A 72089-nucleotide genomic window follows, 5' to 3' on the forward strand; every position below is an offset into this window, starting at 1 on the left:
TTCGTTGTAAACTAAAGAACACCCCTTTTAAAGTATCATAGTATTATACTTAAACAATGAACCTAAGAAAAGAAAAAAATTTGGTCAAAACACAAAGGTTTTGGATAATAATAATAAAAAAAAATGGTAAAGAAGAAAATTAATTTTTACAAAAAAGTTGCTCGACTATTATTTAAGTTTTTTAGGTTTACCTAGAAAAGCTTGTCATAATTTAATCGAAAGTTGATAGGCCAGTTTAGATAAATGGATATTTATGACACTAATATATGCTATACAAAGTTTCAAGAATATAATCTTGAAAGGTTTCTCTTTTAAGAATTGTTGTACCTTTACTCAATGTAAATTTTAGCCCATGAAGTTAGACAAGAAGGCGCAGAAAATAACGTTATTTTAACCTTTTTTTTTTTTTTTTTAACGTCTACAACTTTACTCAAGTGTTTTTCAAGAGTCACTTTGTTTCTTAAATAATAATTATTTCCATTAGAGCATTATACTTGAATCAATTTTCTTTTTAAGGATTTCAAATTTGTTATATTTGTTTTTAGATAGACCTAACCTAACCTAACCTTAGGTAGACTAACGTTGGTAAATTTTAAATGAACGTTATTTTTATAGTAGCAGCAGTTGTACAAGTCGTCCAAAAATATTATTTATAAAATTGCCAAGGAAACAATTTTTAAACAACCAGTTCTAAAGATTACATTTGTTAGGTCTCATGTATTGTAGGTACGAATAAACTGTTAACCACATTAACAATATAGGTAAGATAAAGAATGGACAGTATCGCATCGATGTACTCACTCGCTGCCGGAAGTGCTGTACGCCATTCGGTCGTCGTGTTCGTAGAACCTGCCACGTCTGGGTATGTATTGCGGATCATTGGTGTCGTCATCGACGCTGACGGGCACTGCGGATTGTCCCTGATCTTTCGTTTCGCCGTTCTCCTGACGGAAACACATAACAATCGTTTAACGGACACGAATAAAATCACCCAGTTGCGAGTTATACATGGTAACTACTGATTAGACACTTCACAAGACATTATTTTATAGAGTTTACCTTTTGGGTTTAAATTTTAAAAGGTTACCTTTTGTGTTAAAATTCACCCCGTACGTCAAACGTACCCTAAATTAGTTAATGTACCATAATAAGTATGGCATTTCACTCTTGACCGTTACATAATAATAACAGGTATTAATGTTAGGTACACATTTTTTAACGGATTATTAGAGTGCAAAAAATCGACCAAGCCAAGCCATATTTTAAATTTTTGGTCAGCGCTTTTTCACATCTCCGGCGAATTCTCAATTCAAAGTTGTACTTACAAAAAATCGGTTACGATTCTCAATTAACCGAAAAAACCATATTACATTTACACACGTTAAAACTTTAAACAGGTTATTTTGAGCAGTTGAAAAGACTAGAAAAACATTCAAAAATACAAATTTAATATTTGTCACCCGTTGATATTTACCTATTACATATTTTTATTTATTTTTGATTAATTTACTTTAACAAAAGCTACTCTATTTTTCAAACAGCATAGTAATTTTAATATTACGGTATTCAAAATTTGTCAGTCGACCAATAATGATATTCCAATATTTACAACATTTAACAATTGTATACACTTATTTTATTGTTAAAAATAATTTAATATACTCATATATTATAAATATATCGAATGCCTAATTGGTGAGATAATAATTATCATAAATAATTTTTAGGATATCTTAGAAACTTTTTAAGATAACGTAAAAATAATGATATGTATTATATTGTTATTTAGTCATTCACAAATAATAAATGAAAAATAATATATTTAAAATAATTATTCATTAAAAATAAACAAATTGTGTTCAACGAAAAATTTGAAACAAATTGTTTTGTCATAAATAATCAAATAAGAAACGATTAAACAAAAAGATACATTTTTTTGCTCGCTTCATCTAGATTAAAAAAAAAAAAAATGACTCAAATCAGTATATTATATTGGTTTTACTGACCTAACTTGTTTCATATAGATACTTGTAATAATTACTTGAAGAGGAAAAGAATAAAACGCTTGGCGCCATCATTTAGCTCCACAAAACTAAAAATATCCTTGTTTGCGGGCTAGTCTTGGAGGAGGCTACAGGTTTAAAGTTATTTCAAGATTAAATTTAAGAATGGCTTAAAAAGTATAGAAGTGAACAAATAAGCATTAAGCCGAGATTCAAACTAGAATCAACCGCATGCCGTAGAGGAGCTTAACCGACTGCACCCATAACCAACGCGACGTGTTTGATGTATTACTCGTCGACAACGCAGACTTTTGGTGATACGTTAGGAACACTGTTTGATTGTAATTATAACTTTTGATATTTTTTTATTATATAAACTTCTGCCTATTTCGAAAATATATTATTTTTTTATTTATTAACTTTTTGATATCAAAAAAAAAAAAAAAGAGGGGGTCTGTATAATACACAAGTGGCGATAAATTTTATCAACTTTTTCACAATTTTTGTTCAAAAATGCATCATTAGCAATAACTTAAGCATCACTAAAATAATACCCCCCCCCCCCCAACAAATAAAAATTAAGCAAGTCAAATAAAAAATATTTTCCTCTCTTAGATCTTTACTATACGACTGAACCAAATGTACTTAGCTTTATTTTTTTTTTATCGCTTCTTCATCAATCACAACATATTGTTATACACATTTTGTGCAATTTCAATTTATACAAAATGTCTTACAACATCTCGAGTTTTAGCATTAAAGATTATAAAAAAATAAGTTAAAATAAAATAATTATAAACTCAGATAAGTAGTAACGAGTAACAACCCTAAAATGTATTATGTACATACTTTAAATAGCGCCTCATGTTATATTGCCTAATTGGTAGCAACAAAAAATTACCTCTTCATCATCGCATTCCTCTTCGCTGTCTCCCTCGTCATCACACTCTTCATCCTCTTCTTCTTCTCCGCCTTCGTCTTCTATATATTCTCTCGCGTCCACAAACCCAGGTGCCGTATCGTCTCCGTCATCAAGAGTCGAGTCTAGATCGTTTGACGTTTTTTTCGTCGCCGCGGCCACCTGAGGTTCTACTTGCTGTTCGATTATGGTTTTTGAAACATTTTCTTCTTCGAGATCCTGTACGGCGGTGACGACGCTGTCGTCTACAGAGGAAACCTCAGTGTGTTTTTCATCAGTAACTCCCACACACGGCTGCTCTTCTTCGACAGCGGCCGGCTGACTTTGTTCAGTTTTCGTCGGATCGGGTTCGGGTTGCACCACATTTTCCGATTGCTTATTTTCGGAAAGTGTAATTGTTTCGACGTCGGTTTTATCACTGTCATCCGCCGCGGCTGTCGTTTCAACAGACTTACTGTTGTCTTCGGCGACGGTTATTTTTACGTCAAGTTTTTCACTGTCAGGAACATTTGTTTTGACATCAGTCTTGCTGTCGTTGGGAACTGATGTTTCGACATCAGTTATACTGTCGTCCGTAGCCGTTTTATAACTGTCAGATACATTAGTAACGTCATTACTGGCAACAGCAGGAGCCATACTACTATCAGGAGCATCGGTAGTACTGTCGGGTGCGGCAACAGGGATCGTGGCGATATTATCGCCGTCGCCACTGCTGGGGACGGGCTCTTCAGTCGGCTCCGGTTTGGCAGCAGTTTCTTCGGTTTTCGGCTCGACCGCGATTTTCGGCGGTTCGTCGTCGTCGGCCGCGTCCTTTGTGTCCACCACGACGGCCTTCGCAACGGTTTCGCATGGCTTTTCGGTCTGAAAAAAAAAAAACGAGGGAAAAATGTTTTTTAATTTTCTTCTAACGGGCGCGATTTTTGGGTCGAACATTAAGATTAAAGGGGGGGAGGGTAGATTTAGATTTAGGGGTGGTTATTTCAACAAAAAAAAAAAACCATAGTCGCTTACCGCCCGTTGTGCTTCCACAGCAGCCGCTTCGCCGCTGTCCGAAGAAACGGTGTGTTTGTCGTCGCCACTGACGCCACTGTCCGGTTTTGCCGTTTCCGCGTCCATGTTGAGCGGCGTCTAATACTGAAACGGTCGGCCGCCCCAAAAGCGTAGAAAACCAAATTCGAACCTGTCCGTCGGCGAAAACTACCAACGACAAAGACAACGCGTAGACAAAACCAACCCCTCCTTAAATTATAAAATATTAATATCGACGGAGACGACGGCTTTACAAAGAAAAAAAAACGATTAGCGTTAATCCTTGTGCGGCGGTAACAATAATAATAATGATAATACTAGATTACAATTATTTTAATAACGCGATGGAATTTGAACGTCCGTAATTATGCGTGCATCGGCACATTATCAGAAAAAAAAAGAATACATGCTCGATGCACTGGCAATATTATTCACATTTACAACACACTTTGTACATCGCCCGAACAGAGCTGTTCATGCCTGTTAATGGTTGTTATCAGTGGCGGCGGCGGCGGCGGCGGTCGAACACAATAACAAACGACGGTCGTCATGGAATAGAAACGGGCGGCGGGCGCCAGCCACCAGCGTGGTTTTGGTCATGGAAGAAAAAACGCCATAAATTCTACCCCCAGCGCAAAACCGACGACCATTTCGAGTATTTTTTTTTTTTTTCAATTTTCATACAACATTTTTTCTAATAGTTTTTCTTAAATCGTTCACCTTCAGCAAAATATGTTTTAATGAATTATATTCGAGCTTGTTGGTTTGTAAATTATACTTAGGTTTACTTATACATATGATGTGTAAGTAACTTTAAAGTTTAGCATTTTACTTAAAAGTGCTATACTTTTAAGTGCCTATAACTTTTTAGAGCTTCGAACCAAAAATGCTGACATTTGTATAGCACTTAATTTTACGTATCTAGAACAATTGGTGAAAGATTGGTAATGGGACTTATTTTCACTAGGAGCTGTAAGAACTTGAATTTTTCAAATTTCGTATTTTAAAACTAAGCATAAAATCATATTTTTTTCAATAATTATATAATTTTTTTTTTATAGTGAGTATTTAAGTTATTTAATATGAATGTTAAATTATATCGAATAGTCTCGTTAACCGACATGTCACAGGTTCACATCAAAGCGTTTTCTTGGATAGGTATAAATATGTTGGTATTACTACCTATTAATTAATGATTTACAAGTTAAAAACAAACATATAACTTAGAACTGTGTAATCCAGCTTGAAGAACATAATTTAATTTATGTTTTTCCTAAACTACCTATCTTTATATTGTACTTGCAAAAATAAAGTATTAACTCTTGTATCTATTATAAAATGATTTGCAACTGCCAAAGCATCGAAATTAATAGTATAAAACATTTATTTGTTTAAATTAATTTATAAAAAGTCATCAGCGGTAAATAAAACAAAATTATTTTATAGAACCAAATAAAAGTTGTCAAATAAAAATAACATGTCATTGAAAAGTGTACGTACATCAATTTTTTTAGTGTGCAAATCGTTCAAAACCGCACATTATTTTTCAGGTAAATTTAAAATAAAAATATATTGGAAACAAAATTAAGTTTTAAATGTTATTTTTCTTAAAATGAATTATAATTCTTCTAAAATGTATCATACGTTTAGAGAATATTTAAAAATACAAAATTAAATAAAATATTTAGAAACACTTTTAAAATTTCTTAATATGCCCTATTATTTATATAGTTCTAAAATGTTTTCAAAACGCCACACTATGTCTCCATTTTTTTTTTTTGCATTTACTAAAGAATCTAAACGTGAATTTTTTTATTTAATGCTGTTTGATTATCTTTCTGGTTGGCTTAGAAGTAAAAGTGTGATAAACGAATATTATTTTAAACATTTAGGTACATGGATTTTGGGTGGCTGGTGTTGTACGATGACCTATTTTTTTTAGAAAGTGACCGGTTATCATATTATAGCCGCCGAATATTTTTTTTTATAATCGAATGTGTACTTTTATTTAACAGATATTACAAGTACCGTTATCGTTTATTCGGTAATACGTAGTCGATGGTTTTGTTTCCAATAATGTAAAATAATAAAAGATTCAGATTTAATCCATCCAAATGTCTTTGAGCCGTGCTAATGAACCGATCAAAATTATAACCAATGTCTTTTAGCAATGTTGAATTTTCCATTTTACATATTCTTTCAATAAACCCACTATCGATTCTGGCCTGTTCGTAGTGATTCGGTTCAGTATAATTGCTCAGGATACGGTTTACTTCGCGTGACAATATTCTTACGGTATCGTTTATCTTCCCGTCGTCGGATCCGCGTATGTCACAAATTGCAATTAGTACTTCGTTAAAGATCTGGTCGTCAGTGTAAATAAATCCGATTCCAAAATTTATGCGAAATATAAAAGAATCGTGATCGCTCGGAGCGACGCGTTCTCCGGCTTGGTAAGCAACCAAATGGATCCAAATGTAACTGTACACTTTTGCCTTTATGACGTCCAAAACTATTTCCTGATATTTGATGAACTCCAACGGTTGTGCCGTCCATTCTCCGTTCTCGTATTGATTTTCCATACTCGCGTTATACTTTTCGAATTCATTGTACACACTCTCCCAGTCGGAGCGGAGGCCGGAAATGTCGTAGAACAAATCTCTTTTAAACCTCCACATCGAACTCAGCAGAAGATGTTGGAGACCGATGTGCAGTGTGTACCGTCGTTCGTTGTTCGCGACGAAACGGTGATATTTTTGATCGTAGATTTTCAAAATACCATCAAACAACAGATGACGACGAGCAGCTCCGTTGCTGTAATGTTTTATCGTGTAGTCGTAGTTTTTCATTAGGTATTCGTTTTGTCGGCACAGCGCTATCAGTTTGATTAGGGTTTTGTCGATTTCCGGCAAGTGATTATTCAGAAACGTTTGCCTGCCTAAAGTGAACTCCCGCAGTGCCAGTAGTTTTAAATGCAGTTTCCAAAGCCACGCGCTCACTACGAATTTCCCTTTGTACGCCATGTCTATTATATTGTACACATAATCGGCAATGACTTCCAAAGAGCCTTCGACATCCGGCAAAATGAACTTCAATTGCACGTAATTCGCGCATTGCATTTCTTGTAATTTCCGGTAAAATTTCATTTGAGTGACAATTCGGTTTTGTCGTCGTTGTTGGTCGTTGTGACTGGAGGTCAGTGTTGTTATTTCGTCATCGCTAAACGTAATCGGCTTGGAACACAACGTCTTGGACTTGTTCATTAGCCGAATTAAATCAACCGGATACTGTCCAACGTAGAAGAACTGTTGCAGTACGTCAATCTAGAACATAAAGTACCTCTATTGAAATATCGACAGCGGCTTTATTTCGAGGTTTTTTTTTTTTTTTTTGAAAAGGCAAGACAAAATTATTGTATTTCATTAGTAATAACCGGATAGCTCCTAGGTCCCATGTTGCCAACCGTGTCGCCTTGCTCGGTTTAGGTTTATTTTTATAGTTAGGATCTTTCGTTTGGACATTGGAGGAAAAGACTATTGAGATTTTATGATGTCAATAGTGTTTAATGAAAATATTCAAATTAAAGCAATTATAACTCGAGTAATTAAGACTAGAGGAAAACAAACGGAACAATTTGAATCGTTGGCTTATTATAAAATATTGACTAAAATATACCAGAGTAGACTGAAGACTGTAGGCAGTATATACATTATGGCCGTAATGCTAAAAGTTGAGATAGGATACACTGTAAGTATTTACATACCTAACAATATTAGTACGAGCATGACGGCATCCCATAACTGCAAATATTTAGATTAACCACTGGCCAAATTCAATTTACCCAACTATGCGGTAAGTATTACTTATTTCCATAGTTTTAGTAATTATAAAATATGTCGCCGACAAATATTTCTAATCCTTATACTACATAATAATACAATATATATATTATTATTGTTTACTTGAATATCTTGAGAAACCGTTGAATCCCGTATCGCAGTGGTTATTTCGGAGCCAGTTGGTTTTAGTACAGCCATGTTATGTAACCGTTGACGAGCTCTATACATAAACGATTGTAAATCGTCATCGTCTTTTCCATTTACGTCGGTAGATGAGTAGAAAAGTACTAATTTTAGTAATAAAAAAATAAAGCTTAATTTAACTCTCATAATGATAAAACCAGATCTCGCAGTTATCGACTGTACTGTTATAATAGAGTAGATTGAACAAAAAACATACACGTATAATATATATTATTTCAAAACAAATCTATGCTCAACAACGTCTTGAGTATACAAACATATTTTCGTATTTACCTTTTATGTATTTGAGAGTTAAGTTTTATCAACATGGTACTTTGTAAAAATTCCTACCAGTAAACAGTTACAATAATAATTCTAAACACCAGAAGTGTGTAGTACAATATAAATTATTTAAGTGATTTATTATTATTTTATTTACTTAGAGTGATCCACTTAATATCTCATTGGGATTAATAAATAATGACTGAAACATTTATTTCGATTATTAAGATGTGGTTTAAGACTAAAAGCAAACTTAGGGTCTGATTTGGCTATAAAACATTTTAAAAAATTTCTTCAAAACTATGCGGTTGTTCTGAAAAAACTTGTACATATTGTTACCTGTTGATGCTCGCATTTGCCAATTTTGTTTGTATTTCAAATTTTTTTTTTTTATATATATACAGGTGAGATACCTACGTTGGATTTTGTTATTTGTTTTTATTAATCAGAGCTAGTGCAAACACTGTGTCCAATATGGCTGCGGGTTAAAATCAAATACAACAGACAAGGTAAAACATATTCCCTACAAACAATACAGCGAATTATTCAACCTAAATATTTATACCTGAGCAAAAATCGTATTAAATTCAATTTTCTTACACTTTTGAAAGAAATTACGAATAAAGAATTATGATCTACTGATTATTATTATTATTCGATTCGGAATCTCCAATTTCTTTGCAAAAAAATTTTCATGAATTCATCAGTCATTGGTAGTCAATGTGCTGATGGTTTTATCCATCTTATTAGAACAATGTATTTTCAGCTAAACACACCTACGATTATATTATTATAATTTTTGTTACATTGACGACAAATCGGACATTGAACAGTTTGTTTTATTTTACCTAAATCTCCCCAATTATCTATTTTCGGTCAAAATGAAATAAAAATTATTTCTTTAAATATAAAAACTTATACAACAAATATTCAAGCTATTCAGTATGAATGTCAATTAAATTTTATTGAATCGTCTCGTTAATGCCGCCATGTAACAGGTTCACATCAAAGCGTTGTTTTGGATAGGTAGGAATATACTGGTACCTAGTACCTACCTATCAGTTATTACTTTGTTAAAAACAAACATATTATTATAATCAAGAACCGTGTAACTCAGTTTGAAGAACATACTTTGAACCTGCACTGTATGTTAGTGCATAATATATGCGTTAGGTTATTTTTATTGACATAATTTATTGATTATGGTTAATATTAATTTTGTTACATCGATAGCTGTCGGAAAAATAACTTAACTATCGATTTTCAAAACTATTTTTATCAATACAGTGCAGTAAACACATAAAAATAGCATACATATTTTTATTATAATATTAATCATTTCTGATTTTTTCATAAAAATAAAAAAATTCATGCAGTGAAGTGCTAATTTATGACTACACTAAATTGCCATATTATAATATTTGCGAAAATAAAGTTTTAAATCTTGTATTATAAAATTATTGATGAACTCGAAGAGTTATAGGCAACGTCAAGGGGATTGCATGCGGTCGGTTTTTAAGGAGTTTTGTATAGGCAATATTTAAGAAATAAGAGTTTTTAATAAATTTCGACCGTGTCAATTAATTTTCGGGTTAATTTGTATAAACTTTTAAGTATTATTTTTTATTTACATAATTTGTTCTATTTTGTTCTACCTCACTCATATCTTCCATCATACATTTTTAAATATAATAAATTTAAAAATATTTATTGAAATCTGGTTTTTGCCCAATCAACATTTTTAGCAAATTATTCTCAATTCAAAAATGTAATAAAATATAGTATACGTTACCGTTTAAGTTTCAAAAGTTGATAGCACTTCGGAAAACTCTATAAAAGGTAAATATTTAAACATTTTATACTATTGTACAATAGTGTAAATACAAATGTTTAAAAAAAAAAACCTATAAAATTGTATTAATTATTTTCCGAGAAAATGAGTGTATTACGTTAAATGGATCATCCTGTAAATTGAGGTAAACAGTGTGAAAAACACAAAAAGCCGTGCTGGCTAAGGACTGTGCTTGTCCTTAGGAATAATTATAACTGAAAGTGATAATATCACTTTCAAAGAAACGCTACAATGAGAATTGTTGGATGCTACAACCTGTTCAATATGAACATAAATAATTTTATAGACAATACATCTTGCCGATTTTAATTTTTATCATTTATATTTTAGCTTTTAACTATTGATTTTGTAACAGTGTTTTTTTTTAATTTGACACCACACTTAGGCTTTCTTCAAGATACATAATATTTAAATGTTTTAACTTAAATGACCATGGCGTAGGTGACAACTAGTGATATTAAAAAGACTATGATATACAGAGTTATCCTAATTATTTCATTTCGCAGATATTGCGTATAAATAAACAAAAAACGGTCTTAGCAAATAAAATCATTATTATATTAAATTATTGAAACAAGTTTTTCTCGCCAGAGTAAAAAATAATAATATTTTAAAGGGTACAACACACTCGACGGGTTCGCCTGTAAAATCACAATGATAATAATATAATGAAAATAATGAACGGTCGATAACACCTGACTTTGATTCACAATTTTTAAGTTATTATAGTGAAGTGACTGGGCATTGTTATTTATATCCACACTTAAACTTCAATTGCGCCCAAACTTCACAAGGGTTACACTATTCCAACGCGGGTGCGTGTGCGGTATACACTATGCGTTTGTTTTTTAAGGGGCAATTAATGATGGCAACAAGTTTAACCTGACCATGTTCGTTTGATTTGCAGACCACAGTGTGCGAGGGTAATTCACAAAAAAAAACGCGGTTCTTTGTTTGCACATTAACGAAAAAAGTAGCAATAAATTGTCTGCAAATCGCGCGTACTATATAATTATGATTACTGCACGAGGTCGTTGACACGAATTAAAAATAATAATATTAATTTTCGTCCACAATCCGTTGAAACGCCACCGAGTACAATAATTGTTATTAACAGCACTTTGGTTTTGGCTGTTTTGCCCGTCACACGCGTCCGTCGCCATAACTATTAGATATATTAAATTATTTTTTAATTATTCGATTTCGGTCGCTGTCGCCGTTCTCGTTTCGAGTAATTAACAGAAAGTGAAAAAAGCATATTACACGACACGAACGAGTCGTTTGTTTATTGTGTTTTTTTTACGCTTTTGCTAACGACGATAATGCGAATATTATACCTAATTGCCGTGGGTCGGCACGAGATGCTCGGCCCAGATAGTATTTGCCTGAGAAAACCATTGGAAACCCAAGATTTGTCCATAAACTATCCTATTGTGTAGTGCTGCATTGTGTTCAGTATTATTTCAATGCGGATGGTTCGGGACGAATTTCAGATGAATCTGAGATTAAAAAAACAAAAAAAATCCAGCATAGTGGCGTCAGTGCATAGTGGGGAGGTCACGTTTTGTTCAGACATTATAGTTAACTAAAAGTAATTAAAGCATTTTCGAATAAACGCACCGATACTGTGTATCTGTAGATGACAGAAATACATAATTGTATTGTATTGTAAAAGTTTAAACGTGCTAAAATTAAATTTTAAGTTTTAGGAGGCTGCGGTTGGGGTTAATCGTCTGTCTGTAATAATGCCGTTCTTGCCCGTGTAATATCATGATGAACAATATAATAAAAATATTTTCAAATACCTGTTGAATACTGTTTCGTTGAACACTGTTAACCTAGAAATTTACTACGGTCAAAGTGTAAGTTTCCCCTTTTTTTTGGAGGGGGGGATTTTCCTTAATTAAAAAAAAGTTTGAATATAGATTTTTAAGAATGCATCTAATCCAATAGTGTACCCTTCAGGTAAAATGGCTGATCTATAGAGCTGCTATAAAAAGAAGTCGGTTTTGTTTGAAAACCGTATGAGCTAACACAATTTCTACATAAAAAAATGACTTAAAACATGCAATTCAAGTAACTCTGTATAATATACTATTAACTAGTAGTAGTAAACATAATATTATATGTTATTATAATTCTGAAAATAATGCAATATTATTAGGTCTTAGGAGTGTTTAAGAAATGTTAAAAATCCGTTTAACACAAATATGATTTTCAAGGCCTAGAATCGACGAATTTTGAATGACAAAAAGAATACAATGTTATTTAAACCATTACATGTTTATATTATGGTTCACTATTGTTCCGGCACAGACTTATTACCTACATCCTTTTTACACTTACAGGTTGTAAATATTTTTTTTTTTACTTACAATAAACAAATTAAAATATGTTTTTCCTATGCTTTCCTGTAGACTTTTTTTTTACGGTATTTTCACACTCTTTGGCAGTTCAATGTCTGCGAATCAATGTTAATCGATTATTTTCACAATATTTAGATTATCCGAGGTCAGTTCGAGGTAGTAAATTCGGATATGACAACTCGTGGCCTGTATCTTGATACAACTGGTACGGCACACCGTCTTGACAGTCTGGGAATTTTTTCATTATAGCCGACACTCCAAATAGGTATTTACAACAACAATAATAATAGTAATTGTCAGCCATAATCGCCATTGTTGCTGTTCCGAACCGTTTGATGTGTTCAGTCGGCAAGGTGAGCCAGGAGATTCGCTTGGCGATTACCGGGCCGGATATTCGTGCGAGGTATACATCTGCACGTTATACCAAGAGCACTATGTCGTTGGGCCAAGGCGGATAGTCACCGGATACAAAAAGAAACAAATCGTACCTACTGCCAAGAAATAATATTTAATATTATCCATCGTTCGTACGCACTACGGAAGTAGAAACATAATATGTATATCTAAATCAAATTGAAAATGTATAACATCCAAAGAACAATATATACTAATACACATTTTACCGTACCTACGAGACTTAATGTTCTTTAAGTTTATGTTCCGAGCTCGAACGAACGTGCGCCTCGTCTACAAAATAATAACAAAATAATAGATAACAATTTATTTCACAGATATAATAATATTGTTGATTTACACAGTACGAAAACAAAAAAAAAAATACAAAATGGACAGAAAAACGTTGAAAAGCCAATAAACAATAATGATAAGTAATAATGGTTGATTTTGGTTATGAACTCGTCTGCACTTAATATAACTTGTGTTGAAATTCGGTAATGTAAGTAAAATTTATTGGAGTATCGATTTCAACTGATCCAAACCTAGTTTAACGTAATCATCTTCTATTACACTTTTGTAAAACAACTTGAGTCTTTCGCTAACATAAACGTATTCATCGTCTGAATATTCAGACTTATCCCTCAAATAATTGTAATTCTTCAAGAAATAAGAATAACACATTTTAGTGAATTTTATAGTACAAGCTTGAATTTTATCATGCTCCGGAAAATTCATTTGATATTTTACTATGTCAGAAATACTTTTAAATATATCTTTAGTCACATTTTCGTTAATATCGTCGTCTTCGTTCAAAAAATCCGGGTTTGGATATTTATTAACGTGATCAAATATAATTGTTATAATGTGCAATATCATATTACGATATTTGTGATAGTTATTAGCTTGGCATGAAGTTGTATTCAAAGAAAGTCTTTCCATGTCGACCAAGCCGTTTTTCATGCACACCAACATCTCACTTGACTCTTTGAACACACAACAAAGTTTACTTACGCAAAATGCAAAGTTCGTGTCGCTTCTTTCTTCTCGACAACTTTCGACAAAGCCCACCAATGTATTCTTGAGCGTTTTCAATCGTTGAATATATCTGCAGCTCAAGAACAATATGAACTGTTCAACCGAATCTTTGTAGTTGTCTTCGCAGATATGGTTTTTCGTTAACACGTTGATATTAATTTTGCCATCTTTACGGTGCTTGATGTTTATGGCTCTCATTTCTTTCCAGCCCGGCTGCACGCGAATACTATTTAAAAGAGCAACCATATTTAATTCCACAGCGTTTTCATTATTATTCTCTTTGAGTACCTCGTTTAAATCATCCAAACCGAGTCTTTGGTAATCGCCTTTGATTATATCGTTATAAAACAATTGAATTTTTTCACTTATAAACAAATAATATTTAACGTTGAAAGAGGGCAACTTATTCTTTAACTTTTTGTACCAATACGATAAGTAACCAAAACTCATACAGGTTCTATAACTAATACAATTTCTGTTTATACTGTTTATCTGAATATTTGCAAGTAGTACAGAAATTGATTTAAACATTTCTCCGGTCAGTTTTTCATCAGCTACATTACCATTATTTATAATTTCAGAGTTGGGATATAAATGAATGAAATCACACACGGTTGCATCTATGCGCATTATCATTCCACGACTATTGCGACAATGATAAAAATTACCTATATTCTTATGAATAAAAAGCTTCTCCATGTCCGCCAAACCGATTATCATGTGGGTCAACATCGGCCTAGACTCGGTGATTACACAATAAAGTTTACTTATGCAAAACGCAAAATCCTCATAATTTTCTATCGTCTCTTTGTCGTGACAGCTTTCCATAAAGCTCGACCAAGTAGTCAAAACCGTTGACAATCGCTGACTATATCTGCAACTTAAAAATAAGCCGAAGTGTTCAAGGGTGTCGATGTAGTTGTCTTCGCTGATCTGATTTTTCGTCAGGACTTTGGTGTCCATTACACCATATGTATGGTGCTTAATCTTTAAGTTTTTTATTTCGCACCAGCCCGGATACACGCGAATTCTATTCAAAATATTAATGCGTTCCTTATTTATACGGTAGGGCGTTTCACAAGACGTATAATTATGAAACAGTATAAAAGATATGACCACGAAACTAAAACCGTAATACATTTTCACGCTTAAAGCTGATATTATGTTAATTTGCACAATGCAAAGCAACTCGGTACGGCAAAAAAAAAAAAAAAAAATCATAAACAACTACCGAATAAAAACCTACAAAAACGCGCGCCTGATGGTAGAAACATATGTCTATACGAAATAAGCTAAAGATGTATAACATCCAACGATTAATACACCTTTTATTGCATCTGCGATACTGTTGTTTTTTTTAAATAAATATTTATATAATATTATGTTAGTAAGCTGAAAAAGTAGTGTTTTTACAATGATGTGTTTTTATTTTTGGTTCTCTGCCTACGACGTCTTTTAAACCATTGACCGATCCATTCTAGTAGCAACTGCTTACATCAGAATTCGTAACTGAAAGGTTCTTTTTTGGGGTTCAACGTTTAAAAAATTTGCCCGTATCTTTTAAAAATCGACAAAAACTGTACATATTTTATAACTTAAAATTACAGCATGCGATGCTCCGTCCCCGTTAGTTGTCTACACGAATTTGAATTTTCGCGGCAACACGAGTATGTGTTTCAAGTCCAAATATTAAGACTAAATTCTCATAAGAATACTGATTACTCGAAATACTAATGTATATTGCTAATGGTCAGTTTTTTATCAACATTTTTATCTTCCATCCGTTATAACCTTAGCCAAACGTTCGATTCCTTTCTCTCATAGCACGCTTCGCTATAGTTTATTGCCATGAATATGTCTTACGGCTGCGTGACGCTTTTGTGAGACAAAAATGAGGGGGGGGGGTGACAAGGGGAAATCTACTTACTCCAAGCAATACGGGTTGCTTATCTCAATTTAAAACCGGTGGGTTGTTAACTCAATGTATTATGCTTCAGTAATTTTTCTACAATGTGACCTTCCATCTTCGATTCAGTTCCATAACACTTCCTGTCGCTTATAAACCTTTTGGTCTCCTCTTTTCCGACCGGTTTTCCATTCGATTATTATTATCGTTATTCAAGTATTATTCCTGATTAAATGTTCAATCTAATTCTTCCTTCTATCCCTAAGCCCGTTTCACATTTATTTCCGTGTGTCCCCCTGAAGTGTTATCCACGTTTCAGCTCCATACAAAGTCACACGCAACTTTTGATAAGTTCAATGTCCAAACCTTTTTCCATTACTATTGTGATCTTGCTTCTCAGGTATATTACATTTTTAATTATTTCTGGCCGTTTACCCGTTGCTCGCTGCGTACCTACAAGTACCTTAGTTTTCCCTTTATTCATTTTCACGTGGTGTCACTTAACGTGTAACTTATTCACTCCCTGTTGCGTTGGTCACACAAGCAATACAGTGGCTTGAATTACCTAATAGTATTTTAATGTGGGTTTTTGTAACAATTATGACTTCCATAATTGCGGTTGCGGTTGTGTGTGTACCTTTTTTCCACGCAGTTTCTCGGTCATTATCATGGCATCAACCAGCGCAGGTATACATTATTGTTTTTATACTGTGAAATTATATTGCACTATTACAGTACTCCAATACAGTTTTACAGCTGTTGTTCTAATGTCTTCCGAACACGGTAAAGACCGAGGTGTTACGGCCGACCGTGGCGCATTATAATGATAATATATACCATATCTAAGACGTTTATACCTATATATATATATATATACCTTCTATACCTATTCGATATGATACAATTGCGTACCGGCTTTAATTGATACGGCGTACAAATGCGCATTGGACGGTGACGGCTAGCCATAAACAATTTATGTACAGATCAACTATATACTACATAAGACATACGTGTATTACGGTATATAATAATGCCGCATATTATACCATTGTCGTTGTATTTGGTGTGTATTATAATTTATAATGGCGCAAGAATTAACAATAGCGTCGTGTGGCAAGTGTCAATGTTATGGGGGACGTCCAACGGATATAAATTATAGCAAAACGTCGGTTAGAATAGTTTCCGGGGTCGTTGGCAACGGCTGACAAAAGCGCAAATCGTAAACAAACGAGGTTGTTAAATTTTCAACAATTTATTAGTTGTAAAAGTATAAAAAAAAAAAAAACATTAAAAATTAATAATTTTCACTAATGACTGTTCTCCGTGACGATTTATCGCAAGTTAAGCTTAAAAACGAACTAGCGATTAAGAATAGTAAAATAATTATCGAACAAACTCTATTTAAGTGATAAGCTGAAGTCTAGACCATCAGCATATAATCTTCATACAAGTAAATTCAACGTATGAAACTCATTTTTTATGAATTTTATGGTTTTCTTTTTTACATAATATATTTAGGTTGTTTTTTTTTTTCACAGTATTAGATAATATTCAAATATTACCTCCTTTTTTAGTATTTTCAGGAGATGTATCAACTGTGGAAACCTATTCCAAAAAGTTCTTTGTGGTTTTCTATTATGAGAATAAAATTACAAAAGTCACTTGTCGGCGATTTTTGGGTCATCAATTTTAACGTATTCCATTTTTAATCATGTTTTTCTACGATTTAGTTTTTCATTTGTATACTCTTTAACGTTGACGATTATTACACACAACAAAATTAAGTTGTTAAGCAGCTCAAAACATTCATATTACAAAATTTCCAAAATTGTCCAGTCAACAATTTCTGTAAATTATTTTTATTGACATCTTTATGAAAATTTGTATTCTATGAAGTACAAACGATAGCATAAATATGTTTTCAGAGTTGATGTTCAGCTCTGAAATTGATCAAAAACGATATTTTTTTTTTATTTTTACTATTGTATTATTGTAAAATTACTAAAGCAAAAAGGATATTGCAATTATTTTCTGTTAGATTGATTGCGACCCCTCAGTACCTCTCAAACAAGCCCGTGGTAATGGATATAAAAAGTCACGAAATCCAAATCAATAAAAACGCTATTTATATTCTTTTTAAAAATAAACCAAAATGATCGATAATACAACGATCTCGCGGTAATTGCTTTATTAGTTTGCATTGTGTATTGTTCGTGACTAGTGTTGTGCACTGTAGCCGTTGCTAGCGAAATGCATGCCAATGTATTGATTCGAAATCGAATGTCAATGGTATGATTGATACTATTAATATTGTGTGTTTTGTAATTTCGTTTATGTAGCTGTCGAGGGCACAGGGTAGAATGCATACTTGGGTATCGTTACAAACAATAGCATTTGATTTCATAAAAAAAACACTCTATAAAATATGTGAACAACAATAACGTTCGCGTTATTTGTTTTGGCTCTGCCGCAATCGTTACACACAATATTATTATTATCATTATAATAATAATAATCATTACTATTGCACACCCGTTGAACGTCTGCGAGCATTTTGATTGTGAGAAAATAGCATTTTGAAAAGAGGACCAGTGAAATAATAGGTTACAAGTTCTTTATGCGTGACCCCACAAGGTTCGTTAAGACGGGATGGGGACACTTTTTGGCGATGCCTGTAACATTTAGAAGTTGCTGTTTTGGCGATAAACTTAAACTTGATGAAATTGGTCGATTTTGAAAAACCGATATTATTTTGGGAATCCGGTCTAGTTTTTTTAAATTCAAAGGAAACAACTAAAAAAAATATTTGACCAACAAACCGAGACAAGAGCTGATCGTGAGGCTATTGATTTGAACGGTTAGTACCTACTAGTTCAGCTCCAGGTATTAACCACAAAATGGTGGTTTCCAAAAGTTTAGCGTGGTTTTAAAAAACCAACTAGTTGTATAAGATTTTAATGTAGGTCAAACTATGTTTTTTGAACCACTGTTGTCGAATTTGATATAAGTTTTCTACTTTAGCAGGCCGAAATAAAAATGAATTTTCTTAAAATTATACAAAAAATTAATGAGATTACTCCCAAATAGGTCATTTAAATTATCAAGAGGTTTCCATAAAAAAAAATCATACGTTTTGATCATTTTTTCCCCAGTTAAAGGGCGCTTATGTTAAAGTCTACAATTTCATTCGAATTTAATTTAACGATCGAAAATCATATTTAATATTCAAGTAAAAAATATTATTTTATATAGTAGCTTACATAATTGTTTTATTTAAAAAAATCACTGTAACACGAAAGTAAACTCCTTGTTTGAAAATATTTTGTGCAGTTATTTTTTGTTTAACAATATGATATCACCAACCGTTGTATAATTTTTCAAGGAATACATTCATTAAGTCTAATTAGAAAAAAGAACAATTAAATGACGTCGGGTCGGAGTGTATAAATTTTTTTATATTTAGATAAGAAGAATTAGATTATTTAAAGATTAGAGGGGACTGTTCATAACGACTGCGGATACAAAATGTATTATTGTCACACCTGACAATGGACTAGACCTAATCCAAGCTATCAGATTGACCGGCGAAGGATGAACTCGTCCGGTCGCTTTTTTGGATATTTTAACAATAGCAAAACTGCAAAAGTAAAAGCATTTTTTTAGCGCACAAGATGAACTATAATGCTCTTATTATGTTGTGTTTATTAGCAGAGCACTCGGCATGAATATAAAGTAACCTAAATAGACTTATTTACCAAGTACGTTAAGTACCATTTCTGATTTCCGGTACACAATAGCTACATAACTCAGCCATCTTGTATTTAAGTCCTAGCGACTTGTCCAAATGTAAAACATGTCCCGTTTTTTTTTTTAGAAATAATCCTTAATCATTACTTAATGTCCTGTCATTGCTCCCTGAGGGACGATATACTCAATTTGTATTAATTTGATATATTTTTCGATACAATAATAAATTATTTATTGAATAAACTATTATTTTCCTAGGACTTAATGTCTAGTTGGACTAGGGGAAAATTACACTTTGACCCTATAAAGCTGTCATACAGCAATCGGTGAATGGAGCAACAGGTATCTGAAAAATGTTTTCAGCATAATGTAAATTTTGATTTAATATGTGTAAAAACTGCAATCAACCGTAAGTACAATTTTACAACACATTATTTCCATTACAGTAATTTTTATTAATATTATTAATATTTTGTACCATATAAATGTACGCACAGATACGTTATTATTGTCATCAGACAAATATAATGCCACACTCTATCCTATTTTTTTCTGTCCTAAGTATTAAACTTTAACAACTTCAAAAGCAATTATTGAAACCCGATTATCGACTAAATGTTTAGTCTATTATTTTTAGCTTAAAAAGTGTTTAAATACCTTCTAAGATATTGACTGGATCATAGTTGATCTATCACTCTGTTTACCAACTGATTTGAATCGATTATTTATGAAAGGCGTTAAGTCCGAAAAGTTTAACTTTCGGGAAATAAAAAAAAAACTGTTATTCACATAAAATTTTACTTGGAAAAAATTATAACAAATTTTTTTTAAATTCTTACGCACTATAATTTATTAAATTTGTAAATACCAATTTTTAAAATTTTTTTTTTAATCAACAGTAACAGTTTTAATTGAACGAATTCGACCTATTTCTTAACAAATCGTGACTATGGGATTGAATGCAATGTGAGTGATGTAAAACCAAAACTATTTTGTCAATATATTTTATTATGAATATCAATATATTATATACAAGGTTAAAGGCCCGTTAAGCTTGATGATAATTTTTAAACTAGAAACGTTACCTATACACGACTTTCTCATTTTATCATAATGTAGATGTTGGCACTTAACTTAAAACGAGAATGCTCAATAATTTTTGTTGAACATCTATGCCCCCTTTTTAATAAATTTTATTTACTTAAATTTGTCATTCTATAGGGTGTCCCAAAAATAGCGCGACTTTTAACATGGTTGCGCCATTTAAACGGTTGCGCTATTTTTGGAACACTCTTTATTTAGAATTGAATGCATCAATTACATTTTTAAACACAAACTTAATATTTGAAAAAAAAAGAAAGCTAGCAATTTTACAGCGTTTATAAAGATAATATAATAGTTATAATTATTTTTATAGATTCTTAAGTATAATCAAAAATAATTTACAGCTAGAAACCTGCACCCTGAACGTGTGTTAATAATGCCATTTTCTGTTATAGTATTATAGGTATAGTTACCCATAAATCGTAATTAACAATATAATGAAAATATTTTCATTATCCGTTGACCCTATTTCTGGTATATTTCCTTAATAAAAAAAAAGTTTGATTACAGATTTTTGAGAAAATTGTAAATGTTATAGTTCCATTTTAGATCTACCTTTGGTCTAATTTTCAGATCGAACTTTGTAAAACTTTGCTTGAAAAAGTGAAATAAATAAAAAAATTCTATCCCTTCTAGGTTTGTTAATGTTTATCCATAGTATTATGTTTGAAGAACGATTCATATAAATTTGGAACTTTTTCGACTATTTAGAGCATCGTAATTTTAAGTTGAAAAATGTGTACATTTTTTGGCTATTTTTCTCGATTTCGATAGGGAAGGGGAGACTTTTTTTTTAAATTTTTGGGCTAATAAAGTACCTTTGAGGTTTGATTTCTGATCTATAGAGTGGCTACACGAAGAAAGGTATAGTGGGTCCAGACACAAAAAATAAAAAAACAATACCTTCTCAGCTCCGCACCGAAGCTAAAATAATAATACGAAATATAATAAACCGTTAAACTACTTAAAATACAAACACAAATTTTAACCGTCATAGATAAGGTCATAGGTATGTTACATATACACAGCAATATAAATACAGCGATTGTCATTAAAACATCATTAATACAAGAACTGTTATAATAGAAAACAAACCAAAACAAAATCCCATGACATGAATTAAACATGCACACAACAATAGAATTGTCATACTTGCAGCGAAATTCTTTAAAACATCTCCATAAATGTTAATATTCTTATTACTATATATTTTCGCTGTTTTTTAATGTTTCGAAATCACCTGACTGGATTGTATTCCTTTTGTCATTTCGCTTCTGTTCATCATCGCATGTCTCCTGTTGTATCGCGTGCGCCTTCGTTTGGTTTTGTCTTCCATTAACTTTGCTGCTTCGACATGAGCTGCTTTGTCGAAAACTGAATCCAATTGCTGCTTGTACATCGTCGTTTTAATTTAATGTTAATGTTTTATTTAGGTACCTACTTGTGTATTGTAGCGAAGTAAAATCTAAACCGAAAATAACTTGTTTGCATTACCTTGTTATTGAAATATATAATTTTTTATTAGCCAGCACAGAATATAATATTTTAATGCCATACAAAATCAGATACTGTATAAAAAGTGATAGACTCATCGTGAACCACTCAATACCTCACTGGGTGTAGATTGTAAAAGTGCAATATTGTTTTTACTTTATTTTTCAATATTTAGAATATATTTTTTATCATTATACCTTATATGTAATACAATTATAGCATTTGCATTTTTAAATGGGAACGTATGTTTTTTAATTTCATAAACATGTAGACGACATTTTTAAAAAAAAATTTAACGTTTGAATTTTTGATTTCCATCAATCGATTCCTTACTTCTTACGTTGTAAAAATTCGAAATTTTGATCCATATTCATATGGGATTTCAACATAGGTAGCTTTAAATTTTACTTGCTGTTAAATAATATTATCGACCCCGTCTTCCGTCGATAAAACCGATAATCAGATAATAATAACATCCTTTATTTTTTTTTTTTAATATTATATAGAGAATTGGTTCTTAACCATGGGTCGAAAACCATGACAGCTTTTACACGTCTGGCCAATTGTTCGCATATCTTGTCAGTAGACAACACTTTATTATATTACCCTGACGTGGAAGTAATAACTAATAATTGTTGATGGTAATGGATAATGACAATTAATATACAATAGATATTGACAACAAATCGCCGTAATGTTAGTATGTAAAATTTATCAAAGATCACAATAATCTTAGTTTTTTAGAAAGAGATTTTTTTTTTTTAAGAATACTGTGCAATTCGTGACTGACTATAGTAGTAGTGGTTTGTCGAGATCAATATGACATTTATGATGTTTCAATTATAGGTATATATCATAAATCTATAATGATTTTTAACTGATTAAATTATTATCTTGTATTTTTACCGTTGTGTCTTTATTTTAAAGACACAGTTGGCTTATAAACCGAAAAACATACAAAATACTAGTAATATGGTTTTGGATTAGGTATCTTATAGGAATTTAAATATGTAAGTTAATAATTAAAGGTTATATTTTAGGTAAATGTTTATAAAATAGTTAACGTTTCTTCTGGGAATCTTTGAAGAAAGATACGGTCAGCGTTAATTATACGGCGACACATAATAGAATAATTATAAGCAAAGCACTAAAAGGAAACAAACAAATAACACCCGTTAACATCGTCAACCCTACAAACAAAAAAAAACGTTAATTTGCATGCTGTCAAGTAATTTTGAAAAATTAGATTTTACTGTGAAGACGATGCAGGTACTTTGATTATAAACACCGCCATCGATATTGATCTAATAATTATTATAATAGGTCTGGGCCCTACTACAAATAATATATTTTTTTTTTTTTGTAACTCGGATAAGGTAAAATTGATAAAAGGATTTTTTCAACAGAATGTTTACAATCACAAAAAAATATCAAAAAAACAATTTTACTTATACATTTTGTGGTTGTGACACCACCTCACGAGTCCACAGTGTAAACCAGCAAAGTTAGTAAGTAATTGAGGTGCTGTATTTACAAATAGGCATTTATGGAACCGAAGCATAAAGGGGCCGGAGGTCAGGTCTACAGGCATCTAATCTTGGGGGATTTTTGGTGCGTTACTAAGGACCCTTCACTTAAGGTGTATACCAAAACTCAGCTTTCCAGCAATTTTTTCCGCTATTTTACTAATTTGCCTGGACTATAAACCCAGTGAGATATTGAGTGGCTCGCGACAAGTTGATCACCCTGTATATATTATATAATAAATAGGAACTTCACAATTTAATTTAACGTTTGAATCGCCTTAATAAAAAATAAACTTCCATACGGTTTTCACTTATTTAAATAGTGAACGAATATTAAAAAAAAAAGTAATGTTTAACAAAATCGTGACTCTTATAGTTTTTTTAAACATACAGAGTGATTTTTTCAACGTGAGCCACCCAATATTGCACAATGCGATCTCAATGTCTCACAGGTTTTTACGCTTTTAACCTAACCGCCCCCAGTCTAATTATTTGCATATCAACTTTTGAAACTTAAATATTTAAAAAACGTTGAATTGTTGTTGGTACGACCAGTATTGAAGTTAATAGAGTTTAAATGTAAGATCAGAAAGGGATACGCTACTTTGCACCTTTCCTCATGTGCTGAACTCGAAACTACAATAACTTCAAAAATATATTTTATCAGCAAAACTGTTTTTCGACCGGTCAAAATAATCAGTACGTTATTCGAAATTAATGAAAAATCAATGACATCTACGCGTTACCGTTTAGGTTTTCAAAAGTTGATGTGACAATAATATTAGTGTTGGAAGGGAATTCAATTATGATCGCTTTTGAACGAGTCGCGTTTGGCGATAGCTTTCTGGAACTTTTTCGCCAAAATATTCTAACCTAACCTAACCTGAGATAATAATATAACCTAAGACATAATATTAATTATGTTTTCCAAGCATACAAATTGGCAGTGCGGCTCGCTGTGTGCAAACGAGAAGGGCGAATTTAAGAAATCAAAATAATGAGTCACGCACAGCACAGGCGTGATTGATGATGTTATTATTAATTTTTACAATAATATTATTATGTTAACGGTGTGCGTGTGACTCAGCGGCCACGACCTACTCAAGTCCGGCCAGTTTGTGTTGTTTGCCCGCCTCTGACTTTTTGGGTGTGTGTGTTGTGTTTTTTTCTAAGTGTGCAAAATCCTATAGTATATATTATTATTATTATTATTATATTATTCTAATGTTTTCGGCCGGTCACATCCGCCTACGTGGGCGGTTTTCGCTTGAGGAGTGAAAAAAAATATTCTAATACACACGGCAAAAAAAAAAAAAAAAATGGCGAATCCCCAGAAGAGAGCACCGAAAGCGTTTGTAATATAATATTATAATCGCATAATAATTATTATTATATTGTCACGGACGTAGGCAGACTTTCTGGGCTGGCGGTGCTGTTTAAAAAACAAGAAAACATACATAGAGAGTCCTTAACAGATCTGAAAGCAGTCTGGTCGGTCGTGTATAGCCGATTGTTTTTGGTGAATCTGTCCGAGCCAAAACAATGAAATACCTAAAAAAAAAAAAAAAATTAAATATAAGCTAGTCAGTTGAAACGAGACACTAAACAAATAGTATTATGAAACTGGATTTAAATACATATTTTTTTCGAATATTTTAATTTTTTTTTTTTTAATTATCTAATTTTTATTATTATTGCTCGATTACACATAACCTAACTTAACCTCACCTAACCTCACCTAACCTCACCTAACCTCACCTAACCTCACCTAACCTCACCTAACCTCACCTAACCTAACCTAACCTCACCTAACCTCACCTAACCTAACCTAACCAAACCTATCTAAGAGTCACCTGGGTCAGGCGACGTTGGATTTGTTTTGTTTTTTAGCCATTCTAAGTATGGCTATAAGTAAGCTATACGCAAACATTATACATAGGGTTAAGTAGGGTAATATATTATTATTGTAAATGGACGAGATCAATGTAAGACTAAAAAATACCTATGTATCTTTGAGTTATGTATACACGAATGGCTTATAAATAACGAAAAAGCTTTTTCGATTAAACTTAAAACTTGTATTAATTTTATCGACAAGATAAAATTAATAAATATTATATTATGTTACAACAGAATGTTAATAAGAAATATTGTACCTACCTACAATTTATTGGGTTTTAAACGACAGATATTATAAGAGTTTTTTTAATTTTTTGAACTCAAACAAATTTGAATAATCCTATATATATTTTTTTTAATAACATTATTCGAATTCGGGTGCGGTTTCTAGCTTGTGGGCCGCTTCCTTCGTGTAATGTCTAATAGTGGCCGTATATTATATTTTTTTAAAAAAAAAAAATGTATTATTAATATCATTCGGGGTTAGTATTCCGAATAACAGACAAACGTACAGAGAAACATTGCCATGACCACCGCCGACGCGATTTCAATAACCTTATACACAGTGTAAAGGTGTACATATTATTTTATACCGGGTGTACCGACCGGGTGAAGGAATTAAATAGATACAATTCAATAGTTGAAACTGTTCAATCCAACATAAATTTTCATTATACTAATATCATTGTGTTTTTTAACAAGTAAACTGAATCATGTGTGTGTTGCTATTTGATATTGACCGACAACAATTGTTTTTGACCACATAAGATGACATTTTTTTTTACCAAATATTAATAATAACTTTTTATCATTAGAATGTACACTGAGGATTTTATCAGAATTTGGAAATAGATTTTATTATGATTTGAGCGAGGAAATTAGGCTTCCTAAGTTTTAGTAGAAGTTTAAAAAACTATATCAAGTTAAAACTTAACAAAAAAAAAAACAGTAATTATTCTCAGCTGTTTATTGGCAAGTCGTTTTTTTCAAGACTTCATTGGGCTCTCAATAATAATTCAACTGGCCATTAAAATATTATGTATGTTCCTAATTATTAGACTTTTAACAACTTTACCCTTTAAGATGATATTTTTTAAAGTAAATATAAGTTCTGAAAAGGATTTTATTGGAATGTTTTTTAACTCGCATAATTCTTTAACCTAACCAATATACAGGGTGATCCGTCTAACGTGAGCCACTCGATATCTATTAAAGTTGTTACTGCAATTTGGTAGTTTTTTTTTTTAATTTTGAAAACTACTAACTTTTTTATCGTTGTTAGGCCGAAAAACCTCATATAGTATAGGCGATTTTTATATAAAATAAAATTATGATAAATTGATAACCATTTGAGCGCAAACTAGCATGTCCTAACAGTGGCGTGTTATCAATTTTATTATATTTATTTAGTTATTAATATTACATAAATAATTAATTTTACTGTTTGTTAAAAGAAGGAATTTTTTTTTATGTATAATAATGCATCATTTTGATTTGGCAATTTTTTTCAACAATATACTGTTTTTTTTTTTAATTAATAGTAAATATTATATTTAGTTTTTTTTTAATTTTAATTACCTATGAAATCTAAAAAGAATTTTATATTTAATTAGTTTATGATAAAAGTCAATTATGGTGCAGTTTGACTATAGAAAATTGGTAAATGTAATGTTCTACGTGACTGATAAAGTTTTAGTAAAAGTAAATATCATGAATTAAATATTGTCATAATGTAACAAAAAATCTAAAGATCACAAAAGTATAAATACTAATTTGATGCTTTTATTTTATGTTTTAAAAATTATTTGTATAACCCAAGACATATGAAAATAATTTTAATAAGACAAAATGTAAGATCTTTGCAAATCCATGTAGCAAACGGACAGATTGATGAAAATTAAGAAATTAAAACACTTGATTTTTTTTTTTTTTAATCGTTTGTCTACAAATTAATGAAATTAAAATCATCTTCTCATTTGAAAAATAAAAACGAGATCCGTACTCGTTTGACATAAAAATGCACTTACAAGTATAGAGAAAAAAAATTATTTTCAAAATACTCTCATTTAGTTGTCTTGCATCATATGGATCATCCTGTATATTGTGTACCGTGTACAACGCGTGTCCGCATGGCGTGTCGTGTGCCGCTCTGTCCTTGTAACGGCCGCGGCCGCCGTATGCCGTTTTTCCCGAGCCGCCGCCGCACAGTTTCTTTCTCTAACCCCTTCCACGGGTGGCGGCGGCGGCGGCGGCGGCCATCGACACCATAACCTCCTACGCGAGGAAAACCGTGCGTGTGTACACCACAAGTCGCAACGACGACGACGACGACGACAGCAGCAACGTTTTTCGGCCGTGCACCGCGTTTTCAGTGCACCGCGTTCCGTGGACGATGGCGGTCGTTGCGTTGTTGCGTTGCGCGCGTTCGCCGCACTAGTAATACGACGATGGTCGTTAATAATAATAATAATAATCGTTTCGGTTCGTTTTGAGTAAATTAATTTTTTTATTATTTTGGCAATTTTTGATTTTTCTCCCGCCGACCCGTTTATTGTCATAGACCGGTCGACACCGCCGGTCGTCGGTGCCGCAATTATTATGCCAACATCGGTCGTTCGTCCGGCCAGAACAGCTGCTGCGTTGCTATTGTATTGCGCCTGGACTACCGACGACGATTTCGGTTGAAATAAACAAAAACCGTTGTTGTTGTTGTTGTTGTCATTTTTTGCTATCCCGTCGTATATTATATGTATTATAATTTGTAATTACAGTAAGTCAAACATCGTTTGTTAGCCACTAGCTCTACCCTCACCACACAGTAGTGTTACCACTCGTGCACACCGTCCGTTGTCGCACAGTTTCGTCATGGCCGCCGTTGTCGTGCAGCAACAGCAGCAGCAACAGCAGCAGCGACAGCGGCCGCACCAGCCGATGGACTTGCGCGGCGGCGGCGCCGACGACGACCGTTCGTCGGACGGCGAACACCGCGACGGCCAGGACGACGGCCTGCACCTGATGAAGCGCAAGAGGAGCGGCGCGGCCAAGTCGCACGGCCCCGAGCCCATGGTCGCCGACGACCCGGCCGCCAAGTCCATGTACACCGACCTGGACGAGTACGTGTACGACGCGCAGTGCCGGCGCAGCCTGGAACCCGAACCGCAGGACGTGTACGCCGAGCTCAGGCAACGGGAACGCGACTTGCGGCTGGCCGCCGAGCTGGGCAAGGCGTTGCTGGAGAAGAACGACGAGCTGTCCAGGCGCAACGAGCGGCTGGCCGAGGAGTACAGCGAGAAGCTCGAGGTAAGACATTCACCCTACCTACCCTCGAGGCCCTTAACCCACCCCGTTTTCGTCTCTACGAGCAAACGTTGGGTTTCATAGGCCTGCGGGAAACCTGTAGGATTCAAATAGGTTAATGTTATCTTCTTCTTCTTCTGGCATGTCTACTCTTTTTTTTTAGATCTTCTTCCACCACGTCAATCCATCTTTTCCTAGATCTTTTCCCTTGTGGTTTCCATTCCAATGTTACTCTAACTGTTTAGCCGGGTTACCCACTTGAGGAGGTTAGGTAACTGCTAGGTTATGCAGTGTCAATCGGTTTGGAATTCCACTAGTTGTGCAGCACAACTCGACGGTTAGATAACACAGAGTAGAAAAGACTGCACCGAACAGGCTAAATCACTAGTTGTGACCCTAATGGTACCAGCTATTTGCAGACCAGCTTTTTTTGGCTGGGTCAGATTGGGTTGACTCTAAATGAGGCCAATTGACAAAGGCTTTGAAAAATAGTCTCCATGCGTGTTGTCAACATACTATGGCCACCGCGACAGATGTCGAGGAAGTGCGTTTCCGGCAAAACCTTGCTGGCGGGTTTTTTGGGGGACAAGAGACAAAGGCTTGCCCGGCAAGATGCCGTGGAACGTGATCGCTCAGACGAATCCAAACGAGAGGGATGCGACAATTGAGTAGCTATGCGACAGGTCTTTAAGGGGACGGCTCTTCGCTCTTGACCTCCCAAAGCTTGTACCTAACGAGTAGAGGAGCTAACCTGCCTACCCCGATAGCACAACCTCGGGGGAAGTTCCAGAACACCAGAGTATGAACATTCGGCGTGTAAATCCATTTTGACTTCTCATTTGTTGTCGTGAACTTTGCATCCCTCTGCCAATGCAATCTTTATCACAACAGCCGCGTCTTACCGGGATATCGTTATCAACATCATCGTCGTCATAGTCGTAGTCGCGGTCGCGGTTGCAGCGTATTGTTGTTGATGTTATTACATATTTTTTTTTTTTTATTCGACACGCTCTCTCCACCTGCTGCCGGTGTGTTATCTGTGTGTATATTTTGTTTAGCTACCGGCAGCAGCCACTATATAACAGCCTGCAGCAGCAGCAGCAGTAGGATAGTGTAGGTAATAATTTAACTGCCGGCGGTACACAACTATGCGCATACCGACGGCAGCTGCTTGCCGCCACCGGGGCTGCGTTCGCGCGCAAAAACCCGTGACCGAGTCGCCGGTGTGTAATAAAAATAATCGTTTTCTAGGACACACCGCGACAACGACGGTTGATTATCAACGTGTAAAAAAAATATATACAAATATACCTGAACACCACATAGGCACGCCGTTTGTTGCGAAGTGAACCGCTCGGAAGTCGGGGGAGGCAGTAGGAGGGTCGATGGGCAAGGGGTGGGGCCAGAGGGCAACAGTCTAATCGATTCGGTTCACCGAGGGCGGCGGTTTGGAAAAAAAAAAAAAAGAACAGTAGATGAAAAAACCGAATTAGAATAAAACAACAAGTAGGTTCGTGTCGAAAATGTGGTACCTGGCGTGGACCTGCACGGCTGTTATACTTAGGCATGGGTGGAACGATCAAGACAAGAGGGTTCTTCGATTTGTGGCTTCCCACATTGGGGATTTACAAGGCAATTGGTTTAGTGTCTGTAAGGGCAGAGAGCGTGTTAACTATAGTCTGATGTAGTGCCGTCCAAAGTTCTTGGTAGCTATCTAGTTTAATATAACGCCATGATGTCTAGCAAAGCTTTGAACTGAGCTGAAATTAAATACACAACTTCATAGTGCGACAATTGACTTTGTGATAACGATTTTTGATTGTAGTGCCCAAAAAAAGTGTACGCACTGTTTACAATGATAACGTGAACTGATAAGAATATTACTGATAACAAGTAGTAGATTAACGTCGGTCGATGGTGATAACATTAAAGACGTTCGATACACATTTCTTTGACAACGCTGACCTGAGATCATTAATTGTAATACACCCATTGAAGAGTGTTTAAAACGTTAAAGTCTCTGGAAATTAGGTTTTCCCATTTGACAACGACATATTTATTTATGTCTATTTCCATTGTATCTTCGGGGAATTTCCAAAGCCTAACGCAGTAATAACCGTTTTTGGTCAAGTTGCTCGGAGAAACGCATCCAGCAAGCCGGGCAATCAACGTTTTGTTTAACTTTTTTTTAAAATTATTATTATGGTCTATTACTGTGTTCATTGTGTTCGACAAAGAACAAATAGAGTCTTTGTGTCGGCGATAACCTCTGACTGTATTATTATTATAATTTATCATGTTATGCACACATACTTCAACAGCTAAATAATAATATATTAACGCCCATTTTTGTAGGGCAACAGAGGAGTGTACAAGAAAAAAAAAACCGTTTACTACTCACTCAGCGAAAGGTTCTCAATTTTAAAAAGATAAAATGATAAAAAGTCCAAATACCTTAAAAAATATTGACTGGGCCGCAGCCGAGCAGTGTTCGAATCTGTTGTCCATTTGTTTTTTTTTTATTTTAATGCTACAACAACAGCCGCTGTGGTCATTAGCCAAGTATTATATAATTATACGAGCGGATTAACATATTATTATGTATCTATTAAGAACAAGGTTGTCGTCACTCGTCCGGAAAACTCTGTAGGCACACACTTACTCGTCGGTGGTGACATTTTCATAGGTATTAACGTATTCGGTTTTAATTGAATTTATAATATTGTAATGTTGCTAATTACTTGCATAATAGGTCTACCGTGTTATTATTATTATATAATGTAGATAATATCTGATATTACCTATTTCTTATGACCATCATTTCGGTACTAAACGTCTGGTCTAATTTAACATCGGCTGTGTCTTCTTTCATGGATTTTCAACCTATAATTTCCCACCATTTCTTGTCCTCAGACAATTTTATCTCATTTCTCTTTTTTTTTTTTTAACAATATTTGTTTATTTAAATATTATAGCACCGCACTAGTACATGGATATATTTAAAAAAATATATTTTAGTTGTAATAATATGTTTTAATGGGGTAATGTAAAAATGGGTTTTAATCATATTTTTGCTGGAAACCAAAATGAATAACACAAATATTTTTAATATATTTGTGAAAGTATATTTGACGTCTTGAAAAATATGATACTTACTATAAATGTCACATCGAACCATTTTATAATGGATCTTTTCATACTTGTTGCTTTTATAGTTAAAAAAAAATAAAATAATAACTATTATGCAAAGTATTCAGTATTCAATTTATCAACAACAAGTGTAGATTTTTTAATTTAAAATATTACAATCATGATGCAATGGATTAGTCAGTCGGATAGGTTAGGTAAACATAATATATTAGATTTGTGTCACTTGCCTTCACTTTCTTTGAACAGGGCAAATACTGGAAGAATCCATTCTCTCTTCTTTTGCCCACCATTGGAGCAAATGCCAAACTTCTTCTTCTTGTTATAATCTTAGAAATAATCCAGTCCTTATTCTGTCATTACCACACAATAGTTGTTCTTCTCGTTTAAAATCCTACAACAGTACAAAACGCGTTGCAGCAAGTTTATTATTATTACACAAATAATGCCCAACTACCGTTTTTGTGCAATCCTCATCGTGAACCGTCGTCAGTGGATTTTGTTTTGTTTTTTTTTTTTTTTTGGGGGCATAAGTACGACACGATCTGAATTCGGCCGAGTGCTCGTAAGTAGGTTAGGAGTAATAATACAAAATAATAAAGTGTACATACTAAATACTGGGTTGTCCGAATTGCACGTAACAGTATGGGTTTTGTAAACGAAACAGTTATGTAAGCAAAAACGAGTTTCTAATAAAGCCCTTAGTATATTATATTTTAATGATAACAAATTACTGTTAATATTTAAAAAACAAATAGTACCTTTGAGGGTATTTACAAATGCTAGTTTTCAAAGACCGTTATATCAATATGTACCTACATATTTCAGTTACCTGTTAAAAGCGGAATGATGTAATGCAATTAATGACTGTGTGATAAACAGTGTACTTATGATAATAATTGTCTTAGTAGTCTTAGTGTCTTAGGATTTAAAGTCAAGGGAAGCAATGAAGTGGTCCAGTCTACACATTTAATTGATAACACATCAAAAAGTGAATCTGACCTCAGTTTTCTACAAGACTAGTCTAGTTATGTTTTAAATATTATCGTCTCGAAAATTTGATATTTTCTAATTTGGTATTTGAGACACTTATTAGAACAAGAGGGCCCCAGTTCGGATTTTTTTGCTGAATGCGTTTTTTCTTTTATTTATTTGATATTGTGGTAGAATATTGGCTCAGTATGCTCACTGTAGTAAGAAAACATCATTTTATTTTACAAAAAAAAGGGCCCGATAAGTGTTATTTCATAAACCAAAGTACAACCGAAATTATAAAGTCTCTGTTAAAAAAAAAAATATATTTTAACTAGAAAAATAGCTTTTGTGTCTCGTTTATTTAGCTAAAACGCATTGTATTTTGTTTTTTGCAACACTGTAATATTGTAAATTTGAATAACTCTGTAGGTATTAAAGGTATGCATTGGAGACCGTTACACGATACTGGCAGACAACTGTCAAGCGAATTGAAATAAAAAAAACCAGCAATAAACGTTGTTATTGTGCTATTTCATTGTTATTGTGTGTGCATTCTAGACCTGGGGCGGCGGGGGCGGGTGTAAAGTGAAAGCGCTTGCGGCTGCTGCTGTTGCTCTGGCCAGATAATCGCTACCTTCAAAGACATAATAATATTATTATTATTATTATTATTATTACTGTTATTGCTACCGCCTACCGTGGCACGGTGGTCTTGAATAAAAAAAAAAAAGAAAAAAAAATTCTCCTAAATTTATGATTAAAATGGTTTTTAAAAAAGGCCTTTTAACCAGTGGAAGATCTGAGGAACTTGAGAAAAACTACAGTAAAATATATTTTCAATCATGTCGTTAACAATATTAAACAGGTTTCGGCTGCGGGACAAGGAGATATATTATATTAATTTAAAAATGAATTGTCTAAAATCAAAAAGGACGATGAAATGTGATTTATGCTGAATTTTAGTTTAAAATACTAAGAAAGCAGTCGAGTTCAAATCCGACCTTGGATTTACAATAAATGCAGGCTAAGTAATACTATAAAAATGTACACTGTACCTACTAGTTTTAAATAAATAGGTTAAAAGAAAAGTGAATTATCCTGAAAAGCGTTTTCTTATTTTAGAATAAGAAGCTCTGTGCGTATCAGAAGTGATAAAAATAAAATCATTGCCTTGGACAATAATAGTATGTGCATTGTACCTATATTATAGCATTGCTTAAGTACTATGTTGTAAATCTAAGGTCAAATTTGAACTCAACGACCCCATTTGTATTTTGTGATTTTATTTTTATCACTTTTTATACGTACAGAGCTTGTTTTGTAATAAGAATAGGCTTTTCAAGACATTTCACTCATCTTTTAACCTTTATGTAAAATAAGTAGGTACAGTGTGTACACATGTATACACTTTTATAGCATTACTTAGCCTGTATTTATTGTAAATCTAAGGTCAGATTTGAACTCGGCGACCTTTGAACACATATGAATCGGCTGCTTTCTTGGTATTTTAAACTAAAATTCAGCATAAATCAAATTTTATCGTCCTTTTTTGATTTCAGACTACTTCATAAATTTTTAAATTAATATAATATCTTTGTGTTCCACAGCCGAAACCTGTTTAATATTGTTAACAACATAATTAAATACATTTTACTACAGTTTTTTACAAGCTCCTCTGGTTTGTAGGCCTTTTTTAAAAACAAAAAAGTGCTATAACTACGTTTTTAGTGTTATTAGTATTACTCATTACAAAAAAATATTTGGAAAAAATCATAGTTTGAACATTTGCTACCAAGTTTATATATTTGAAATAATGTTTAAAACAATTTGGTAGTAGTTTAACTAATATCCAAGTTAACATGTTTTATAACAGATAAATAGAAATACTGGAGTACTAAATTTTAATTATTAATTAAAGTTATAAAAGACTATAAAAAAAAAAGAAATAAAACTGTGTTTATAAACTGTAAAATGGGGTTAATCACGGTTTATATCATTAAAATATTATTATTAATTAAGAGAACGGATTTCTAGTTTTTAGACATATATATATATATATATTTCTGTATTGACTTTATGCGACTAAAAATTTTGGGTGGTTGCAGAATTTGTAGAAAAAAATTATTTCGCTTATTAGAGCATATTTTGGAGATCAGAGTGCATTGTGCCTGTTTTGCACAAGTGTAAGAGAGAGACTCTTGAGCAATTTTGCATTTTTATTCACACATAATTTACCAGTATATAATGTAGAGAGTTGATTTTAGGCTTTCACGTTTATACATCAATGTATGTATAATATTATACTGGCTTTATGATTCTTTACAGGATGTGAAAAATATGGACAATTTATTGGTCATAAAATTCGTTGAGACCTAATTAAATTATAATTGAATTTATACAACCATAGTCCTTACTGTAGACTAATTGTTAAACCTTGAGTTAAACATTTTAGTCAAACTATTACTATAGTTTAATAAATTTTGATTAAGGTTCTATAGTTTGTTTGACAAAAAAAAAAAATAAAAACGGAAGGTATCACAAATTTGTTTAAAGAAACATTACCTCAGAGTTTTTTGGAAATTTAAACCTTGGAAACTCGTGTGCCGCAAGTTACAAAATGTAAGTGAAATAGGCTTCTTTAGGACCCAAGATACAATTATATTATTAAGATGTGTCATGAGTGTGGCCCGATTTTAATCGCCGATCATGCAGTTAATTAAAATCGACCTCGTAACAATAGCCGTGTGTCTTTGTCGGTTAACACAATCCAAGTGGTCAGGTTCATAACATTTTGGCTTACACCTGGGAAACAAGCATTTTAAAACAGATGGAATATTTTGAAATTCAATCAAAACTGGACATATAGATTCTGAGTGTTCTCATCTTTATACTTATAGCTGTTATAACCTCGAGCACTTGCTGCTTGTTGCTATTTCTTACTCTTCTTCTGCTGATTTTCGTCGCCATCGGTACAGTCTTTCCAATCCCTGTGATTCGATCCTCCCAATCGGTTACCCCTGTAAAAGTTTCTAAATCTTTCCATAACACATCCGTTCCGGTTCTCAGCCTTTAAATGCAGCCACGGTAATCGATGGTTAATTCCCCTTATCTCCTCCGCATTGTACGCCACGAATTTAATTAGTTTTCGAAAACCCAATCGCATGTCGATCATCATAATATAGTCGTGTGGCTTTTGTATCGTCAACCAGTAAAATAGTAATTTACAGTTATACATTTTTAATTATCTAAACAAATACAGTTGAGTTTTTCAAAGTTACCAATGTAGCGTTGATACAGTGTTAAATCTACACTAACAACTACAAAAAAAAAAAAAAAAAAAAAATACCACTCAATTTTGATAAAAACTTAACTCTACAAACTAAAAATGATTAAGTAAATGCGATAAAGAAATTTGCCATTCTAATAAAATATTTGTTACTAAAAACCTAAACTAGAGACATATTTAGGCATATTTTTATCTAGAAATCTAACATTTAGTACACGGTTAACTTATAAATTTTTTTTTCTGCGCAAATATTTTTATTTCAATAAAATATAGACATTGTAGATAGTATAATTATTTATCTACGGTAACTATGTGGATCACGAATTCCAAAAAAATGATTACTGTGTAAATCATGCGTCCTAGTGGTAGAACGGTTTTCATATTATGATTCGCAATTGGCAATGTTTATATTAAAAAAAAAAATTCGTTTTTTTTCTTGGTATTTTTACCAGATTTATTCTTGTATGAAGTCTATGGTTATCGAAGCAGCAATTGTTTTTGCATTATTTTATGCAAATCAACGGGTACATATGGGCACGAGGAAATGGTTTTTTTGTTTTTCTGTTCGGCATACATTTAAATATAAATTTAAGTGAAAAAAAAAAATGCATTCTTCTCGCATGAAGAAATATCAAAGCCGTCACGGGATTTTATTACACGGTTATCGTGCATAATATTTTACCTTCAAAATCAACCCGATACAATAATAATTGGTGAAACACTATAAGCGTTCGGCTGAACATAATAATATATTCGTGTTATGTTATGCTGATCGCCCTCGTCCGACACCATATCCGTTTCATAAGGCGTCTCGTCCACTTTAAGGTTTTACCTTAATAAATTTGATACGTTTAAGACACACTCACACCGTGTATGACCCAGTTTATTATCCCCTGACATGTACATGTATATATATATATATCAAACGATAATATTATTATTTTCACCAATCGAACGGGGGGTCGTTTCGAATAAGGGCGTTCGTACATTGTAATCGATCGCTTTGGAAAAGGTCATTGGGCTAAAGTACCTGGTAAAGTGCGCACGTGTAGCCTCAATGACATGCAAGTGGTTGACGAGTCACGAAATCCAACGACGACTAGATAACAGTATTGGCTGATAGAGCTGATAGGTGTTGTATGCCAACAAACCGAGTGGAGTGCAGTAGGTTGAAATGTCAAATCACTGTCCACCTCCAAATCTAACCGATTAAGTACTTAGCTTCACTTCAGTTATCTTCCCTCCCGGTTATTCTATGATGCACATGCAGATAAAAAAGGTAAAATGATATTTTCATAGACCTTGGGTATCTCGATATGGTATTGGAATCTAAGAAGAAAAACGACAAATACCCGTTGATTTTTATGCATAGAAATATATTTAAACACAAAATGGCCCTTCGCCAATATATTCTCAAATATTGAATGTAGTTCGACGACAAATCAGTCATTGCGGTGAAGTTAACATAATATTATGTAAGGCATTGATTTTCACGAAAAGAAGCCATCCAGCGACAGTACTCCGTGTAGCCTAATTTGATTATGGGATTATGACAGGAGGGTTAGGTGATAATTAGGGCAGAAGGAATAGGATTTGGAGTTCTGATCGATTATTCCATAGGGCTATTGGGATAAGGGAGATCTCTGCTCCGTTGGAGTCCAAAGTGTTCCCTGGGGATTATTACTCTGTATCCAGCTTTTGATGGATTTCCAGGGAGATAATTGGAGGCAAGGTCAGCGATCAGAGACTCAGTATGTCCCTGGAGATGAGAATAATTCTGGACCATTTGTAGTGAAGTGATTAGTAATTACAATAACAACAATAATTATCGTGTACGCCCAACGTACTCGGCGTGCACTCCCTGGCCGATGACTACGTCGACCAAAAAAGTATCCAAGGTGCTCTGCTGTAAGTATATGATCGGTATGCTGTTCGACAGTCGACGAAAATGAAAAAAAAAAAACAGCTTGGCTGTTGCGCAACATTAGCACCATTGATATACACGATAATAATAAATTAGACCAACGCTTGCTACCAAGGTCGGTTACCGCGTGTAAAAGCCGCGGTAAACGGTTGATAAATAATAATAAAAAAAAATGTCAAGTGTATCGAATAATAGTATAACGTGTTGAGTGCCGTGTTTCGTAACCGCTGCAGCAACACTACTAGGTAGAGGTACCTACATATAAACCACCTAACGCTAATAATAAAAAAAAACCCTTTCACGTTGTGAACCAACCGAGTGGTAACCGCGTGTTTAAACGGCGGTAATGGCCTCGGTCGGTCCACCGACCTTGGTTAATAGTAATAATAAAGCCCCCCATTCAAATCGATTATCGCGTCGTCGTTCGTCGTTATTATTATAATTATTTGTTAACGTCGTATCGCCAGAAAAGAACGTGAAAAAAAAAAAAAAACGTGTTTGCTCAACATTGTACTGTTACGATGTGGCGATGACGGTACATGGGAGGTAGGTAGCCACCGATGACTGTACCGCAGAGTCAACGATGATTGCACTGCAGAGTCAACGATGATTCGCGCGCGCCATGTTCGATCCATGGCCACGCGGAGGGCTCGGCGTGCGTTTTACCAGTTCGGTACACGATCGCCATTGATAATGAAATCCTATAAATAATATACAATAACAACCGTGTATTTGAAACGAGACGATGAGCAATAACAACGTTTGTTTGAGAGAAAGCGGATTAACCGGATCGAAACGGTCGAGCTGTGCCGTTATTACGAAACAAACAGCATCGTCGTCATCATCCGTTTGCAGTTGTCGAAAAATCATTGATTTCGTTTTTGTTTTTCACTTTTTACACTCGTCTTGAAATTTTCATGCACACCGATTTGGTTTGGTTAACGCCTGGACCGTTACTTTGTTTCTTAAGTGTATCTATCTGGCTAGAAATTTTGGTTGCGGGGAGGGACAACGTTATGATAAAACTGTTCATATGCTAAAGATCTATAGTATTATTTATTTGTTTATTTACTTTAGTAATATACGCCAAACGGCTTTTTATAATTGCGTTACGGACAATAAAGTGACGTTAAAAAATTATATATAAGTATACACATTAAAAAGTAAAGTATCGAATGGTGTTAACACGAATTATATATATCATACATTATCATATATATATCATATATTATATATATATACATCATACATTCTTATAAATTTTCATCATACGATTTAAATCATATAATTATAATATAATATACTAATACTAAATAGGCGCATACAAATTTGTTTAATGCACTTTTTTGTATATTTATTGAAATTAAAAATTAGTAATGAACAATTCAATAAAAAAATCCGTTTTAGTAAACTTCATAAAATATTTTTTTTTTAGTTTTAATTTTTTTTTTCTGTCAACTTATCAACATAATTCTGTATATTGATTTTTCCAAGAATTTTTCTTTCAAATCGAGACATAGGTGTTCTTAATTTGCTAATGTAAATAAAAAAATACAAGCAATAGTATTTTTTTTTACCATAGTAAACCATTAGTACCATTTGGAAAAACTTCTTCATACAGAAGCTGTTGTCACAAGCAAGCATAAACAAAACTGATAAATTTGAATTAAATTTGTTGTAATCTGGATTTTTTATATTAGGCAATACTTCTATAATAATTGTTTACGCGTCTTGTACACAATTTCTTGTCACAATATATTGTGCTAAATTTCTATCAGAGTCAATATTTCAATTATTATATCGTTTGGATAAACTAAAAAATATATTGTATTCTTCAGCCTCTAACCTAACCCCTTCGGGGAATCTTCGGAGTTCTAATTCTTGTGTCATCCTATCTATTACAAGGCATGTACATGTTGACTTTGACTGATAATTATTATAGCCTTGAATATGGACAGACTCTACTGTGCGCCTACACGTTAATCCGGCTTTGGTCATAGTCAAAGTCATGGTCCCGCTTATGATGTTCGACACACGCCCATCGCCATCACATTTGTGTGCTGTGTAACTATTCAGCTGCATTAGTAATTATTGAAATCGTTTTCCGTGCAAAAAAAAAAAAAAAACAGCTAAGAACACCTTCAAAAATCCACTGAAAATCGTAACGCTTAATCTCGAGAAAAAAATAATAAAGCACTGGCATATAACACCTTATCGAAACCGAAATTGTTCACAAGGTTGTTCGAGTGAATTAATTCCGGAAATATTAACTTAGGGAATAAAAAGTCTGAAGGGTAATCGAACCCGCGAAGGTTGGCCGTACCAATTGAACATGATCATAAGAAAAATATATTTTCAAAATCTAAAATCGCTTACTCGTATATGAAATCGGATTGTTAGATTTGGTTTTGTTGACGGCGAATTTTGACCTATTTTTACACACAATCATTTGTTTTCGTTGAATCCGATCTCGATATCAGATTTTTTATAGTTTGACTATTTTTTTTTTTTTTTTTTTAATACAAGACGTTATGAAAACATAGGTTTTTTCATTTCTAATATCTTGAGTATGTTTTCGAAAAAATGTTTTCGAAATTTGTTTACTATTCGTTAAATAGGTAGGTAGTATATTATTAAATTATTTACACAATAATTCTCGAGGTGTTCATTTATCAGATACGTTCTGGACGTTTAACCGAGGTAAAATATGTTTTCAGAGATTTGGAAATTACTTCTTGAGAATATTAAATTTATTTGCACTATTCGTGTTTCCTACTAAAATATAACGACAATATTATTATGATTAACCTTGAATTATAGTAGTGAAGGCATGGCAAGGAAGATTTAAAATAGTATTGCAGTTTTGACTCAAAATCAAAGCCTTAGAAAATTAGGATTTTTTTCTTATAAGGTACAATTTATTTTCTTATACAGATTTCTAGGCTAGTCCTATTATTTCTACTTTATTTCCATTCAACCACTAAATCCCAGAACGACCACCGAGAAAACAATATTAGTGTCAGATGTTATAATATGTCAGCACCAACTGTACTGACAATGTGTACACATTGTGTGATATCATAGTACATTATTGTATTGTTTCGAAATATGTAAATAATTTCACTGAAAAAACTTGTTTTATATTCTTTATCTGGTTCTTCTTTTTTTTGTGGTAAAAGAAACTAAAAATTCTAGTCATCTCGTTGTTTATTTTATTTTCCTTACACGACACATGTCTCGTGTCCGGCACTGCGATAGCGCGTGTATCATATAATAAAATTGTTGATGTGATGATTTACTAGCAAAAATTACACACAAACCGAATGTTACGCGCGCTGTGTTAACAAAGCAATAAAAAAAAAAAAAAAAATCTTCCGAAAATGCACCATTACGCAAAACTAAATCGGTCAGCGAAATCGGTTTAAAGTGAAATCGCTGATGGTAAAATAATAATAATACATATGTAAGAGTGTTACTTATATCATTAATATAATTCTGGCAAACCCAAACACGACGATAACACATGCAGTCACGGCGGCAATAAGATTGCTATCTTCTTGGTGTTGTGCAAAACGGTTAAACCGCCATGATATTTTATTGTTTACACTTGGCGGATTCGCCGAATAATAATAAACGGTCCCCAGAAAATTGGCCTCCAGTAAAATCACATGGCTATCTCTGGGAATTATTTCACTATGTACAGTGACTAATCTTTATTTTCTCGGAAAAAAAGGGCAATATTTTAGGATATTTCTCAGGTTTCCCGAGTGTCAATAATAGATTCGGATTTTATTCATCCGACGTCGCCATTGGCAACTTTAATAATTGCTCTGTTAACACAGGGTGACCGATTATTTATAATGTAACACATCGGGATTAAAATATAAAACCAGATAGTGCACTAAAAAAAAACAAAAAAAAACCAATTTATTTAAACGAACTAATTAACAATCTCAAATCAGTGTGACCGAAAAATGATGAAAAATACTCTTTTTTTTAATACAGTGTAGTCTAAGAAATGTTATCAAACATTTGTAATGATTGAAAATTTCACGAAATATAAAATTTTAAAAAGGTTTCGATGATATTTTACAAGTTTTATTTTTATTATTATTAGTTTGGTTTTCTTGCCTTGTAAAATAGTTAAACAAAAAACAAATTAAACATTACACTGACATACATTTTTTTCTCATTTTTAATTTATAATATGTTATAATATATAAAACTTTTATTTAGGTATATTGAAAATATTTATTTTGCTATACAATTTTTTTGATTACAATCAGTCAACTTTTTTTGACAAGCACGCTTTCTTTAATACAGTTTTATTATTTTTTGTATCTTCTAAATTCCTAAACGCTTAATGACTCTAAGCACTGAGTTTACCCATTATAACTTTTAATATAAAGAAAAAAAAACACAGTTTCAAAAGTTTACATTTGTTTTTTGGTAAATTATAGAGTTGTATCAACTTTGTTCAAATTTAGGATAGAATTAAAATAGAATAGATAGAGTTTAAAACATATGACGGATGCGGAGTGCGGTTGAGTAATACACCCAAATAAACATTTTATTGAACAGTAATATTTCTCTTTAATGAAACATATTAATACAAATATATGTTATGTATTGAAAATAATAAAAAAAAAAAAAAAAGGTAAATACTAAGTAACTTTATAATGTTATAAATATTTTTCCAAAAAGAAAAACTGCAATGTGCTTATCTCGTCTAAGAATAGGTGTATGAATTTTCGGCGCGGGATTCCCGATTACCAATATTGTATTATTATTGGGTTGGAGGATTTTTCGCGAGAAGATAATAATAATAATTAAACGGTCGTGTTAGGTCAGGTTTTTTTAAGTATAGGCAATTATAACCGCGAGAGTAAAATAAGGAGAGCGCACTAGAAAGAAAGAAAAAAAACTGTAACGACTAGAATCTAGAACGTCGTTTATTATTATCTAACTGCGGAACCATTATTATTTTTATCACTACAAATAACGGGTAACAATTATAAATTGTATTTTTTTTTTTTTTTTTGTAATTTTATATATGATTTTCTGTTGTTTGGCTTCCGGAATACGTTCGCACAGGAGAAACCGTCTCTCGTTCGGAAACGGTCACACGAAATTCAAAACGCGGTTTAATGCGTTTGAACAAACGCTAACGACCGCTCTCCGACCATTGCCCGGCCGCGTTGTCACACACAAAAATCAACGCTTTTATTGTTTAACGCCCGAAACTAAGACAATAACCGTCGCCCTAACGTGTGAAACCTTAATTATTATTATTATTATTATTGCTCATCATCATCATCATCATCACTACGGCCTCTGTACCGCAGCTGTCTGGTGCACAGTTGAGCTGTTTGTCTGCTAGTCAGACAAACAGACCCGAATTGCAGCCATGGTTAACTAGACCCATTGTAAGCATTGTTGATGTTAGGTCACTGCCTGATGATATTTAAGAATAGCTCAGAATAATATAGTTCTAAGTAGTAAGACATAGGTTTTAGTTTTATTCACTAATTATGTTGAGTTGGACTGCACATTTTTAAAGCTTATCATAATTTAAAACCCATGTTTTTATGCCAGTTGAAAGATAAAATAGTCATAACAATTGAAAAAATATTATTTAACGTGGTGAAAAAAGTTACCACTACAAAATGAGTTCTAGCCAATTAGTACAATAATACTTCTTTGCTATAACTGTAAACTACAATATCGAAAGATACATAATTAGGATTTAGTGGTTTCAAATATCAGAGTTTTTGCGTTTGAAAAATAATGGAAAAATCGCTCTCTCCAAAAACTCAATACACCGGCAATGGTACTCTTTTATTAAGACTCCACATTATTACTCTACTTCGTGTACTAGGCTATACTGTGGCCGTGGACCGTGTCAAGTACTCTGATAAAATCCTCAATCTCCAATTCTGCCTAACCTAACTGGGCATTGTCCACATTGATTTCAATCGTTTTAATTCATGGGAAAATCTAACAGCGTTTTCTTTTTTGTTTACACCAGGAAATCGAGCAGGATCGGCATTCGCTCAAGAGGCGTTTGGTAAATGCCCAGACGGAATCCGACGCCCGTCTGTTGGAGTTGCAGGCCGACATCCGAGACTTGCAAGCGGCCGTGTCGCAAAGGGAACGGCAGCTTAGGCAAACCGAGAAGGAAAAGGCCCGACTTGTGTCCGAACTCACCGAGCAGAACCATCGTCTCCAGACGCAAATCAAAGAGGTCCGTACACAGTGTGATTGCGCCGTACCCTAGCGCTTCGGGTTAATCGAATTTGTTTGCTTGTAGCTATCCAAAGCGGAGCACGACCTGCAAGCCCAATGCCGCCAACTGCAGGACCAGTGTTCCCAGAAAAAATGGTCGCTGCACGATCACCAGTCCAGCTTGGACGTACTCCGGGAAGAAGTGAGCATGATTCTGGACGTTTGCCCGTTTCCCACTGTGGGATTGGCTCGACAAAGCCTATCCCGGACGACACTCCGTGCATTTGATTTAATGCTCCTCTCGTGTTACAGATCCAGTTCACAGCGGAAAAAAAACAGGAACTGGAGAGGAGAGTTCACGCGGTCCAGGCGGATCGCGACCAACTGGCTGCTGCGCTAGAAGAAGCCTTGGACAGGGTCCGTTGTGTGGAACGCGAGTGCCGGGAACATGAAATCAAGGTAAGAATGTTTGGCGACTAGTTTAGCGTTTTCAATCCCGAGACATTCCCGAGTTGTATCACAGACTTAGCAGTAGTAGTAGACTGAAGCATTGAGTTCTACACGACTAATGTGGATTGAACGAAATGGAAGACTGAGCATAACGTTTGATTTGGCTTTACGGTGTAGTGGTGTCAGTAGTAGAGTTTACAAGCAGAAGTGGTGTTAATGATAAAGTCAGTTAAAAAAAAAAAAAAGGAAAAACATTGAATCATGTCTTAAATTTGATAAATGTCCCTCCCCTCCCTGTTTTTCCTCCCTGATCTATCCTACAGTGTAACTTTTTAATTGATGATGCTCATCCCAGATAGGCCCCCGCCAAAAAAACATATCCATGTTAAAATTTTAGGAGATAAGCGTGTGTCGAGATAGATGATAGTCGATAGGGTGATATGTTGACAAATAGGTAATCAGACGAGCGAGAAGAACAAGAAGGTTCTCATGGAAGGTTGATAGAAGAAGACATATCTGGTTATCCCCTAAAGCCTGTGAATCCTACTATGATTCTCCGAAACTACTCCATTTTAGACTAACATTTAAAGAACACCGACTAATATATTGAGGAATTATATATAAGTAAAAATTTAACGACACTTTAATAATCTTTTCCGTTTGAATTCAAGACATTATCGTCGATTCCTTTAATTTTCATTTAATGACAAAATTAAAGTGGAACAATTTGCTGTGTTACAAAATGCCATCGTACGAATAACCGTTACAACAGACATTATCAATTCATAATCTTGGGCTCATACTGGCACTGTTTGCTTACTTATTATTGCTCTTTATATACCCTCATTAAAAAAAACCTTATTAGGAATAATAATTATTGATCTTATCTTATCGAAATTGTTATAAAAAGAATTTGTCTAAACAATAACATTATTACAGTTTAATCTTAGTACTGAACGAAATATTGCTATCGATCCTACGACAAACATTGGACAAAGACCTTGTATAACGGTTTTTTTTTCTTCTACAACAATAACATAGTGGCAAAGATAAGAAGAATAGTAAACGGTATTCGAAATGACAAACGAATCTGAATTCTGAGTCGTTGACGATGTATTAATATCTATCTGTGCGTTATAATATTATTCAGACACACCACTAGTATGACGTGTTTAATCTGCTGAAGATATAGATGAAGTACATGCATTGTCTAGTGTGACTAATAATCCGTCCCAAAAAAAAGTTATTGAACGTTAGATATTTTGCGGGTTCTCAAGACGAGGAAATGCACACTTGAATAACCCATTCGAACGTCGATAAATATAATATAATTTTTTTTAACAAATTTTTTACACCTAACAAATTTTCTACTTGTAGTGCATTGCTCGTTATCTTTTATGTCTACTAAAAAAACATTATTTTGTGTAGAATACTTCATTAGTGTCTCTAAAGGTTTTGTAAATAAGCGATATAATTAAAATGACTATACATTACTATGATTAAAGTAATGTTAGTAATATCTGTATTAAGTGAACAATTTTTTTTAAATTTAATATATAAATTTAGGCGTAATGTTTGTGTGATAAATCATACATAACAAAGTTTAAATAAACTATCGCTCTTTGGTTGAAACAAAAAAATCATTTCGCATTATATACCAGATATGCACGAACGCACATTCAGCCGACTACTTCTTATTATATCCTTGACCTTAATATACATATATATATATATATGCTAATATTATACACAAAGAAATTTAATGCGTTTCCTCAAATTAAAATAGCAATATAGTTACCGACATGAAAACTAGTAATTGAAACAATAAACCACTAGGTAATTATTCACTAAAACGCGTGAGTGTATTAAACCGTTGTACTACAACCCACAAGTAGATCCATTAACACACTTTTGAGAACATGTAAAATTTCAGTTGTTGCGTCAACAACTACTTAAAAAAAAATGAATTAAATTAAACGAAATCTTAAAAAAAAAAAAACATTTACCAACAAACAAATTACTTTGGTAAATTTGTACTACAATATTTAGTAAATACTTTCGTTTATAGTGTTGACATTATTGATTTGAAAAATATAAGAACAAGACATTTTTTCCGACCTTGGAAAGCATTTTAAACGAGTCTTGGGCTACCCTATCATTAAACGTGACCCCCGATAATGTTCTATTATTTCCACCACAGTGGCGCTAACAATTTGAGTGCACTAATGTTTTTTCTGTTTACTTTTAACTTATATTTAATTTATTTTTAGCATATCGTTTGTCTAATTCAAACTGCCACAGTCTATGTATTGTTAATTTTTTGGGAGCTACTAATAAATTCTGATCCAAAGAAAAAATTAACCTAGATAGGAGACTTAACTTCCCAGGCACGATTAGACCTGACCAAATTACTTATAGTTTTTTTGGATTGTGCATTCGGTCTTAATCATATACAGATTAGATGCTCCACGCCATTTCCTTTTTTTTGTCGTCGCTATTTCAGTTAGTTTTAACTTTTTGTACAAAACAAAAATCGTTAACTCATTAGGATCAATTAGCAATTGAATGATCTATGTAAGAGTTATTGAGCTCAGACACGTGCAAAGAGGAGATTTAGTAACGTTTACACTATTTATAAATGAATGCGGATCGAGATGGGTTTGATTTATAAGGAAGGATTAGACGAAGATTTGGAAAGGAGATAAACGAGGATGCAAATAAAGCCCAAATAAGGTAATAGGGAACGACAATATTAATGGACGAGTGACGTGTGAGAATGTGATAGATTCGAAAGATTCAATTTTAGGACACCTCAACATTTTGTCGAAAACCGCTCATTCTAATAATTCTAACAGTATTCTGAAACGAGTTATCTGACAATAGTTTTCAAAATATATATAGACTTTTCAATACTTGCTTGATGTAAATGATAAATCTTTGAAAATCTTAAATTTTTCGCATAGAAATTATTAATTATCTAAAAATAACTACAAAATTGTGCTCGATCAATACCTGTAGAAATAGCTTTTTGATTTGGTAGCACGTTTGGGTTCTTGCAAAATGCGTCACTTGTGTGACATATTTTTTTGGGGAAGAAAAAAGGTTAGATTGGGTTAGGGTTGGTTAGGTTGTGGTTAGTGGTTTGGTTAGGTTTGGTTAGGTTTGGTTATGTTTGGTTAGGTTTGGTTTGGTTAGGTTTGGTTAGGTTTGGTTAGGTTTGGTTAGGTTTGGTTAGGTTTGGTTAGGTTTGGTTAGGTTTGGTTAGGTTTGGTTATGTTATGATAGGTTAGGTTAATCTAATTTTTGGCGACGGGGTTGTAGATTTTAATATGTTTGTTTGCCCTTAGAACCATTCGCTCAGGAAGCAATTGGACGAGTTGCACCGGGCCAACTGCGTGCTGTCGGCCAAACTGCAGGAAGCGAAAAAATGCCAAAACGGCGGAGAGTCCTTGGGTCCGGTGTCGCTTCAGATGGAAATCGACCAGGCCGAAGGCCGCGTTACCGCCTCTCCGGCCGCCGACGATCCGCAAGGTCCTTCGGCCGGAGAATCCGTTACGGGACAGTTGTTGCGGCTGTGCGGCCAATTGGAAATCGCCGGTGAAAACGCCTCCGACGACGATCAGGTACGCACTCGCAACTACTACAGCAGCTGCACGAGCAACTGTAACACACCCGTTCGTAATGATAATAATACCTAATAATAATAACAACAACAACAACAATAAGTAATAACACCTATAACAGTACACTCGGCCGGGCTGGACCTACAAAGTATATTATATTATTTTTTTCTATCGTTTCCCGGCCCCGCTGGTTATGCAACGCGCATTCCGTTCGGTGTGCGCCAGCAACAATGATGCCAGCGATATTCTCGAATAATACCTAATAGTAATAATAATAATATATAATATCGTTATGCACGCCTGTCGAACCTCCCCCGCGCGAGCGACGCTTTCGCCCGTGGTGCACAACAGTGGCAGCGCGCTAAAAGCGAGTACCACGCGACCTACTTGTCGACCGTCCGGTCCCCTCCTGCCTGCTATACCCGAATCGGTTTCGTCACCGACGGTTCCGTTCTGATTACAACGGCTCCGGACGAATCCGTGGTGTGCGTGGTCAAAGTGACAAAAGCATCCGACAGTCTGTCACAACAGTTTTTCCATTACGTGTATCGAAAACAGACAACAAAAAAATGTATGCCTAGTTATTGGTACATCTTAACTCGTCGTATCCTTATCTTGGCTACCGTAATTTCTTCGGCGACTTTGGACAATTTTCAATTCAAATTTGCCAACGAACAACCGTCTTAAAAGTATAGTCTTGACCCGAATAAACAAAAGCCGCCAAACGAACATTTTCAAGTCCATAAAATATATATGTAGACAAAAAATTGTTTGAAAAATGTTAGCGTTTGAATTTTTAATTTGACACGGGCCATTCTGAAAATTTGTCCGTCACGTTTTGTGTCACAGTGCCGACGTCATTGTGGATTATGGAACAAAATTGTGGAGCTGAATTAATAGAGATAGTGAATTTAGTTATAAGATATTAGAGATACTAGATTGCAGGACATATCCATGTATTGATGTATCTCCATGAAGTATGGATACTCTTAACTTTTTTTGTTTTTTTCATAAATCTGTTTGTTTGCTATGACTTTGTAAAAATTTTCCTAAGTTTAGGTTAGGTTTAGGTTAGCAATATTATTTTGACTTCAATTATAAATTAACAACAGTATATAAGTCAATATGCTGTTAACGTGTATAAATGTTAACCATTGTTTTTCCATAAAAGTTCAGTGTACTGTAAATAATGCTTACCTTTGACTTTTTTGCACTAACCAATACTGGCATGCTTGTTAAACACGAACTGATCAATAATAACACCCCATAACAGATATTCAAAACGTTTGACCGCAACATACAATTAATCATCACTTACCATACGGCTCGAGTACCGCGGTTATAAACCAAATGTTTATTTTGGGTTAGCGACGAAAAATATTTCGTATTTAAAGTTAAAAATTTGTGATTCAGGCATGGACCCTTAGGGATGGAATTTCCAAAAAGCGCTATGCTAAGTACTTCCCAAAGTTACCCTGGATATCTCGGTCATAGTAACCAAGATACTATATTAGGCAGTGGATATGGCTGTTTGTCGTGTACTAATGGATGTGTGTGTTTTTTTGACTTAATTTTTTTGCCATTCCCACAGCAACGGCGTTCGCTGAAGGAGGCGGTTCGCCGTTTGAACAAGGTGATAGGCGCCGGTGGCGCCGAAACCGATGCCAATCAATCGGCCGAAGAAGAGACCGCGGTCGACCTGAGCAGGACCCGGGAAGAGGCGGACCGGTTGCGGGACAAACTGAATTCTGTGCAAACGGAACTCCGTGGCCGCAACGAGCACATCAACCAGTTGACCTCCGAAGTAAGTTTCGAGAAGATAAACAAATGGCCGTTGATAGGTTTTTTTAAGAAAATATTCAATTGTTCTCGATCGTTGCCTCGTTAATGCCTACTATTAAAAAAAAAAAAAAAAAAACGTACCAATTGTCAATGTTTGTTGTTTGTGTATTCGAAATACTAGCGCGGATTAGACAAAACCCTCTTCGACGACTCGCATCTTTATTATCGTCGCAGGACTGAGCATCGCTGAATTTATTTCTTATAAACACATATATATATATATTTTTCACAAAATATTAGCACGGTATAGGAAAATTGTTTTGTACAATAGTTTAATTTCTAGAACGTGGTCACGCTGAGAGTTGAGCAGCGTTTCGGCGTTATCAGTAAACGCGACCATGTGCACCCATCTGGTTTTGTCTAATCTGTGATAAATTTGAAGCGCTTGAATTTACGGCGAACGAAACTTAGTATATATTTATAGTTCCGGAAAACATCATGGCGGACCGTAGAAATCCGGGGAATTCCCCGGAATCGATTAGACCGCGTACCGGCCGATTCCAGTACGGGTTTTTCCAAATATTTATAAAATAAACGGTAGACGTTTTGAACGACGGTCGATTAAACTATTTTGTGGTATTTTTGCGATTTTCGAACAAATGTGTGTGGCATCGTCCGAGCGAGGAACGCGTCTAAGGTACAACAATCACTGCAAAAACACACTCGCTGTGAGTATTTAAAAATAAAGTATACATTGGCCGCCGGTAAAGGTCTGATTTAAGTCGAAAATCCATTTAGTTCTAGCCCAACGTTAGATCTGGAAATACCTGGAACAGCTGGACGTGATCAGCTGATTTTCTTATCCTCTTTCACCTATCCCCGGGGATTATTTATTTCCTCTTATCACTCGTGTGTTATCGGCCGATATCGTTATCAGTAATCTCTTATCGCACGCCTCAACAACTTGACCTTGAGCTAATCTATAATTAGCGTTGACAGCGTGGTAGCGTTTTTCGCCGTAACACTTTTAACTGGTTTACTAGTTTCCAAAAAAAAAAAACCTGTTCCAGGTCAAAAATGAAATCGGCGATTCACACAGTTGAACTTGAAATCTTTGCAAGTGTGAAGGTGAAAAATATTAAAATAAAAAAAACATTACAATATATAATTATATACCCATACCTAAACAGCAGCAAAATTGAATATTTTTAAAATGTATTGTTATTATCTTATTTAATTTGAACAGGTGTATCACGTAGAGTTTTTTTTTATACTAGAGTATCAGATTAGTGTTTAACCTTACCTATAGCGTTTTTTCTATACAGGAAACGTTATGCTTATTTTTTGTGTAATGTGTTATCTGGTCGAATGTTGTTACATTTTGACGGGAATTAAAATGTACTTATGATGTGTGAATAAACCATACAACACCAAACTATAACATCTAATACATGTACAAGGCGGAGGTATAAAAAAAATATCAATTTTCAGTCATGGTTTTGAATTTAAGTCCACTGATCAGAAAAAATATTGTAATATTTCAATATATCTAAATAATTATGCAAATTATGAACAAACATACGCATTTTGAGAGTAGCTTTAAAAATAAAAGTGGTAAATAAGGAAAAATGTTTTTACCATATCAATATATATACTGCATAGCAAGTTACCTGAGAACAGTATGCAACTATTAAAACAGTTTCCAGCCCTCTAGCAGCTATATTTTAGAAAACATGAGGGGTTTTGTAAAATTTTTTGACTGTGGCCTAAAATTTTAATTTCAATCTGTTTTGTTGCCAATTTAATTCACACAAATCAACACATGTAAACTGCATAGCAACGTTCCTAGCAATATTCTCTTGAGTTTTAAATAATTCCTAGCACTCTAAAACCAATTTTGTTTAAATCATGTCCATTGTAGTGTGTTTGGTTATGTCAACTGGGCTATCTAAGAAATCTAAAACTCAAATCTGTTAGAGACCAGTTAAGATGTACTAGCTAAATTCAAATTATAACCGTTGTTGAAATATTGTCTTAAAAAACAATTTACTTAATTCTTAAAGCATATTATAATCACAGTCGATGAATAGAGCAAACTTATAAAACAACAAAAAAAAGACTGAACAACTTTGGAGACAGTAAACAAATCCAATTGACATGTTTGAAAAAATCTGAGACCGAAATCGGATTTAGCGATAGAAAAACCAACATTATTTTTTATTTTTTTTGTAAAATCGTATTGTACAGTGTTTAAAAGTAATAAGTTAATTGATTGTCTTTAAAAAAAAGTTTTCAATTTTTAGAGGACCGAGAGAGGATTGAAAAACTGTACTATTCTACGAGGATTGCCAATTGAAGTTTAAAAACGTTTTGGTAGACGTCTTATGGCTGACACAAAGACGAGGGCGAGGGGAAAAGGGGACACAGGGTTACAATAAGTGTAGATAAGACGGTGGATGGGTGTAGCAACTGATGAATGAGACTAGAGTGTAGATAATAAACAGAAAGTCATTTGATCACGAGACATGTTCAGGATGCAAAGTCTACGAGGGAATTATCGAAGAGTTTGTTTCAAATAAAATTTGCCAATTTTAAGCCACATAAAACGGTTTTTCTTTTGAATAAAAAGTTCACACTAAAATATGGGTGCTAACGAATAGAGCTAAGACGACGGCACTTTTAAGGAACATATAATCCTTATCAACAATCGAAACCTAACCTAACCTAACCGCCTTTGGTCAACCTAACCTTTTTCTCTGTTTTTTTTTTCACACAGTTGTCCGTAAGAGACGCCGAACTACAAGCGGCCAGGGAAGAGAAGGATTTCGCCGTCCGGGACAAACAGGCGGTGTTGGAGCAGAGCAACGTAGAAGACATAGTCAAGGCAGCTTGGGAAGCCCGCGACGGAGCGGTTTCCAGGAAGAATGCGGCTCAAGTGCAACTGGCCAGGACCCGAATAGACGTTCTACAGGCCAACGGTCAACTGATGGAAGCCATCCGACAGAAGGTGGAACTCAGCCAACAGTTGGAACAGTGGCAGGTGAGAGGTCTTTAGGAAAAAAAAAACTCAACACCGATGTTGTGCTGGACACGTGTTGGGCATTGTGCAAGAGAGGTGGGTGAGAGAAGCTTAAACGAGATGATGATATGTGGAATGACTAGCCTATAGCAGGTCGGTTTGGTTGGATTAGGTCGATGAACACTTTGGTTAGGTCGAGATTAACCTAAGACATCTGATGTTAGGTTAGGTTACGTTGCTTTCCACGAGTCCAAAACCAACTCAATCTGTTCTCTTTCATCGTTCAACTTGACCATCTTGTTCTCAAGGCAAGGTCTCTCAATATCAGTAGAGGAATTTAAAGATGATAGGTTTATACATTATGGTTTTTGGCTTAATAGCAGAGAGGGAGTTGGGAATCGCAGGAGCTGTTTCTTTGGGTGGTTTGGTCAGAGAAGAAGTGAATATCACCATTGACAATACTGTTTTAACGTTGACAGATGGACATGCAATCGCTGCTGGACGAGCAGATGAGGCGCAAGTTGCTCGGTGTTCAGAACCCCAACTGTCCCAACGGCGGCGGCTATTCGATGAGCAGTCAACAGCAAGACTACTGCACGAGCTACTCGTCCATGGACTTCCTGGGCAACGGCGGCGACCAAGATGGCGGCGGCGGGGGAGGTGGCGAAACCAAGAAGACCGCGTCTTCTTCGCTGAGGTCGTTGAGCTCGTTCGCCGGCTGGGGAAGTAGCGGAGGGGAAGGCAACGGCGGCGGTGGCGGTCGACGGCTTTTCGCCGGTCTGTTCCAACCGTCTTCGTCCACCAACGGCGGGAACAACTCGACCAGATGACACCGGACCTTGTCCTTTTCTCGATTATATCATTTTCATCCGAACGTCTTAGAGTTACCTTTCGTGTCTTAACATTGAGCAAATACGGGAGGGTGGGGCGGTGTTTGACGCGCAGGCGCCAAGGTTAGGGGGTGCGGTGCGACCAACCTTATCAACACACACTGCAAACAGCGGTACCAACTAAATCCATTTCGGTCGCGCGTCCTAATCTCTTCCCCATTCTCCCGTGAGCACAATCAATTTTACGCGGATATTATATTTACAACAGTAATAGACAATAAAATGACCTAACCTGTCGAGGAACTCTTCAGCCGAAAATTGGAAATAAGACGTGCAATCAACGTAAGAATTACCTATTAAAAAATTCACGTTATGTTTAGCAATGGCATTGCTGTTACACTACACAATACAAAGAGCCTAACCCAAAAGTTTTAATTTTTTACATTTAATTCGGATTAATTTTTTCAAGTTCCTCGACCGTTATCATAATAATTGTTGCTGTTATAAAATACCGTCGCGTTAATAGTGAATTTATCAGAGTTATTTGTATCTATGTTTAATGTACGCCCAATAATTGTCATTACTATAATATTGTTGTCGTTGTCGATTTTCAATTCAGTTCCAAAGCCAACGTTTTTCGGGGTACCGTCCTGTTAAGGTAACCTACATTTTGGTTATTTTTAAGAATATTTCTGTTAGGTATATATATTAATAACAATCGCCGAATAATGTGAAGTGCACTTAATAATAAAAGTCCATCCCGAATCGTCAAAAAGAGCACCTGAACCTAAAAACTCAAAAGGCTGTGTCGGATTTTGCTAGCATTGAAAATAAAACAATACTTTAACATAGAACGATAATTGTTGTTACAATATATTACAAATTATTAATTTTAGTATTATTTTTCTACACGTTTAACCTCGCTGGTAAACTAAAAAAAAAAAAACAAAATTTATATTGTGTTACAATTATTACGACGCGTGTATATAATATTACATAGTTTATATATATATATATATGTGTTATTATAACATCTAATACGTGTAGCGAAGTGAGTTTTCATTTATATTAAATATACCTTGCGAAAATCCATTTTTTACTGTTAGGTAAGGTTTTCAAAAATCTTATCTAGTCAGATTTTCAAGTATTTTTTTGTTGTTTTCTTGCAAGTGCATTAATCTCCGAAAGGTAAGTGATGATTAATTTTATGTTGTAGCCAAGAGTTTTTCAGTGGTTTTTTAATAATTGGCCTTAATCGATTTTGTTGGCAAAACATTCACTTGGTTATTTTGAATCAATATAACCCCCGTTCATTCAAGTTTGTTCGTTGTGAAAACAACACATTATTTAAAAAACGTAACATCCTCATCCCCATTCCCAACCCCATCCCCACCCTCACAAGAAGGATACACAACAAATTGTTTATTCTATATCTCTATGATTAGTTTGCTTTTTTCAATTTTTTTTTTATGACTACTAAAATTACAGTGAAAACTTGTAGGATATGGAAAATGGAAAAACACAACTTTTTTCACGAATTTCAATACAAGCTCTTTTTTAGATATAATAAAATATAAGACAATATCATAACAATTATTACAATGGTATGTCTACAAACCAATAGTTCGAGGTAGTCTATATAACGGTGATTTATATTGTTGGTAATGCATACTTATAATTATTCCAACGATTGAAGAAATGATCGGAATTAAAAGGGTTTCGCTGATAATTTTTTTTTTTTTTATATCAGTCAATTTCCCCTGTAAATTTGCATAAAAATCTGTAATCTAATAAAACACGAGTATTAGAAATAGAACTCGTATCTCATTAAAAAAATGTCTAATGAAGCAAATAATTTCCGGTCTGAAATCAGGAAAAAAAATCTTGTTGAATTGATATGTAACATGATTTTTTGCAGAACTAAATAATTTTTTATGAGCTCAATACACGTTTGTTAACATTGACATAAATTACACACACACAAACGTTGGTATGTGCAACTTCTTTGGAAGCGAGGATATTTTTTTTAGGTTCAGTTTTATTTACAGAGTGATTATTTTATCATGAACCACTCAGTATCTCATAGGGTTCAATGAGAAATGTTTATCTTTTTTTTTTTTGAAATAATGTTTTTATACAAAGTGAGATCACTAAAAATTGGAAAAACACTACGAAAAAATCAGCCATTTTCCAGATGAATCTGCAACTACGAATTACTTCTTTACATATTTATCTTTTATGTTTACATTTGGGTTTTGAGTCACATTACCTATGTAAAATTTCACAAAAATAAAAAATTTAAGAAAATATTCTAAAAAGTGTTTTTTTCTTATTATGACACCTGTAATCCCTTTTCGACGTTGTTTTTTTATTTTACAAATGCTTTATACTATTAACATAGGATATATACATATATGCTCTAGGAATGGAATCATTGGACTAGTCTATCAGTGTATTAGTGACACACCGAGAAAACCTCGAGTAAAACCTGTAAACAATATCAAACGCTAATCTCAATGACTCGTGCTTCTAAATTACTATTGAAAATATTAAAAGAGAGAATGTAAGAGAAAAAAACCAGTGCAGCAGGGTCGGGGCATAGTGGGGACGAGGTGGTCACAGGTTTACAGGAATTTTTAAATCTGAAAGTGATCAAAATCACTTGAGTCATAAAACAGTATAAACCAGCAAAGTTGGAAAGTTTTAAATTAAGGTTCTGTATTTACAAATGAGCATCAAAGCGTTTATTTGAAAGTGATTTTATCCGAGAGGACTAGTACAGTAGAGTATAAGCATAATGTGGCAAATAACCGAAAAAAGCATTATGAAAAAAGTGTTACCAAATAAATGGGCATGAAGATGAGGGGGGGGGGTCAGAATGTGGTTGAGGGTGGGAATTAGCTATGGCACATAACCGAAAAAGTTTTTCAGCCGAGTCTGCAACCACGAAAGAGCATTTTCATGTCTCGTTGAAGTACCGAGTACATTTAGATTAGTTGTGGAATTATAATTTAAAAAAAAATATTAGATGGAGCTTCCAGTTACAGCATAAGCCAAGGATATTAAAAAATTATGTACAATCAAGTTTCTGGCTAAAATTGTAGTGTTTATGATCTGGCCAAAAGTAACTTAACATAGAGAATTTAACTAATTTGTACGTGGTCAGTTAGCGTAAGCCACGGAGTAAAACTACAGTATTTTTTACTAAATACATAAATTTAGTGTTCAATTAGTTTAGGCCTAACCTACCCATCGGCTATCACGATATATTAAAAACTTGTTATTTTATTATAGTTATAGTAGTTAAACATTAAATATATATCGTATGTGTTTTTAGTTTTAGTTCATTGGGTTTTAGGACTCTTTCTACCATATTGCTTCATGTATTTGCAATTGCAGCAACCAACACTAGTCATCAATAACCATATTATACCACAAATGTTATTATTCTGACAAGTCAAGTATTGTAACTAACTAGTAACTTCACTTCGGAGTAAAATAAAGTGGTTAAGCCTTCTATTTCCGCACCGAAGCTAAAATGTATAAACATCTACACTTATAATATAATACAACTTATTATTTATTGAAACAAATCTTATAAAATGATTTTAGTATATTGCCGCAAGGAATGAAAAACTCCGTGAGTTAAAGACAAAATCAAAAAGCAAGTCCCGCCCGTTTTGTGCTGGCTTTGTCAAAAGAAGTATAAGTGACCGGACACAAGCATCTACAGACTCATTTTAAGTGTTTTATAAAATTAGGGTTGACAGTAATGTTTATATAAGCCAGATTCCTACACCAAAAAATTCAAACCCTAACTTTTCACTAAAATTATAACCTAACTAATAAGGTTAATAAACTAATACATTTTAAACAATAAAAAAAATGTGTATTAATATTTTTTTTTATAAAATAACATACTAAAAAGTTTATTATTTTAAACGGTTTTTACACATTATTATAAATTTAAAATGTAATTATTATAAGTCATAATGTGTTTGAAATCTTTTGGACTAAACTTTTATTTGGGTGGGCAAAACAATTCAAAATAGATTTTTTTTAAATAATGAGCAAAAAAACTGACAACGCTGACTATAGATTAATAACTATATACACTATTATTTATTGTATAAGTTGTTAATTAGTATTTTCATCTAATCTAATAGTGAATAATTCTTGAAACTTAACACTATATTAATATAGGTATAAAACATAGAAAAAAGTGTTTATTTAAATATTTTGATATCATATTAGCAAAAAGAAATTATCGATAGGAGATTGCGAATCCGCTTGCGCCAATCAGGTATGTAATCATTGACTGATTTTCATAGTAAGGTATATATATATATAACACAAATTTCGAAAAAAACTATTCTTATAACATATTTATATTGATTTGTGGTGCCTAATACAATTATTAAAAATATCAAAATGAAAAACCGCACTTGTACGAAACGACTGGACCATGTTTTTGTTGTATTCATTAAAAACTGTTTAACTGTATTTCGTATGTAACTAATTAAAACATTTTACAGGTATTCCGATAGCCGGAGATAACGCGGAGTTAATTGCCGAGGATGTTAAAAACGAGAATGAGGTAGTATTCATTATTAGTATTTTGTCCTAAGCAAATGTAAAAGTCTTGAAACCGATTTTGAAATATTTTCTGTTTTATTCACCATTTTAAGGGACCTTTTATCAAATAAGGACTGACAGTAATAGTTATATAAGCCGGTTTCCTAACAAAAAAAAAAAAATGTACACTTACATTTTACAAAACCTGAGCTTACGTATGAACTAACTAATATTTGGATGCTCGAATAATTGTAAAAAAAAGCCAGTACAGTGGGGGCATAGTGGGGACGGGTCTACAGATTTTATTATAACTGAAATTGATAACATCACTTTTAAATAAACTCTTCGATGCAAATCTGTGGATAGTGTGTTCGAACCAGTTATAGCGGTTTAGAAGATACCGTGGGACCAGCAATAATGTACTTAAAATTTAATATTTAGTCATGTGTATGGTGGATACGATAAGGGTTGATGATAAGGGTCTGTCTATAAAAATGTACTGTCATAGCTACCCAAATATCTTAATTAACAATACATATAATATAATACATGCAACTTATTATTTATTTAAACGAATATTAAAAAATGATTTTAGTATATTGCCGCAAAGAATGAACAACTCCTTGCTTTAAAAACGGATAAGGAGTGACCGGATACAAGCATCCACAGACTCATTTTTTATTTAAATAAATATTTAAATATAAAGCTACATAATTTTTGTATGTGGTTTAATACATCTGAGACATGATGCTATTTCACCGTCGCTTTATTACATTTCACTAAAAATAATTCATTATAATCCTAGATATAATACCGGTTTAAGACTGTTTAAGAAACTTCCTAATTAAAATTTAAAAATGTGAAAATTGTGTACTCTTAAAATTACTCGAAAAAACATAGTTATTAAACAATGAATAAAATGTATTACAATTTAAAAAAAGATATTCGTTTCTTTTAAGCAATATTTTGGATTGTGTTATATTATACTTCGTTTGCCTAATATTATTGTTAAAAAATAATTATATTCATATTATTATAATAATATTATTTCTTACACATATCCTTTACACATAACTATAATGTTTACAAGGGTTCTGAATAGTTACTTAATGTATGTTTTAATAACGTAAACCTTAAAAATGAATATAATTAAAAAAATTATGAAAATATAGAAATTCGTCAGCTAGTCACCTTATAGAATGTAATAAATCTATTGAATTATTGAAAATGTTTAAAATAAAATGTATCTGAAAAAATAAAACTGACAATACAGCAAAGCGAATGTATTGTTAAAACGAAGGTCTAAGGGCACGTTAATAAATTATACTTACACTAAAAGTTATACTATGAGTAATAAATGAATAATTTTCTATGTGTGTTTAAACTCCGATACAATTTAGATATTATTATACACATAATATGCCAACTGATAAAACAAAATTGAAACTCTAATATCCTAATTGAATTTAGGTTTGTAAGAAAAATTAATTGAGATCATGTTGATGTTAAGTTATGCCATTTAGAGACGATATTGACAATTCGTTTCAAGAACGCTATTATTATACTTGAATATGGAATGCATAATTTGTACCAGAATGACCTTTTTAAATAATGGAGTTGATTGTTTATAATATAAATTTGTCCTTATAATGCCTATGCTCAAAATGATATGATACCTACAGGTTAACATTTACATTGCACGTTTTGTGGCGTTTACAACGTAGCTACCCATTGTGAAAAACAACATTTTTCGATACATAAATATATTATAACGATATCCGATGTAGAAAAACACAGCATTCAAAGTATGAGAAGATTAAAAAAAATTGTATACATAACATACTCATTTTGGTTCAACTGTGACCTTATTTTGATATTTGTACAAATTAAATAAGGGACATTATAATACAAACAAAACATATTGTAATACGATCATATACCTACTCATCGCATTTTCATAAAAAAAAAAACACTACATTCGGTAAAAAACGTTTTAATTTTGTTTGTCTAAACATATTTTTTAGATTCTGTTTTTACTTCAGTATCTACAAAATATGTTTAAAGGCAAACAAAAACAATATGTGGTTTACCAAATCTAAACCGTTTTGCTGCGAAAATTTCCTACGTTATTTCCTTGTAATGCACTTTGAAATTGGCGTTAAAACCAAAGCAGTCTTTAAATACTACATTCAATTTAAATACATTTTAAAACATTTTTGAATAAATTAAAAATGATTTTTTTCCATACAAAACCATTTTTTGCGTTATGTTTAATTATTTGTTTTATCAAACAAATATATTCTACACCACTCACAGAGAAGGAGAAGGTAATCAATATTTAAGTTTTTTTTTTAATGTATTATTTAAACGTATATTAAAAAGTGTAAATATACTTACAAATAAAACATTTTTCATAGTTTTAAAAAAATATATATATGTTTAAATTTAGAATTAATTTTATGTCTAATTATTTTTGTGTTAAAGATAGCGTTAGAACGGCACAATGATCTGAAAATAGAGGTAGGTAATCATTTTTATAAATTAATTTTGATTATAACAACATTAGTTATAATATCGAAATAAAATAATATTAAATTGTGCAAATAAGAAGCAATGTTTTATTGTTCTTAAAATAACATTCTCTTTTACGTTATACTTATATAAAACTCTTTCTGCGTATTCCAAAATTATATTAATATAATATATGTTAGTTGTATCTTTTTTTTAAATTTTTTGACAATTTTAAGTGATTATCTTACCAGCATTATTTGTATGTTTAATAATTTGTTTTTAAGATCATAACAGAACTGCACAATAAAGAGGTAATTCATATTTAATATTTTATCCTAAACAGTTCTGACAGTAGCGCTATTTTGGGTAAATGAAATAAAAATGTTGTATAAGGACTAATATATGAGTTCTATACTAAATTAAAAAAATTACTTTATTAAAATAAATTACGATTACGGCAACAATGATTCTAATATCAAAATAAAATCACATTTAATTGTAAGAATATGAAGCCACGTTTTAATCTATAGTAATGTTTTATTTTTTTTAAGCCATGTATCGTTTGTTGTTTTACAAATAACATTTGTCTTTTGCGTCATACTATACTAAACACGTTTCTACATAATTTGAACACTTGCTAAGTTACGTACATTGTTCGTGATCGTTTATTTTTGCTTAGGTCATAAGTTTTTATATAAGATAACACATTTTCTTGGTAAACGATACATATACGTATAATACAAAACATAAAAAAAATATAATAATTATGGATTTAAAAAAGTGTTAATTTTATGTTTAATTATTTGTTTTTTAGAAAGAGGACATTAAGAAACTGCAAAAGGTAAAATAGATTTAAAACAAGTGTTCATTTTATGTTTAATACTTTGTTTATTTAAGGTCAATCCCGCTTTGTACGAGAAAACGGTATTCTATATTTATTATTTGATCGTAAACATATGTAAAAGTAGCGAAAGTTAACCAAGGGATGCAAATCGATGCATATTTTTGGCTTTTGGTTGTAGTTTTTTGACCGGATGTAAAATATTTTTAGTGTTTTAACCAACTTAAAAACTTTTCATTTGATTAAAACAAAATACAATAATGGTCATTTAAACGGGTTTATTTTAACTTAAGTTTTTTACTAGCATTCCTATCTAATTGTGTAGAAGCCTTTAAAATTAATACTCTACTAATATATGAGTATAAAAATATGTCATGAGAAAAGTGATTATTTCTGTAATTTTAGTTAGAAGAAATATTAGACAGATCAACGCGATTCCTCTATCGCGATTATGGTATCGTCCCAAAACCTGATGACCATAGTAAGTAATAAGTTTAAACATGAATTACGGAAAACTGTTCTTTGTACCTTATTGATAATGGTTTGAGATAGCTAATATTATTGAAAAACATTAAAATAAATGAGCGCACATGTTCACAACGAATGGTAAACAATTTTGCTGTATCCATTAAAATAGTTTCAGCAGATGATTTAGCGAATAAAAAAGCCGAAGATGATGCTTACATGGCTAAGGTATTTTATATTAAATTTTTTATCCTTAACACGTGTAAAAGTAATGAACTCACATCGTTGTGTATTTTTTACACATATACATTGATAATATATAATATTATATAATCAACAAACGTTTTTGGCGTATGGTTATGGTTCTAAAAAAGGTGTTTAAATATTTTTTGTTTCTTAACTAATTCGAAAGGCCTTTTATTAATTTAGGGCTGGCAGTAATTTTTATACAGCTGGTTATAGTATCAACAAATGTTAGATGGTCAAATTATTGTTAAAAATAATAATTTATTTAAATTTTAACTGAAATGATTTATACAATATTGTATTAATTGAAACTAATATCAAATAAATAATTTAAAAAAATGCCGTTTCTACCTTACAACATTAAATACAATTTAAAAATGGCAATCACTCCATTAATTTTAAATAAAATAAAAAATCAAGTACAGAAGCCAAAGGTTATTTTAAAAAATAAAAAAAAGTTTTAATACTGTTACCATGTTTATAAATTAAAAATTTGTTTCATACGTCATTATGTGTTTTAAAACTTTTATACTAATATTTTATTTGGGTAGGCATGACCTTTTATAGGAGATATTTTTTTAAAAAATTATACACTATTATATAGTTCATAAGTTATTAATTAGTATTACAATCAAATCTAATAGTGTATAATTCTTGAAACTCTAAACTACACTAATATAGGTATAACGCATAGAAAAAATATTTTATTTAAATACTTGTAAATATTTTATTATCATTTTAGAGAGAGGAAATTGTAGATAGGCGATTGCGAATCCGCTTACGCCAATCAGGTATGTAATCAATGATTGATTTCCATGGTAAGGTTTATGTTTAAACACAAGTACCGAAAAAACTATTTTAGCTTCGATGCAAAGCGAGAAGGTATTGGTTTTACTCTGATGTGCTTCGTATAGCAACTCTATAAATCACAATTTTTCTAATGTACTTTGGGGGGTAAAAGTTGAAAAAGTTTACTTCTTCACAGACGAAATTGAAAAACCAAAAAAACCGTACGAGTTTTTAAGTTAGAACTTTACTAGCTATAATTTCGAGAAAAGAGTCGGATCGAGTTGAAATGCTTAAGAATATGTATTTGGTATGCCGCGCACGTCAGTTGTATCAATTTAAATTACCCATCCACCCCCTAGGGGGGACAATTGTTTTTTGGGGTTTTTAGCCGTAATTTGAAGACCTTTGGGTTGAAAATTTGCCAGTACTTGGAACTCATATGTATCCATAAGATATTAACCGGAAAAAAAATTCGGCACTACAGTTTTTTTTAATTGCCGGAAAACTGTGTTTTCGCAGATTGCGTATATTTTAACAAAAACACCTAAAATCTTTAAAAAAAATGTATCAAATCATTAAAACAATTTCATGTATATCTATGCAGAATGATACTATTAAGTTTTGTGCTCAAGTGCCACTTTTGACTTTAAGTTTACACAAATTAATTTTTTTTTTTTTAACTAAAAACACGGTGTACCAGATGTGAGAAACTAACAGACACTAAAAACTGTCAGTTGGTAACGTCTACCCGTGTTAGGTTAGGTTAGGACCCAACGGTCGTTATCATAATATTGTGTTTATTACATGATATCACAGACGACTAAATCGTGTAACTGATTATAGTAGACACGCGATTTATTGGGAAAAAAACCTATCCGTGTACTTATTAAGACACTTAATGATTCTGATACGACAAAACCACTGTCGTTATCTCGTTATTTTATCGCCTGCGTTATATTACCTTACCGAAGGTCAACTATGAGTATATAAGGTCCAACTACCGGCAAATTATCAAGAGGACTTTTGTTTTTTGGATTCAGATTAAGAGTTGGTTTTGATGCAGTATATCGCCCCAAAATGTATATTTTATTACACAATTTTTTTAAAGGAAAATTAATGTTTTGCATATTGTTATACTGTTATTCATTTAAAGAGATTCACGCTTGATTGTTTAAATTATCTTATATAAGATATGTAGTCTGCTTCGTGCTAGTTTTAATTTTTTAGTTTATCATTTTGTAGCTCTAATTTTGTATAAAATATTTCAGTATTTTATTACTGTGTTCAAGTTAAGATATATTTTAACAGTATTTAAAAGTCATGAATGATAGTACTTTATTTTATGACTAGATCAAATCTCGTGAACATTTAACATCATGATACTGCTCCTATACTATTATTAAAAAAACACAATTTTTAAAATTTCCATAAAAGGTTAAATAACAGGCAACAGCCGACCGCTAGTGGCCATACACGTTAGTAATATTTAATTATAAGTAATATATGTAGGTAAAATTTATTGTTTTCTCCATCACAATACCAGTATACGATTTAATTTTAATTTAAACTCAATTTTTCTTTAGAAAATAACAAGAAATTTATATACAGGGTGGGGCAGTAAAACGGCTATTTTCTAATGTATAAATGGAAATACCCGTTTCACTACCCCACCCTTTACATATTAAGGATCTGTGAAAAGGTTTTTTTAGTTGCATTTTATTTTGTACATTGTCAATCTAGTAAAATAGAAGTATAATATAGCTTTGAAATAATATAATCTATGAAGTATAAATAGTTTGTGTGAGATTGCCTAATGGAAGTATAAAATACATAAATATTAATTTTATTGAGAATAAGCGATTATAATTGAAACTATGGAGTACAAACGATTGAAACATGAATCGTCGACCATTCCAACAAAATATAACAAGACATTGTAAATGTGTTATTCGGTCCACTACGTTTTTGCAAAAAAAAAAAAAACCAGTACAGTGGGGTTGGGGCATAGTGGGGACGGAGTATAGTTGGGTCGGGGCATAGTGGGGACGGGGAGGTCACAGGTTTACAGGAATTTTTAAATCTGAAAGTGATAAAATCGCTTTCGAAAAAACGCTTCGATGCAAATCGGTAGTTAGTATTTTCAAGCCAGTACAGTCCAAACCAAGCACAGTATGAACCAGCAAATTTAGAAAGTTTTAAATTAAGGTTCTGTGTTTACAAATGAGCATCAAAGCGTTAATTTGAAAGTGATTTTATCCGAGAGGCCTAGTACAGTAGAATCTATATTCTACTATATTTTCCATTATGCCTATGCATAATGTAATCAAAGCAATGAGGAAACGGAGAGGTCAGAGGTCTACAAGAATTATTATAAATTAAAGTGATAAAATTGAATAAAATCTCTTTCAAATAAACGCTTTGATGCTCATTTGTAAACACAGAACCTTAATTTAAAACTTTCTAACTTTGCTGGTTTATACTGTGCTTGGTTTGGACTGTACTGGCTTGAAAATACTAACTACCGATTTGCATCGAAGCGTTTTTTCGAAAGTGATTTTATCACTTTCAGATTTAAGAATTCCTGTAAACCTGTGACCTCCCCGTCCCCACTATGTCCCGACCCCACTGTACTGGTTTTTTTTTACAATATTTATATCGATTTGTGAAACCTAATACAATAAAAAATATCAAAATTAAAACCGTATTAGTACACAATGACTTGAACATTATTTGGTTGAATTCATTAAAACTGTTTAACTGTACTTCCGAACTCATTCAAACATTTTACAGGTATTCCGATAGCTGGAGATAATGAGGAGTTAATTGCCGAAGATAATAAAAACGAGAATAATCATTCAGGGGTAATTCATAATCCGTTTTCACAATCGGTCATTTAATCCGTTTTATTAAAAATCAAAATTGTAACAGGTACTAATTTTTCACCAAACTTATACTTACTTATAACCTAACTAATATAATACTCGAATTATTGTTAAAAATAGAAATGTATTTACATGTTAACTTATATAATACATACAACTTTTTATTTATTTAAACAGATATAAAAAAAAAATGATTTTAGTATGTTGCCGTAAGGAAAGAACGACGACTCCTCGCATTAAAGAAACAAAAAAAAAGCAGGTTCTTTCCGTTATCCTAGTTTGGTTTACACAACAAGGAGTGACCGGATACACAGACTCATTTTTTATTTAATTAAATATATACATCTAACGTAGCTATACTGTATAACTTTTTTTGCTTTAAATATTGATATAAATTTTATTTTTTGATCCTTTGTACTTATTTTTACCTGTTAAGTATTGTTGTCGTTAATTAATACAATCTTTTTTTTTGTTTTTTCATTAGACACTCTCGTCTATCATTACAAAGATTTTATCCTTGTTGATAGACGATGCAGTGTAATTTTATAAGTTCTAATATGATTTTAATTAACCATAAACTTGGAAAAATTAATATTATAACGAATAAATTACAACAATGGTTTCATTTTACTTATGATGACTATTGTATTTTTTTTTTTTTTTTTAATAGTTTTAGAAACAGAAACTACTGTTAGGCGAATGTATTGTTCCAACGGTGGTAAAAGGAAATAAAATTATCCATTAAATAACATTATTTCGATAAAAGCTCAAACAACAGCGTTGGATTATGTGAATTCTTTATTTAAATTAGCCTTTCTTACATTTTAAATCAAAGTTAGGTGAGCAACTTGATCTATGGTAAAAGCTAACCTAGGAATTTTTTCATAAAATTAATTAATTATTTTTAGTTCCTAGATTGTTTCAAAACCATATTTAATACACATTCATGAGTTTATTTTGTTTAGCTTACTGTCTGAGTGATGCCTGATAAAACCTTTAATTATGTATGAAACTCAAATTACAATTAACTAATAACAAATATTTTGATACTAATTGGGAATTTACCTTTTTATTAGGCACATTATTTATTTAAAGCTTTAGTTTTTCTAAATGTTTACAAAAAAACATCGATAACACCATAGTTTTTAATTATAGAAATAGGTAATTTAGGTAAGAAAACTTGTGTATATTGTGTTAATACTTGCACCCAAATTTGATAATTTATTACTATGTTGGAGCATACTTGGTATTATTTAGACTATACTTCGTTTTTTTTTATATATTTCTTTCTATATGCATTTGTGTGTGTGTGTTTGACGGTTCGTGCAACAAAGTGCGTACACGACAGTATGTTTTTTTATTATGTACAGTGCATATTTTGATGTAAGATATTGTAGGTATATGGTACACAAATAAAAAGTCATATTAACCAAGCATATTGTAAAAACCAGGTTTTTAAAAACATAATTTAAAATCGTACGCACTTTTGGTGTAAACAACGACGGTATTTGTATGAAAAAAAAATCGATATGTCGCACAAGTACGTTGGCAGTCACATCTACAAGTTCGAGTAAGTAAAATCTACGCATTCATCTGTTATCGATGATAGTCAAAATGTTTAATACTAATGCCACTAGAAATTTCACAGATTAGGCTACTGTAAAAAGCGAAAAAATGGCCGCGTTGAAAACGTGGTACGTAATGTTGTTACTTTTTATAAGGCAAGTTCCCTACCAGTCGTACGGTGACATAACGGATAAAATCGAATATTTAGACAAATTATTAAGCTTACAGTCTTCAGCTACCGGTTACATTCACAAACCTAACCATTGCGAGCGTCAAAAACTAGAAAAGGAGTCCCCCTCAGAATTGTATAGCAGAATAAAACACTTATACGACGAACTGGAGTGCGGTTATCTTTACAACGCTCAGTTTCATTTAAAATTGACGGACAATACAAAATAGGTTAAATAAAATACGGTGTTTTTTATGGGTAATCAATTTTTTTTATGTTTTCGCTTATACACGTGTATTAGTTGTGTTTAAACAAAAAACAAAAGTATATACCTATAAGCTAAAATTGACAAGTTTTTTTAAAAATAATTTGTTTTATAATTTTCAAGATGAAGGAACACCAGAATTCCCAAACTTTACCAAAATATGCCGTGTCTAATAGCTATGGTCCGATCTATGGAATTCCCAGATTTATATATAAAAACTGCTAGTGTTGATCAAGCTGGTTATGTTTGTACGTTAACTTCGCAAAACGACGATAGATTCCTATACATACCTTATGTCGGCTTTATTGTTGAGGTAAGGCCAGTAGGTCCTAATCTTAATGAATATGTGAATGTTTTAAGAACGATAAATGATTGGTATGAGTACGTAATTTAAACTGACCATCATTCGTAGCATTTGTTTAAAAAATATATTGCACCTAATGTTGTTATTTTAGTTTAATATTATTTATATGTCGCACTTGCACCTAAACTGTCACCTTAATTCAATGTATTAAAAAATAAACAATTTCTTCCGTTGATATTAAATACTCTTAACCACTTTTGATTTTATTAAACTCTGTCCATTGCGGTGTAAAAAACGGAATTGAAATAATAATCCATCATAAACCTAACAGTGAAAAAGGGCCATGTACCAGACTCCTTTCCAAATGATTCAGCCTATTCCTCTTAACTTGACTTTTTCTTTAACTATCTACTCCTGTCATTGATTGACTTTATAAATTACTCACAGGTAAAACCTCGTTTACATATAATAGTAAAATCAAACACACATTACTTTTAATTTCTATGTATAAATATTGATCAGAGACTTAGCCTTGATCTTATATGAATTTAATTAAATCTTTTATCCAAACCACGAGGAGCTTGTTTGAGACCATATAACGACTTATTTAGTTTGTTCATTGCTGTTTTATTATCCATTGAATATTCTAAATGGCTATCAGCAACACATTGCACCATAAACGACTTGCATTTCTTGCTGTTCTTTCCACACTTTGCTAACTCTTCTGGTGCTATAAATGTCCACTTCATAAAATGATTACATGTAAATTGTGTTATCCAATACTTTTTCGAAATACATTTTAGCTTGGATGTAGAGCATCAAGAAATTAATATACAGGTTGGGGCAGTAAAACGGACGGTTATCCGAGAGGACAAGTACAGTAGAGTACAATGTGATCTCAAATTTTCACAATTTTTTTTTTTTTCCCCGCTTCCCAACTCAGTTTTTTTGATAGCAACTTTTGAAACTTAAATACTTTCGGGTAACTATTTTTAAAGTTATTGAAGTTTCAAGTTTAGGGCAGGAGGAAAGGTGGAGTGTAGTATTATTTTTATCTGAGCGCATCTCCCAACCGCACTTCCCCTCCCATCATAAATTTAATACTCTTATTACTTAAAAAATAGTTATCCGAAACTGGTAATCGACCAGTCACCCTGTTAAATATATTTTATGAACGTTTAATAACTTCAAAAATAGTTATCTTAAACGAATTATCGACCAGTCAACATTTTCAAACAATATTCTCAATTCAAAAAAATAATGAAATATTTTAGTTCCAGTTTCAATTTCATAAATTGCTATCAAAAAGATGGGAGGGGGTAAAAACAATGGGGAGATCACACTTATGAGAAAACAAATTTTTTTAACTCTAAGAGATATTAAGTTGTTCATGATAACACAATCACCCTGTATATACAAACGCTAAATGTTTGTTTGAAAAATAATAAATGTAAAAATATTTTTTGTGGTCATCATCTGTCATTGATTAACTTTTATTATGCTGGGTTTGTACATAGATTCGCATCGAACCTTTTAATATCTCTTTTAGGTTGTACACAACTTTAGTACCTAATTCATTACTGTGTTGGATGATACTGGGTATGTATGGACTTTGCTTCGATTTTTGTACATTTTATTTCTATATGTATGTTTTTTTCTTATGTATAGTATTATTATATTGTTATGTGATTTTATATAGACAACTTAAGAGATGAAAAATAATTAAAATAATTTGTAAACACACCGCATAAACTAATAAAAAACAGCTTTGGGTAAGCAACGATGATATTTTGATAAAATATATAGGTATATCGATCAGTGTGATGTACAAATAACAAAGTCGTACGACCCAAAAACTTTGTAAATACCAGGTTTCAAAAACATAATTTATAATCGTACGTACGATTTTTTGTGTAAACAACGATGGTATTTGTATGAAAAAAAATCGAGTCGCATTAGTGCGTTGGAAGTCACATTAACAAGTCCGAGTAAGTAAAATCTACGTAATTTGCTTTTATCGACGATAGTAAATGTTCGATGTTAATGTCTTTAATTATTTCACAGATTAAGCTACTGTAAGAGGCGGCAAAATGACAGCATTAAAATCACGGTACGTAATTTTGTTATTTTTTATAACGCAATTTCTCTACCAGTCGTACGGTGAAACGACGGAAAAAAATGAATATTTAGACAAATTATTAAGCTTGCAGTATTTGGCTACCGGTTACATTCACGAACCTAACCATTACGAGCGTCGACAATTAGAAAAGGAGTCGCCCTCGGAATTGTGTAGAAGAATAACCCACTTGTACAAACAACTGGAGTGCGGATATCTTTACATCGCCCAGTTTCATTTTAAATTGACGGGCAATGCAATTTTCGGCAACGACGAGAACGTTATCACGTCGGAAACAGTTGAGGAATTTTCCTTCGTAATAGAAGCGAACATAATGATCAATTCGTTATTAGATCCGAAAAAAGATTGGGTGAACGATCTATGGTTACTATTCATATGCGCTCACCAAATGAGTAATTTCTTCAAGCAGATTGTCAATGGCGGTAAGTCAAAGTCTGAAATTTCAAACAAAATTAAATTGTTGCACGATAACGTGCTGTCCATAATAAAGGGACACATCAAACGGTGTGAGTTGAAGAACTGTTTCAATATGAATTCCAATGAACACTGGTCAATTGCAGACGACCCACGTAAAAAAAAACGTCTCTCTTTTTTACCTGGAATAAAAGCTCAAACTTTCGGTGGTGACAATGATGAAAGCGTGATGAAAGCAATCAAAAGGAATAAACAATTACTGTATGAAAACTTCAATGCAAACCGGGATAAGAAACTATTGGAGTTCTCGATGACAGAATTGATTTCGAACGAGTTGGTGCTATTTGAAAACAAAGAAGAATGTACATTTTTTTTTGACGAATTTCTGGTCGCCAATTCCGAACCTGTCGTCGACTTTCGGTTTCCAAGCCAGTTGACTGGAATCAGATCACTAGGAGAGTACCAGAATAGGGTAATCGGCACACTGAAAATAATAATGTTGCAAATACTATTGTCATATGTCGTTTTGATTACCGATGTACAATTCTCTAAACTCAATATTTCCACAGATGAAATATCAGCCAAACTTTTAGACTTTATAGATAAGTTCAAAGCCCTGATGGCGTTGAATAACGACTGGGAATTTACAGAAAACTTTAGACGCCCTAATAGTTATGTAGCAAAGTATGCTCTTAAGCCTTCGTATGTAGGTTCGTCACCTATTGAGAAACACATTAAATGGTTGATTGCGGAAATCTCAATAAAACATAATTTACCCGAAATCGAA

The 72089-nt window shown here is 32.9% G+C and overlaps 3 protein-coding genes across 3 annotated transcripts in view; 1 reads left to right on the plus strand and 2 right to left on the minus strand.

The window, feature by feature from the left end:
- LOC126847950 (uncharacterized) overlaps window positions 1-4427 on the minus strand; it is a 9438-nt gene extending 5011 nt beyond the window's left edge. The window contains exons 1-3 of the mRNA XM_050588394.1: window positions 3934-4427; window positions 2905-3783; window positions 802-944 (exon numbers count right to left, since the gene is read on the minus strand). Coding sequence (XP_050444351.1) covers window positions 802-944; window positions 2905-3783; window positions 3934-4038 — 1127 coding nt within the window. The 5' untranslated portion in view covers window positions 4039-4427. The remainder of the gene's footprint in view (window positions 1-801; window positions 945-2904; window positions 3784-3933) is intronic.
- A 1245-nt stretch (window positions 4428-5672) lies between these two features.
- LOC126847952 (uncharacterized) lies at window positions 5673-8154 on the minus strand. Its single transcript, XM_050588397.1, has 2 exons — window positions 7914-8154; window positions 5673-7274 (listed from the first exon to the last, which is right to left on the minus strand). The coding sequence occupies exons 1-2, from the start codon at window positions 8118-8120 to the stop codon at window positions 5982-5984; spliced, it is 1500 nt and encodes a 499-aa protein (XP_050444354.1). The 5' UTR covers window positions 8121-8154; the 3' UTR covers window positions 5673-5981.
- Window positions 8155-27905: 19751 nt separating this feature from the next.
- Window positions 27906-55128, plus strand: LOC126847947 (bicaudal D-related protein homolog). The gene is made up of 8 exons (XM_050588390.1): window positions 27906-28880; window positions 44238-44453; window positions 44520-44636; window positions 44747-44893; window positions 48232-48507; window positions 50099-50311; window positions 53066-53329; window positions 53788-55128. The coding sequence occupies exons 1-8, from the start codon at window positions 28446-28448 to the stop codon at window positions 54136-54138; spliced, it is 2019 nt and encodes a 672-aa protein (XP_050444347.1). The 5' UTR covers window positions 27906-28445; the 3' UTR covers window positions 54139-55128.
- The last annotated feature ends 16961 nt before the right edge of the window (window positions 55129-72089 follow it).

Source organism: Adelges cooleyi, unplaced genomic scaffold (genome assembly GCF_023614345.1).
Source record: "Adelges cooleyi isolate 19-005CV unplaced genomic scaffold, UGA_ACOO_1.1 ACOO_flye_CR_arks_rails_tigmint_CR_PRNA_14, whole genome shotgun sequence".
NCBI lineage: Eukaryota > Metazoa > Arthropoda > Insecta > Hemiptera > Adelgidae > Adelges > Adelges cooleyi.

Bases quoted from the DNA above. Each gene is read 5' to 3' on its own strand.
- LOC126847947 (XM_050588390.1), top strand. From the start codon at position 28,446: ATGGCCGCCGTTGTCGTGCAGCAACAGCAGCAGCAACAGCAGCAGCGA. The intron at 44,637-44,746 runs GTGAGCATGATT...CTCGTGTTACAG, and splicing joins TGGACGTACTCCGGGAAGAA to ATCCAGTTCACAGCGGAAAA. The intron at 48,508-50,098 runs GTACGCACTCGC...CCATTCCCACAG, and splicing joins ACGCCTCCGACGACGATCAG to CAACGGCGTTCGCTGAAGGA.
- LOC126847952 (XM_050588397.1), bottom strand. From the start codon at position 8,120: ATGAGAGTTAAATTAAGCTTTATTTTTTTATTACTAAAATTAGTACTT. The intron at 7,275-7,913 runs GTAAACAATAAT...TTTATGTTCTAG, and splicing joins CGGTTTCTCAAGATATTCAA to ATTGACGTACTGCAACAGTT.